Consider the following 52808-nt stretch of genomic DNA (forward strand, 5'->3'; position numbering starts at 1 on the left):
AATCTTAATCAGTCCGACTCTCTTCTTTCTTCACCACCTTCAGAAAATGTCTGGCCCTTCCGATCGTCGTTTTGACTTGAACATTGGTGAAGAGGCAGCTCCGCCTTCACCAGACAACATATGGCGCCCATCATTCATATCCCCTACTGGTCCTCTCACCGTTGGGGATTCGGTGATGAAAAATGACATGACCGCTGCGGTGGTGGCCCGGAACCTTGTCACCCCAAGAGATAACAGACTGCTCGCTAGACGGTCTGATGAATTGGCGGTTAAGGAGTCTCTGGCTCTTAGCGTGCAGTGTGCGGGTTCTGTGTCCAACATGGCCCAACGCCTATTTGCTCGAACCCGTCACGTTGAATCGTTGGTGGCTGAAATACAGAGTCTCAAAGAGGAGATTAGAGGACTCAAGCATGAAAATAAACAATTGCATAAGCTTGCACACAGTTATGCCACAAACATGAAGAGGAAAATTGACCAGCTGCAGGAAAATGATGGTCAGATTTTACTTGATCACCGAAGGTTTGTGGGTTTGTTCCAACCGCATCTGCCTTCGTCTTCTGGGGCGACACCGCGTAGTGAAGCTCCAACTGATCAACCTCAGATACCTCCTCCTTCCGTGGCCCCGCCGACTACTGAAGCACCACCTGACCAATGAATGTTATTAGTTCACACATCATTGTAAAATATTTTTAAGTTTAAGTTTTTTTTTTTTTTTTTTTTTTTTTTATGAAAAAGAATGTAAGAATATCTTGCATATCTATCAATGTTTCAAAAATAAACCCACACCCAAAAATAATTAAATAAACAAAAATAAAAAAAATAATAAAAATAAAAAAATAAAAAATAAAATAAAAAAAATAAAAAAAATGACAATCATGGCAAAATAAAAATGCAGAAAAGTGAAGGTTTTTAGAAACGCAAAATTGATTGTAGAGCGATTCATAGATCTTCCTTTTTTTTTTTGAATACATGGGTTGCCTCCCAAGAAGCGCTTTCTTTAACGTCTTGCAGCCGGACGATACTTCCTTCTAAACTTGGATAGGGCCCATAGCATGGAATTGATCCTTGAATGGACGGTGATACTTGACGTGATCCGGCAATGGTTTAAATTCTAGTGTAGGTGCCTGAATCATCAAAATCAATAAGTTAGTATATACTAAAATCGAAATTGGAGAAGATGGCTTACTTGCTTTGTCCGACAAGAACTCAATGACAAACACCACATTTTTGAAAGTTTCAGGGATATTGGACTTGGCCAGATTGAATGTGATGGTTGGGACTTGTCCCATGTCATAAAATTCAACTTCTTTAGGAATGGTTGTCTCAAGCACATCCTCTTTGATGCATTCTAGACATTCCCCATCCACTTCTTTCTCTTGATTCTTTGGAAAGGTTTCAAAGATGCCTTTCTCACCCTTTTCTTCCTTGGATTGCATGATCCTGCAAGGAATAAAGACATTTAGTGGAACGGGGTCAGGACGAATTGAATTTGGGTTTACCTTGGTTGTAGTGGACTGCATAGAGGGCATATGGGGCTGCGGCAAGGGTGTTGGGGCTAGGGTAGGCTGCAGCAATGGTGGTTCTTCCTTTGTCGTGGCCTTGTTATCCTCCTCTTCTTCGAGCAGTAACTGTTCATCCATGTTTTGGCTTGGTTTGGACATCTTGGGTTCATCTCCAACCTCTATGCCACTTTCCAAGTTGATAGCTTCAATAATTTCAACAGTTGAGTCAGTTACTTCACTTTGTTCTTGCATTTGCCCCATGAATTCCGCGATCTCTCCCATTTGATTCTTCAATTCGCTCATCACTTGGGCTTGATTTTGTGATTCCTGCGTCAAAGAAGTTAGTACATCAAGAATTTGAGCACAATCTATTGACGAACCTGAATTTGATTGGAATTGTTGCAGGGCAGGTTGTGGTGGCTGCATAGGCGTTGTATAGAACTCCTCATATGGCTGCCAATACTCTCCTTGTTGAGCCTCCTTGGCTTGATTTTGTGAGCCCTGCGCCAAAGAATTTAATTCATTAAGAATTTGTTCATAATTTATTGACGAACCTGAGTTTGGTTGGGTATATTGTGTATGAGGTTGTGGTGGCTGAGCAGGGCTTGAATAGAACTCATTATATGGCTGCCAATATCCTTCGTGTTGAACTGGTTGAGGTTCTCACCACATAGTGTTTGAATGATCCCTCCAATCTGAATTATACGTGTTGGAAAACAAGTTGTTCATTGATTGATTATGATCATGATAACTCTCCCAACTCCTTTGTGGATGTTGATCTGCTTGATATCCTTGCGTATAGGACACATCGAATGTAGGGGTGCTTTGTATTGTGGTCCTTTCGATGTACTGTGACAATTAAGAAGTAAGAATTGCCATTTGAGCTTGAAGATTAGCAATTGCCATGTCTTACTTCTTTTAGTACCTGATATCAAAGAAATAAAACTAAATCAAATATCATAAGTAAACAAAACAGGGTAATTATAAAAAATAAAAAAAATAAAATAAAAAAATAAATAAAATAAATAAAAAAAATAAAATAAAAAATAAAAATAAAAATAAAAATAAAAAAATAAAAAAAACTAAACAATTTAAACAAGACTCAAGACAAGGGATTAGCAACTTTGCTAATCCCCGGCAACGGCGCCAAAATTTGATGCGTAAAATAACTAAGCACACAAATTAAACCCTCTTTTTGACAATTGTAGTATGGATGTAAGTAGGGTATCGTTCTAGGCCGGGGATTAGGAGGGATTGCTAATCTATTCTAAATTAATTTAAAAATATTAAATAAGACTCAAGGAACAAAACTAGGCTAAAAACTCTAATAACTCGAAACACACTTAGGATAACTCAAAATAATGAAAACAATCAAATTAGACACTAGGAACTGCAATGGACGGAAATTGAATTAAAAGACTAAAAACAATGAAAACTAACTAAATAATATAATTTAATAATGAGGGGTTTGGTTTTGACGAGAAGTAAATTAAACTTAAATAAATTACAAAATTGACAAAAACATGAAATTAAGGTGAAATGATAGGTGATGGATTAGCTAGAGGGTTCTTCTCTACACATGACACATATGCAACCTAAATTGATTTTCAGTTGTTCTTTCAATAAGTTGTGAATCTCAACACTTCAGATTAACCGTGAACAGCACTTTTTTAATCTTCAAGTTTTCCTTAAGTTATTGAATTGGACGGGAAAACGCATACAACAATTCAAAACATTATTCAAAAGTCCCCTACGTGAAAAGCACAATAGAGATACAATCAAAGATCTTTAAACTTTGTGAAAACTATAAGCATTGACGAGGCATTCGTAACTATGAAAAGCATGATACTCTTGCCAAGAATTCACTTAACACGATTGTGGATAACAACCTTCACTACTTGTGAATATAAGTTCATAACGATTAGGTGAAATTCACTTATATTCTAGCATCAAATTCATGCATGTAAATTAAGTATGCATCCTTAATCGACATACAAAAATAAGTTATCAATCAAGCAGTTAAGCAAATTAAATCACAACTGAAGGTAATCAATTCATATTACAAATATATTCATGGTTTCGAATTAACCTCTAGCCAAAATAAAATTTAGTTACACATTATTATCAAATTAAACCAAAAGTAAAACATGGGTTTGAGAAGATAAAACCAAGAAAAGAAGATCTGCTGTGTCCGTGCCTCTGTGATCTGCTTCCAATCCGTGCGCACTGCTCTCTGACCTCTCTCTCCTGCTCTGCCCACTGTCTATCTCTCCGTGCCTTCTCTCCTGCTTTGCCCGCTATCTCCCTGTCAGTTCTTCCTTTCTCTCTTGTCTCTCACTTCTAACCTGCTGACCTCTCTCCACGTTTCCCCCTTTTTCCCGTGTCTATCCTTTAGTCTATTATTCTTTTCGTTTCTGGTCCCTGCCTTTGCGTCTTGGATTCCTTCCTTTCCAGCTGCAAAGCAGCTTCCTGTTGTTTTCAGAAGTGAAGAATATGGGAGTCAACGAGGTAAAAAAAAAATATAAATCATGATGCTCTCTTGCTCCCTCTTTGACCGACTCTCCCCATTTCTTTTGTTTATGCCGTGACATAATTCTACCAATAATCCATGACAGAATGAGAACGACTAAAGCAATTTTCGACGAATTTATTATTTAAAACTCATTTGTGCTATTTTTATTTTCTTTGCAAAACAAATCCTATAAACACAAAAATAACGTAAATAACTCAAAAATGTAAGGAACTAACTAAGAAAAGACGAGTGAATTCGAAGTAAAAATATATATAAATATGATCCGATCATCATTGGATTGTCGGAGGGATACTGACAATGCGTAGATCGGTACATACTGTATCCGCTTCAATTGGAAGGATGGAAGGTCTCATCTCATTCGTGTTGTGACACTAAGACAAGTATGTATGTGCTCATTAAGGGAAGGAGTTCACTGAACACAATCGAACGAGAGTACTTGCATGGAGGTCTACTCACATGTCAAGCAAGTAACTTTAATGGTTGGAATAATGTAAGTAGTCCTTTGACCTGAGGCATCGTCGTTGTCTTGTGGTTAAGTACTTGATCTTTGATTATGTCAAAAGTCACTCTAGTAGAATGTCAACGGCATAGTTGGGGTTAAGCCACTTAGTCATGAAGGCAAGTGTATGCGCAACAAGGAATCTCTAATCCTCGATAAGAGAAGAAGAATACTCTAAGATATGATTCGGGAATCTTCGGCCGAAGTATCGAGCGTAATAAAGGAAAGCGTTCCTATACGACTCAATTGAATCATATAAAAAGGAATAAATCACATTAGGGGTTTGACATGATATATCCATACCCTAATGATGTGATTGAGAGTATTGTATTAGAGAATGATTGAATTACATTGTAATTCCAACTGACTAGGTTCTTCGAATAAACTTCTACATTAGTTTGGGTAGCTATGACATATGGTTAGATGTCACTCATAGCTTGTGAGTTCTTCTAGATGATTAAATGTAGTCGTCAAAGAAGAAAGGTGAATTAAAATGAAGTTTTAATTCACTAAGTGATTGAATTAAATATAAGCAATTGGATTGATACCAATCACCTCACTGCCTTGCTAATTAGAACCTAAAAGATTGTTCACCAAAACACTATTGTGGTGAGTAACTAATAGATGATGAAAACAATTAATTGGATTAATTATGTGTTGTGATTAATTTAGAAAAGTCTAAAGAAATCATAAAAGCGATAAAGACGTTTTGGGCTTAAAGAAACGTTCGGGTTTAATTAGGCTCATTGGGCCTAAACCCATTGGGCTTTTATTCAAGCATTGGATGACTTGAAATAATAAAAGCCCAAAGCCCAAAAACAACACAAAAGGGCCGGCCACTTTAGGTGAAGAAAGGTGAGATATTTAGTCAAGTTGTTGACTAGGTTTCTTTTGTCTATATAAAGAACTTTATAGAGATAAAGTTCATTAGGGTTTTTGTGTGTTAAAACAACAAAGAGGCAAAAGAAAAATAGCTCTCTAACTACACAAGGGCCGGCCACCATAGGAGGTTTTTACTAACATATCTTACACCCCTTTGGTTATTCCTTCATCCTTCTCACTACACTAGTGGGTGAGGATCTTTAGAGGTTTCCTACTTTGGAAACTTGAAGAGAACCTAGGAGAACTCATTCTAACAAAGTGGAGGAGGCAAGGAGGGAAGCTAGCCTCAAGGATTTCAAGGAGCAAAGGGCTTGGAGGTGGTCCATCCTTGGTCTCAAGTCTAGATCAAGAGGTATAAGACTAACCTTCACTTTGTTCTTGATTCTTTAAATTGTTTTGATGCATTATATATAAACTTATGAACCTTGAAGGGGATTTGCATGACTATAGCTTTGATAATATGTTATAAATGCTTCCGCTGCTTTCGTATTAAATTTGATTTGAATATGCATGATAGTCATTTTGAAATCTCATGCTAGAATCTCATAGATTTCCCTTCAATTTGGAGGCCGGACATCTGTATGGCTTGTACAAGTTCTTGCACCCTCCCGACACATGTCTTCATCTCCTCGCCCTGGGCCCTCAGCTGCGCCTTCATCTGCTCGCCCTCGACCCTCAGGTGCGTCACTTCCGCCTTCAATGCATCGACCTCTGCTGTGTTCGACATCTATGGTTCTTCAATGCATCGACCTCTGATGTGCAAACAAAAAAGAAATAACATGAATATAAAAATAATAATAAAATAAAACTGAAAGAGAGAACAACATTTAGAATTTAGTGCCTGGGGAAAGTAAACAGCTATAGTTCTTCAACATCTATGGTTAGATGGAATGCTTTGATTGCACACATTTTAAGCAAAAATCGGTGATTCTCGGCGAGGCCACGAGTTCCGTCATGCCCCACAGGATGAAGCAGACCTGTTACATTGTGTTCAACAATCTCTTTTGTGCCTCCGGCTTCGGTTCCAAGCACCTGATCAAAGCAAATACATAAGAATTATATTTAATCAAACGATCGAGATCAGTATTAGTAATGCCATTTTGCTTCAAAAGAGGCTTTATCTTTTATAATTGTTTCTGTTGTTTTCGAGGAGAAACCGGAACAAGGCATACAACGCTAAAAAACACCATTTTGTTTTCACGATGCAAAAAAGAACGGCTATACTATCCCTAGCCGAAAAAGAAAGATTATGCCATAAAGCAGTCATATAGTAGCATGCCTTTGCATATTTGAGGTTCGATTAGGGAGACTAAATGTTAGCTGCAGTATAAAAAAAACTATCATCCAAGTGGGATGAGGAATAAAATGTCATACCGGAAGACCGAATGCCATGGCTTCAATTGTCACTCTCCCAAAAGTTTCTCCCAGTCCTTGTGCACCATTTGACAAACTGTGTTAATTCGAAATGATATAGAATAATTGATCAAATGCATACAAGCATAAATCAAGATTATATATTCAACTGAAATGAGAAATGGGTTACAAACACAATAAATTGGAACCGCTACATACATATATGAACAGAACAGTAACATTTGGTGGTATGCCTAGTTCATACATCACCAATGGAATTCATGAATACATATTTGACTATTTGACATGACTATCATCAGACACTTCTTACGACACTGTAAAGCATCCAGCTTCAGCCACAATCCTCTTTTCATAAACTTCATATAAAAAAGAAAAACCATGTGCTATTCTTATAAGCATGAATGCAGCAGAGTTCTTAAACCCACAAGGTTTTTTAACTTAATCAGATTGAACTTCTTAACCATAAAGTGAAACCTATTGTGTTTAGTAACTGCCATTTTGAAATGGAAGTAAGATGATCCAAAACTAATTAATCTCAAAGGTAAGAGATCATGGAGATAAGGAAAAATGAAAAGTGACGAAACTATGTTACCTCAAACAGAAAGAGGATGACTCAACTGTTTCTCTTCCCTCTTCTTCCGCTATAGCACCGCTATTTTCTTACTTTAATGATACTCAAGCAGCAACTCAACTACATAAAATATTAAGCTAAATTAGCAGAATATAATAATCCGCATTTGGGGATTTTGCTTTAAGCCATACAGTACAAAAAATTATGCTAAAAGTACAAAACAATGAACCACCAGGTAAATCAGAAAGCAAAAAACCCACATCCGAAAGTACCCAGAAGCTAAAATGATAGAAAGAAGGAGAAGGGTAGCAGTAGCAGCAGCAACTCAATCGTCGCCGCCCAAATGCCAGACCCTCTTTGCCTTCTCTCTTTACACACGAACTCTCTGTCTTGGGTGGAGAATTAAATCGAGAAACCCATCTGCCAAATTAAAGGAGGAGAGAGCAAGGGATTGACTCTTTGGATTCGAGAACATATATACCGAGAAAACTTTGAAAGATAGAGAGATAAACCACAAAAATCAAACATGAGAATCAAATGGCTTACCAACTGGGTAGGTTTTTAATTTCTTATGCAGTTATATGAGTAATCAATATCTGAGTTGTGCATTCAATTGCTCACCTCCACTCGCATTCTTGTCCACCTTTTTTATGCAATTGAACATCAGCGCCGCTAACGACGCAAATATGCCTGCAAAAAAAAATCCCATTTCGCATACACAAATATAAAACCCTAGAAATCTAAAAACATGCAGAAACAAAATTTGGGGTTCGGGTCGGACCTTGAAATATCCAAGAACGATGTGAACTGGCTGAACACAATTCCCTTTGCAGATCCATCCTTTTCAACCATGGATCTGATTTCTTCCCTCTACAGCACAATTAATTACACAATCATTAAATTAAATATACAAATAATGAGATTGAATGTGCGAACCTGAAGAGGACATCGAAATTGACGGCGGCGAGAGCTTGGCCGAGATGGAGGTGTGTGAAATTTTTTTGGATGAAGGCAGAAATAGAGAGAAATCGAGAGATGGTGTTGGGAATGAGAGACAGAGAGTTTGAGAGAGTGATTGAAGACCGAGAGAGAGGAGGCTCAAGGCTCAGGGCTCAGGGGTCAGGCTACTACGCGAGATGTGAGAGACCGAGTGAGACCAAATTTGGGAAAATAAAAAAAAAGCGCCTAATTTTTACAAAACTACCGCCAAATTTTTAACACATTGCGCGACGCATGTATACCTTAGGACGTCGCGCAAAGTGATTTTGCGCAACGATCCCATTTAGACGTCGTGCAAGTTATATATATATTTTTTTAAAATTATTATAAAATTTTATAAAATTAATTTCAACGATCCAACCATCAAACTTATTTGTATATGCTTCAAGATTGCATACACTAAAAATCGCAAAAAAAAAAAAACATTCAGAGCTCAAGTAACGGGACAAAACATTTCGACGGTTATAAACGAAAAATCACGATTTAACGATTATTTTAACTCCGAATTTGATGATTTTTTACAGTTACACTCCTTAACCCTATGTGAATACAATGAATGAACTCGATCGTCAATTTAAAATATTTACACTAGTGGATACCACGAAATCTTATGTTATGCTTAATGAAAGTATAAATAAACTCTTAAATGTTAGTAAATCTATTGTTTTGATGGGGTACGCATTCTACAAAACTAATTTCAACGATCCAACCGTCAAACTTATTTGTATATGCTTCGAGATCGCATACACCAAAAATCGCAAAAAAAAAAAACATTCAGATATGAAGTAACGAGACAAACATTTTCGACGGCTATAAATGAAAAATCATGATTTAACGGTTATTTTAACTCCGATATTGATAATTTTTTATAGCTACACTCCTTGATCCTATATGAATACAATAAACTAATTCGATCGTCAATTTACAATATTTACACAAGTGGATACCACAAAATCTTATGTTATACTTAATGAAAGTATAAATAAACTTCAAGTGTTAGTGAATCTATTGTTTTGAAGGGATATGCATTGTACAAAACTAGTTTCAACGATCCAACCATCAAACTTGTTTGTATATGCTTCGAGATCGCATACGCCAAAAATAAAAAAAAACAAACATTCAAAGATCAAGTACGGGATAAAACTTTTTTACGGTTATAAGCGAAAAATCATGATTTAACGGTTATTTTAACTCTGATTTTGATGATTTTTTTACAACTACACTCTTTAACCCTATATGAATACAATGAACTAATTCGATCATCAATTTAAAACATTTACACAAGTGGATACCACAAAAGAAAAAATGCAATGCAAGAACCCAAAAAAAAAAAAAAGACTTTGAAGGGATACGCATTGTACAAAATTAATAAATGAAAATGTACTTAGTAAAAAAAAAAAAAAAAATGCAATGCAAGAACCCAAAGTCTTTTTTTTTTTACCGTTTTGCTTATGAGTACAAAATAAAAAAAAGACTTTGCGATTTTTGATGATTGGATCGTTGAAACTAATTTCGTACAATGCGTTTTCCATCAAATTCAATGGTATATGTATTTACTAAGTAGAATTTAATTTATTTATTTTGTACCCATAAGCAAAAGGGCAAAAAAAAAAAGGGACTTTGTGCGACGCAGGTACACTTGCGTCGCGCAAAGCTGTTTTGCGCGATGCAAGTGCACATGCGTCGCGCAAAGTTGGCAAAAAAGCGGTAAAGTATTCTTTGTTTGGCGCTAAGATCTTGCGCAACGCACAAAACGTCCCGCAAACAGCCTTTGCGCGACAGTACTTTATGCGACATAGGCTGGCGTTGCGCAAAACATCTTTGCGCGACGCAGAAACTTCAGCGTCGTGCAAAGCTGTTTTGCACAACGCCAACCTACGTTGCGCAAAGTGTTGTCGCGCAAAGGGTGTTTGCGCGACATTTTGTGTTTTTGGTCGCGCAAACATACTTTGCGCGACGAAATTTGCTCCGTCGCGCAAGATTCTGTCGCGCAAACATATTTTTCTACTAGTGCACTAACAAACGCACCTAAGCACATAAAAGGACCAATTAATAAACGATTGAATATGGGAAAACAGACATCGTATTCAAATTCGGGATGTTGAAAAACCTAAGGAGGGACCTCGGACTCCTCCACGCGCCGCCACGCATCGAAAAACCCTTTTTCCCCTTTTCCTCTTGAACATAGCCTAGCGATCTCCATGGCAAGGATGGTGTTATCGGAGATGAAACGGTTCAGCACAAAAGCACTCTGGGAGATGATAAAGGGGATGATCCTCTTGAGCCGATTTACCAGAACCTTGAAAGCAATTTTATAAAGAACATTGCCGAGGCTGGTAGGGTGAATTTGAGACATCTCAGTAGGTTTGTTTTGCTTCGTGACAAGGGTGACATGAGTAAAAAAAAAATTTGTAGAATCCTCCCAGATTCAAGGAAGGAAATAACAGCCTCGGTAACAAATAGTCTGGTTCTTAGCTCTTGTCTTTTTTCTGTGCTCGCATCTTATTTTTGACCAAACATATTTTAACAACAATTAACATTATATGTCGAGCCCCTACATTCAATGATCAAGATGCTGCCATTTGTCAGTAGATTAGGTGGTAAAAGTATTTAAGTTAGTTGTGTATGTTGAGAGAAAGATTGCTAACCCTAAACTCTAAACCCTAAACAGAGAAAATATACAAGAAGCATTTCACATTTCTCTCTCTCTATCTAACTTCTCTCTCTACATTCTGCTATCTCATTACCTCCACTGATAACCTTGAAGCTCAGATCTCTGCATTCTCACATGGTATCCTCGCCGGCGATGGGGAATTCTCGTCGATCGTGATCTTTTTGGCTTCCGCGATCATCATTTGAGGGACACTTTAGTCTGTAATTTTATATAATGATCCAAACCATCTACATTTTAATACATCATTCAATATCATTCTTGCAAAAAAATCACATATCATTCTTACAAAATATTAGACAAAAAAAAAAATTAAGACATTCAATTGGTGAAGAAATAGACAAATAGGGCTTTTCAAGAAACACTATTATGACTACTCTTTAATCCAATGGTCAAAAAGTTTCATATTTGAGTGATTTTAGGTAGAGAAGACCTAAAACATAACAATTAGATTGTTAAAATACGACGTGTAATCAGCCCTGCAAAAATTTCTAAAAGCTTATCTAAGGAATCCTACAAGCCTTCCTATTTTCTACAATTTACGTAGAAAGTAAGGCTTATTTGCCTTAATTAAGACCCAATAGCATGCCAATTACTCTTGTGGCTAACCAACAACCATTCAGACCTGAAGATAAATACTTGTGATCACACACACAGAGTACTACTACTAACCGGTTGCCACTCTTGCGAAAACAAAAAAGTATAAGCTGAGAGTAGTAAAAACAAAACTGAAATGAGCCGAGAGACTAGTTTACAACGATGTGTAGGCTATAACATGTGTACAATACTGAGAATGCATTAGCATCCATATTGTCCCCAACTTAAACACCTAAGTCCAATACTCTGGGTTGGACGGCCCTCGTGATAGAACCATCTTCAACCTTCACCCTAATGCTAGTTAATCATGAATACGTAATCTTTATTGTAATAGATAACTGATTGTACAAGCATACAGAAATACGTACATAGTGCTTAGTGTGGAGTAAGCCAAGACAAATAAGAGCATAAACTAAACAAATTATTCCCTAATTCTTCTATATAATTATAAAATGCTTCTTCTTCTTGAACTCAGATATATGAGTCTCTAATTGTCTTCATTTTGTTGACAACAACGTTCATAAGCATCCGATCTCCTGGGGTTGTTGCAGAGCATGCAAGTCCTAACTGCATCACTGAAACCAAACATTCCTCCAATCGTCTTCCTTGAACTGGGTTTTGCTCAAGATATCTTGTAAATGGTCTTTCTTGTGCGTCATTGCCGCATCTGTCATCGTCATCTTTGCCTTCAATGAGCAATAAAGGATCAATTATGTCCAAGACATGGTCATGCATTGACATCGCTGTGAATTGGTGAATGCTTAGACCATCTTTGAACATGTCATCTATAGGCCTTTTTCCCGTGAACATTTCTAGCAACAATATTCCAAAACTATAAACATCTCCTAGTGTAGAGACTTGGCCTCCCGTGCCGTTCTCTGTCATTCAATACTCACATATCAGGGTAAAGAGGCAATTATCTTCCAAAGTCTGCTGCTACATGCTTAACAGGGCATAATAACAATTCCATAGGAAGAGATAATATAAGAATTACATATAAACTCATACCTGGAGGAATGTAACCTATTGAACCCTTTAACCCGGTTGACATGGTTTGACTTTGAGAGGGATCATCAGATGCCTTCAAGAGGAACCTTGCTAAACCAAAGTCACCAACATGAGCCACCTTTAGATTACATTCAACAATCGGCGTATCACAATGGTGGTGGAGGTAATCCAATGCAGAAGCAACATCAATTGCAATATTGAGTCTTTGGACAAGGCTCAATCTCTTCATTTCAGAGTTCTCATCATCTATTGGGTGCAACCTCGCATCCAGACTTCCATTTTCCATGTACTCGAAAACTAAACTTTTGAAGTCATTACCTTGATTATCAATGCTTGAGCAGAAAGTTACGATCTTGAGAAGATTACGGTGCCTTATACTTCTTAAAGCATTACATTCACAGATGAAACTATTGAAAGCTCCTTCTTGTTGAAGGTTCAATACCTTAACTGCAACTACAGTTCCATCGCTAGGGATTATGCCTTTGTAAACCGAACCAAAACTTCCCGTGCCAATAAGATTGGCCATGGAGAACCCATTAGTTGATTCAACAAGCTTCGAGTAAGAAACACCCAATTTCCAATCCTTATGAGAAGACAAAGTTACAAGTTTGCGTCTTGAATGAGCAACAATGAAGCACGATAGCACAATTACGAGTGCAAGTGCACAAGTTATAGGAATGACTTCTTTAAGTAGTCCATGAGATGAATGAGGCTTTTTGTTGGAGCATGCAGGTAGAAGTAATTGTGGGATGCCACCACAAACCCTATCAATTCCGAGAATTGAAATTCCACTTGCATCCCTTCTTTAGGCAATTCACCCTCGAAATAATTGTGGGAAAGATTCAGATACTTAAGAAACATAAACTTGCCTAGAAATTCAGGAATCCACCCAGATAAGTTATTATGTGAAATATCTATTTCTTCCATGCCTCGGAGTGCTTTCGGAGATTGGGGAATTCTTCCTTCAAATTCATTGCCTTCCAAATACAAGCGCAGCAAACTAGTGCAACTTCCAAGAGCTACCAAAATTTCACCTGATAGCTTGTTTCTTGATACATCTAGCTCCGCGAGATGTACCAAATCACCCACTTCAGAAGGTAGTGAACCAGTCAAATAATTGTAATACATGATCAAGGATATTGAAAGCGATGAAATCTGAACGAGCTCCTTAGGTATTGTGCCAGTTAAACTGATGAGTCAAAAATTATATTATATATTTCACCCTATTCTTAGTATAATTTGATAATTATTTTGGTAGAATTTTGATACTTTGCTTTATATTTTCAACATAGGACATTCGACTTCCTCTAAAGCAAAACCAGACCAAACGGATGAATTTTGGAGTGATTCAAATTGGAGGACGTTCGTGTGTTCCTTAGCTTGTTCGTGTCAAAATCTCAGCAATTTCTACCAAGCGATTATTTTCTGGAGATTAAATGAAGGAGCAGTGCGCGTTGTTGGAAAGTGACGTTTTTGAGCTTAAACTGCGTTTTTTGGAGCCCAAGATGACTTCGAATGGGTTCGTGGCCTTCTGGAGAAGTGTTCTGAATAGTCAAAGCTTTAAATCCAGCTATTTTGGGCCAGTTTTGGAGCTAATTTGGGTCCAAAACATGGCTGTGCAAGAGTTTGGGCGAATTTGCCAAGCTAATTTAAGATTATGTTTCCTATTTTATTTTAATTTATTTCGTTTCCTAGTCTTATTCTAAGACCTTTTATTAGGAGGATTTTATTTAGAGTAGTATAAATAAGTCTTTTGGCGGACCTAGGGTTTGGGGGGCTTAAGGAGAGAACACATGCAATTTTTGGAAAGAAGATTTTGGGCAAAGCTTAGAGATTTCAAGACTTTTACTTTTAAGGTGTTTTCACTCTGTTTCTATTTCAATAAAGACTTTATGATTTTTATTATGAATATGCGTAACTAATTTTCTTTTGCTAGGGTGAGGCCATGATCCTTAGCAAAAATATGTAATTTCTTCTTAAATTGCTTATGAATTCATGCATGCAAGTTTTGAATTGTTAATCACCAATTTAAACTATTTATTTGTCTTAGTGATTCGCAACCATTAGGATATTTAGAAAAGTAATTTGATGCAATTTTGGCGGAGGGCTATCCCCAAAATTGACTAAGGCTTCTTGTGATTAATATGTGTAATCTCTTAGGATGGACGACAAGTTTTAAGGGTTATATGATTTTTCAAAAGGTTTTCATAAAACTTAATGAGTCTTGCATGCTGACATTCGATCTAGATATCACGGATGGGTTGCATGTTAGATATACCTTCTATGTTGAAGGTTCCAAGTAGGATATACTTTAGGAAAACCTAACATTCAAAATATGCATGTATGGTTCATAAGTAATTAGACGAGCTACATAGGATTGTTGGGGTGACGACGGAACCCTAGTATCTTCTCACTTTAATTTCTAAAAATTGTTTCTTTCTCCTTCTTTAAAATTGCAGTTTTTAAGTAATCTTTTTAATTAAATTCGTTTTTCTTAATTTAGGTCATAAATCACCCTTTTTCAAAATTTTGTTCTAAATAATTAGTTGAGAATTGATTTGCCGTTAATCTATTTAAATTAATCATTGTGAAGAACGACCTTAAGAGGTCGCACTTGGTGCGATGGCAAGTGCCTTCGCCCATGAGCGGTAGGTCTCGGGTTCGAGACTTGGGAGCAGCCTCTCCATAAATGGGGGTAAGGCTAGCCGACATTCACCTCTCCCAGACCCTGCGTAAAGCGGGAGCCTTGTGCACTGGGTACGACCTTCTATTGTGAAGAACGACCTTGCTTGAGCCAACTATACTACGACAATCTTGTTTCTCTTGCAAGTATTTTAAGTGTTTTTAACCCTTTTGCGCAGATGGTAAAAATCCTATCATAAACAATTACTAGAAAGGTTAAGTATCAACAGCTTTTTGCAGTTTCCGAGGCTTGGTGGTATGCTTCCTTCAAACTGATTCCCATCCATGAAAAGCTTTGTCAGTGAAGTAAAGTTACCAACTAAGGACGGGATTGGCCCAGAAAATCTGTTAGAACCCAAATACACTGCCTCTTACTTCCGGAGCTTCCCAATTCCTTCAGGGAAACTACCATCCAATTCATTATATTCTAGTACTAGAAGGATCAAGTTTACAAGATTTCCGATACCATTGGGGATGCTTCCATGTAACAAGTTTTTCCCCAGAGTAAGATATTTTAGATGGGTAGTAAGGTTGGCTATTGATCCTGGTAACTCTCCACCAAAACGATTACCATGAAGACCCAACATCTCCAAACTAGTGCAGTTAGCCAAGAAGCTGAGAAAATTCAAGTCACCAGTTTTCCCACTTCCCAATTTATTTCTGTCAACGTTTAGCCAAACTAAGCTTTGCAAGCTTCCAAGACTTTCAGCAGGTAGTGTCCCGGTGAGACCAAAGGTCGTACCCAGTGCACAAGGCTCTCGCTTTACGCAGGGTCTGGGAGAGGTAAATGTCGGCTAGCCTTACCCCCATTTATGGAGAGGCTGCTCCCAAGTGTGTCCCGGTGAGACCATTTAAAGAAAAATCAAGACTCTGAAGTCTAGAAGCATTGGCCAATGACAAAGGAAATGCTCCAGTAAATTTATTAAGAGAAATGTAAAATTGTTCGAGATTAGGAAGAGTAATCCCGACATTTGGTGGTAGCTCTCCATGCAGCTGGTTCTGAGTAACATCGAAAATGTATATGGAGGAAATATTATATATGGAAGAAGGGACAATACCAGATAGATTATTCAACCCAAGCACGAATTTTCCCAAGCTAGTTAGACGTCCGAACTCGTTGGGTATGCTTCCTTGAAAGTTGTTGGTGTCAAGATAAAGAGTATTCAAAGAAGAAAAATTTCCTATCCAACTTGGGATGGTTCCAGTAAGATTGTTACCATAAACCCATAGATGAGTTAAATTCAACAACGAACTTAGTTGGTCAGGAATCGACCCAATAATCATATTGGAACTAACATCAAGCATCTTTAGTTGTGTGCAATAAGATATATTAGTTGGAATTTTCCCGACAAAGGAATTGTAAGACATGTTGAGATACTGCAGGCTTCGGAGACGCCCCATTTCTTGAAGAATTTCACCACGAAAGTGGTTGTGTCTCAAGTTGATTCCGGTAAGATAAGTAAGATTGCCTATAGAGTGTGGTAAGGAACCTACCAATTCTTGAGCTTCGAGGTCCAAAATCATGACTCTTTTGGTGGAATGATGGCACGTGACACCAATCCAACTGCAAAAATCGACGGAATCATTCCACGAGCTCATGATTCGGAGAGGATCTTTTGTTATCCTTCTCTTCAAGTCGAGCAGGGCCAGGCCGTCAGTTTCATTTCCAAAATCAGTGATCGCCAGACCTGCACTCAAGCACGAAATCAGAACGAGCATATGAAGGAATTTACTCAAAATGGGCCTACCATGACAATGTGAACTCTCCATTGTTCTAAACGCAGAAAGTCGAAATTCGAAAACAATGTGTGATTTGCACGAATGCAGTAGAAAGAAGATATCTTATGAATGATTGCGCGGTCAGAACTATAAGAAGGGCGACCCTAAGCCAACAAGACTCCCGTCTTGCGAGGGTCGGGTGCGACACGAGGACTTCTTAGGAGGTCACCCATCCGAATACTACTCTCACCCAACTAGCTTTAACTTCAGAATTATAATAGAATTCAGTGCATGTGAGTTGGTATGATCGCTTAACTGTGAAGACTGAAAATAGTGAGAATCTGCGGGGCCCTTTAGGCATCATAACACTACGGCATTCCACTAGATGAACATGAGTGAACATGGAAATGGAGGAAATTTGCAATGACGCGTTTAGGACATTAGTAGCCGTAGGTTTTGAGAAACGAGGTAGCAAGGACTAGGACGACCACCGAAAGAGCAACCTACCACGTGTTTGCACCTCTTTGTCCATTTGCATATCTATTTGTGTCCATTTGTCTGTCTATTTGTGATTGAAGTATTTTAATTGTACAAATATCCTAATAACCATCCATTTTCATCTCTACAGTAAAAACAATCAAATTGGCAATTGGTTTCGTTTAATCATCCACATCCATCAACCGAGCGGTTCATAATAAGAATGTAGTTATTATCAAGGTCATATGTACATTAAAGATGACTAAACCATCGCCAATTTTATTAATTTTTTTGCAAAGATAATATTTAAATAATGATAAAGAAAATAACAGCTTTGTTACTACATTTATACGGTTGAAATACATTATAATGCAGTGCACTCTTGCTGATGGGCTCTGGGGCCGAAACTAAAAGAAATAGGGCCAATACAGATTTAGTCTCGTCCCTTTCATTATTCTTGTGGAAGTTTACTCAACCACGCACCTGGGATTTACCCATGACTCAAGTAGATAGTGCATTGACAACGTATGCCCACCATATTGATAAAATAAAACATACTGTATCGTCATTATAATGGAGGCCATGCGCACAACCTAGGTGCCCATGCGAGCACTATGTAACCTTGTGACATGTTTTCATCTTTTCCAAGTTGATTGCAGCTGCAAGACTTGCAGCTGCAGGTTGAGGTTTGCTATTAAGTTATACTCCATTGATATCAGCAACAGGGAGAGAGCCTGCTGCTGCTCGATCCATCCTTGATCAAATAACCGCAGTAAAAGCAAGAATGAGAGGGGGGGAAAGAGAGAGGCATTATGTTGGTTGGAAATTACCAGAATGCAGTAAGAATCTATACAAACTTTTCTATCTGCAAAACCGTCTTCATTTCTGCACCAGCTGGGTCGACATCGCGCACCGTTAACCAGAAGTTAAAAAACAGTCAGGTCAGTCCAACATCTACTTTGATTCACTTGGTAGTTCCTTAAAAACAGTTCAAATCAGAAATAATCATATGCATTCTTGCTGCCTATCTGCTCACTGCAAAACAAACAAACAAAGAAGAGCACAATAACGAAAGAGATTGTCTCTTACACCAATCCTCAGCTAATTAACCATTAACTATCACGCCCGACAGTTGTGAAGGAACAGTAAAGATTGTCTCAAGCAAGGGAATGGAAGCTCCATTAAGTAAGAAAGTATAGAGGACACATAGACTTGCAATGACATCAGAAAGAACAATATTGCAGTAGAGACAACAAAAACGTTGTGATCTAAATCTCCATTTGCTCCGGAAGAAATCCAGTCTGTAATCCATGTCAGAATATGCAACAAATTATACAAGCACAAATATAAATCATCATAATTGTCAACGATTCAACATCTCCACCGCATTACAGTATGCACATTTTGTGCATTACATAAACCAAAACAAATTCATTAACTACTACAAGTTATATTGAAACTTGAATTTCTAAGTCACGCACATACCCTTTCATGTTAAGAACATTCACATCAAGTTCAACCCCTAACGAGATGTGGAACAATCTTGAATGAAGCACAGCATGAATGGCCGCACATGATACTGAAAAATAAAACAGCACTAAGGGCTTTTTCTGAAAAGAAATTGACTGTAACTGACATCCCTACCCGATACTTGGGAACCAGGGCAGACGATGTGAAAGTTACACGAAGGATATAATTGTAGGACATGCCAAGGAAACCAATGAACTGAAATAGACTTGAAGAAGTGAAAACCAGAACTTGGGATCCAGTGCATACTATATAATTTATCATATGCACCAGAACTAGAGTCGAAAAAGTAAAACCCAGAATTTGTTGTGTATGATTAATCTAAATTGCAGGATACGGTTGTCAAAGTGTTTTCCATCAGTAAAGATTACTACAACCATTCCTGCAGCAGTCCCATTGGCAAAGAAACACTCTTACAATTAACTATATGCACCAAACAATTAGCCTTATGGGACATAGCACAGCATGCTCTTGAGCTACAAACACGTTAAACCAATACGGGATGTTATTTAGTTTAGCATCAGCACATCAACAAAAATGGTTCAACAAGATTTAAACTTCACTGATCGATGCACAGATAGCTCTACATTCTGAAAACTACTTTTGCTATGGCGACTACTGCAAAAATTACCTATAGTTTGAGTGAACACTACTAACCAAAGCATTAACCAAAAACAGAGGCAGAGAGAAACCAAGAGGCAACCACCACATTACACAAGCCAGCCACCACAATGAGCTAAAACTCAGCAACTCCAGTTCCCTCAGACGTTCGACGCTGCTGTTTCCCTCTCCATCTTCTGCCCAAAAAGCTTTGTCGCAAACATATTGTCATCGAAATACTCTTTATAAGGGTGGTTCTTTGGAACAAGCTTCCTGAACTTTTCAAACTGTTTCTCAGCCTCATTAGTCTTCCTCAACATTGTATAAATTATTCCTTGACACAGATAAGGCCTGAAGTCTCTTGGTTCTTCCCTCACAAGCTCTTGATAAAGCTTCAAAGCATCCGAATACTTCGACTCCATCACGCGAATTTGCGCAACTAACAGCTTAAAATCCCTCACATCCGACATATTCCCATCCTTCTTACACTTCACCATTGCCTCCTCCACCCTCTTCATCACACTCTTCAATTTCTCAGGTGATTGCGAAGCGGACATTACAAGGCCATGAAAGGCCTCAACTTTGAAAGGGTTTTTCGACAAAATGTCCTCAAACTCGGAGTTAGCGAGATCTACCTCACCCATGTAGCTATGAACATTGGCCTTCAGCAATTGCCACTCAAAGTCTTCGGGTTCCAGCTCGATCAAGCGCTCCAGCACCTGAATCGCTTCGGCCAGCTTGTTGGATTTGATCCTGACCTCCATTAAATTCCTCAGAGCTTCGACATCGTCTGGGTTCTGTGACAATTGCTCTTCAAGTACCCTTTCTTTCTCTTCATACGAAACGCTGTCAGCGGGAGATTCTTGTTCCACTGGCTCCACCGTGGAAGGTGCGACTGCGGTGGCGGCCATAGCGGTTCGGTGATTGAACCTCATGAAGAAGAATGCGGCGGCAGCAATGGCGGCGCAGGTCGCCTTGATGATAGGGGCGGCGAGAGGGGCCAGGGTTTTGAAAGAGGAAGTGGGTTTAGGGTTTGGGGGGTTTTGGTGAGGTGGGTGGGCGGAGGACGGTGGCGGAAGCGATGAGGATGAGGCTCTGATAGTGAGGGTGGTGAAGTTGAAGGTCGGCGATTGGCACAGAGGTCTGAAGGAAGAAAGGGGTTTTGGGAACGAGGAACAGTGGGGATTGAGCGAGAGGGTGAGGGGTTGGTGGCGGAGGTGAAGTTTGGCGAGAGACTCCATGGATTGAGAGAGAATTAGGGTTTTGTAAAACCCTGCAATGGAGGTGAGAGAAGTCGAAGAAGATGGAGGAGGAGGAAGAGAAATAGGTAACAGGGGAAAGTTCAAAAAGCTGCGAGAAAATGCCGTTTGGGCATGTTGGTCCAACAGAACAAAATTAGTCGGCAGGGAGGTGAGAAACGGTGTCGTAGGGGTCGTGGGATTGAGCTTTCAGATGGGCCTTTTATTGGGCTGGAATTTCAAAAACTTGGTATTGGGTTAAGCTTTTGTTTTTCTTTTGTTTTTGGGTTTTGAAGTGGGTTCATTAGAAACTAGCATGAGCTTTCTCTATTTTGATGTGGGCTTATTATTTTGAATAAACGATATTATTTATATATCAAAATAAGAAAGTTTACTTAGTTTTATAATGAGTTAGTAATAATGTGCTTCATATTTACCTTTGGCGTGAATCGAATTTAAGACTTCTTACTTACAAATAAAGAGGAAATCACTAGATCATAGTATTAAGTGGCGAATGTGGGCTTATTATTAGGTTTTCCTAATGCATCAAAATGGCTTGTATGGAAATATTTCTAAAATGACTGAAAGCACAATTAGAGAAAATATTTTTAGATACCAAAAGCATTTAAAATGTTTCCTGCAAGAAGCATCAGTTATGTACTTTTTATAGAAAACACGTCAAGTGTATTTTCAAAATTCACTTGCATTTTATTAAGGATTGGTTCTAAAAACTGATGCAGCACGAAGCAATGAAAGGGTTACCAGCGTAATCCCTTGTAGAACAAAGTTACTGGAGTCCACCGGTTGATAGAAATCCCAAAGGATAATTTGATTAATTGATTGAAAGATGTCTAAATGATTACAAAGCCATGGCTTAAATAAGCCTTTTACAATCTTTTGGGAAACTCAAAAGACGTAGGGAATTAAAATGAAAATAACTAACATATAATAAAGCCCTTGAAACCCCAAAAGACTACATTTATTAGTAGGCTGTTGTCTTCATAACTTTCTGCAAAAGATGGCTCAAGCCACTTTTGTGGGAGAATTAAACACCTCTTCTACGACCGCACCAGAAATGAAAGTAGCGTTCATTCAACAAGAAAGGTTCAAAACATCAACTTTCGAGATATGACCGTAGCAAATAATCTATTAACACGTGAATTACCAATTATCCAATCACTTTTCTTTATTGCTCGCCGCTTCCTTCTTTTAGTTTTGTTGCACGTGAAATAATCGGATTTCTGTCCTACATCAGATTGCTCCACTTGAAAGGAACTCGACCTCGAGTTCGTCTTGAAACGGTCTTGATAGCTAGTAGATAACTCCCTTGTTAAGAAAATAAGTTCTTCAACTTGAGAAGCCCAACTTTCCGTATACTTGGGTGGAATAATCATGAAATTAATTCCATAAATAAGATCGAAATATGGCAATTGGGAATCAAAATATTCTTCCTTACCCAATTCTCTTGTTTGGTCAACAATAGAATTTAGATCCAATTTACTAGACTCATGATTCTCCAAAGTCATGACAGATTTTGATTCACTCATACCTTGAATTTCTTGAGCCTCCACTTCTGAGTTGTCATGTTTCCGGAGATCTTCATCAACAAGATTTTCACCAAGGAAAATTACTTGTTCTTTTTCTTCCACCTCGGCCTCCACCGTTTCTTGGCATAATGATATATCATTCTCCATCACTTTAGCTTCTTTTCTAATGATTGGTTGACTCGTCTTTTCCAAATACAATTCGTATAAATCGGAAAAGAATTGCTTAACAATTAGTCGCTTCAACCAACGCCAAGTTTGGATAGGACACTTACCTTGTTGTCGCCTAGATTCTTGCATATGATCACACCATAAACCCACGTCACCATCTAAACAAGAAGCAACCATCTTCACCATCTCTCATTCCGGAATTGGTTGTGTCTTGAAAAGTTTTTCTACATCCTCAACCCACAAGAGAAAACCTTCAATGCAATCACTTCCGAAGAAAATAGGAATATCTTCAACATCAACTATATGAGATTGGCTCGAGGCAATTCCCTTTGTGCACACCACATCTATTGTAACAACCTCGCGATCAACGTCACTTAAGGTATATCTTTTCCCACGATCGATTGCCATTAGAACATAGCAAATAGGATAATCAACAATGCCAAGACGGGAGAAACCCGCTCTGGTACCAATTGATGCAGCACGAAGCAATGAAAGGGTTACCAGCGTAATCCCTTGTAGAACAAAGTTACTGGAGTCCACCAGTTGATAGAAATCCCAAAGGATAATTTGATTAATTGATTGAAAGATGTCTAAATGATAACAAAGCCATGGCTTAAATAAACCTTTTACAACCTTTTGGGAAACTCAAAAGACGTAGGGAATTAAAATGAAAATAACTAATATATAATAAAGCCCTTGAAACCCCAAAAGACTCCATTTATTAGTAGGCTGATGTCTTCATGACTTTCTGCAAAAGATGGCTCAAGCCACTTTTGTGGGAGACTTAAACACCTCTTCTACGACCGCACCAGAAATGAAAGTAGTGTTCATTCAACAAGAAAGGTTCAAAACATCAACTTTCGAGATATGACCGTAGCAAATAATCTATTAACACGTGAATTACCAATTATCCAATCACTTTTCTTTATTGCTCGCCGCTTCCTTCTTTTAGTTTTGTTGCACGTGAAATAATCGGATTTCTGTCCTACATCAAAAACAAACTCACTAAATGAGCTTTCTGCCATTTTAAAGTTTTTTTAAACAAGCCCAAATTGTGGATGTGAAAGTAAACTCTTTTTTTTTTTTTGTTTTTTTGCAACGAAACTAAAGTTCGAGTCCCATTGTAAAACCAAAAAAGCAGTAGCCTAATTTGCTAGAGCGGATGTGTTTTCAGTCATCACAACCTCCAAGCCACCACCACGACCCAGACGCCTTCAAGACACCCACCACCACAAATCAACCATAAGGACTACCACCATACCAGACCGACTCGAAACCGACCAACTTTTTTGGTTTGAACCGAATATAGGTAAACCAACCAATTCAATTCAGTATCTGTTTTGTTTTAAAGCCATATCAACCAATTCAATTCAGTATCTGTTTTGTTTTAAAGCCATATCAATACACTTTAGTCAATTATCGGTGGGGGATATCAACTCGTTTACCAAACTGAACCCACCCCAAGATTTCATTAGAAAAAAGAAAGACTATCTTCAAAGGTAATGTCAAGTAGATGAAACTTTTAAACTAAATTTGCAAATCAAATTATGTGTCATAAATAGGAAAGAAACTCGTTAATCAACACTTAAAGTAATAATTCAATTATCAACAACCACATTATTTGATTTACAAAATTTGATCTCCTTAATATTATTCGTTTTCATATCATCTGGATCGATACTTTTTATACATTTGACTGGATCCCTAACCCAATACTAATTAATTATAATATTGTGGACAAAAATCAAACATAAATTCATAGCCGTGCAGCTATGGAAAGATTCTAGTAGAATTAAAACGTCGATGTCACTCGGTCCTCCGCCGAACTCAAACGAAAAAGTAGGGTAACGACGAATTCAAATGACCCACACCCAAAATTATTGGAGAAAACAAACAAACACATCCATGCTATTAATACATATTCACACAAGAAAGAAAACGAAATAGCCCAATAACCAAAGCTGACTGAACAATAAATTTGGAGATTCGTGATTGATCAGGTAGTTAGGGCATTGCTCGTGAATTCATTGCATTGTGAGTGTAAACTTTTTTTCTGTCTCTTTAGCGTAGAATATCTCGTGAAATAAAAATGCGAAAAAAAAATGAGAAGTTATTTATGTACAATGTTTTATATTTTAGATGAAATAATTTGAATGAGAATTAAGCTTAGAAAGGAGGAAAAAAGAATTTGCAGAACTCATTGCTTTAGGTTTTTGATAGGAGGGTGCTGTGGGGTGATGCTTGCTTCTTTGGCAGCGTCTTATTGTTCCTAACCCCAGCACTGCCCTCTCATGTGTATGTTACTTTGTTGCCCCTATCGTGGACTTCCCTTGTACGTTTGGCTTTCGTCCTGGAATTATATGTTTCCAGTTCTCAAACAAAAAAAAAAAAAAAAAAAAAAAACTCATTGCTTTAGAATTTAATATGTACACATCAGTCCCGTCTGGAAATTTTTCACAAATGGGACTCATCGCGCTCTGCCATGTGTGCACGTAAGCTAACCCCAGCCACCCACGCACTCTCAAGGGTTTACAAATTACAATTCCCAACTACTATTGATGACTGCTACACGATACGTCGTATGTGCCGTCCGTATTTGCCCTTGTGTTGTGCTGGACAACTTGTTATTTTGCCTGTCGTTTTAAGCCACTTTTTTCCCTGATGTTACAGATTAATTAAGAGCAATTGAAGCCAAAAAGGCCATCTCTTATCGATCGTTTTCTGCATAAGAAACAAAGGGATCTACTACTGATCAGATTCATCGCCGCCGTCATCGGTGGTGGTGGAGTTGTCGCCCCTCTGAGAAAGATCAAAAAGCATCTTCTGGCTTCTTTGCTCTGTGACCATCTCAGAGGATCTAGCTTCCCTGCTCTTGTTGTAGGCCTCAAAGAACTCCTTGTTCTCCTTCTCTAACTCCTTCCACACTGCAGTTGATCAGTTAATCCATTAATTAGCTAACCATTCAATCCCATGCAAGGACAATTGTAACATAATATATATATATATATATATATATAGAGACAGAGAGAGAGAGAGAGAGAGAGAGAGAGAGAGAGAGAGAGAGACCTGTGGAGGTAATGATGGGTTTTATGTTTGCACGCTTAGAGAGGGCTTCCATGCACTCCTCTTTGCTCATATAAAATATGATGCACTCCTCGATTAAATGGTGCACCTAATTATATAATCATGCATGTCACCATGCCACCATTAATTTTCTTCCCCACAAGATATCGAAAAATAAAACACCGCAAAAAAAATCATTATGTACTCTTCGTGTATTTGGGAGAAAACTAAATTTTGAGAATTGCTTGTGACATTTTAGAGTGATAATAATAGCTATCAGATAATATCATTACATATTCTATATATCGAATCAAAGGTATATATCATCTTGGTGATCAAGACAAAGTAGAAAAAAAATTCATAAAAATTACAACAAGGCTTACCAAGTGAATGTATGAAGCAGAAGAGTCTCCCATGTTTATATATAAATAGCTAAAGTTCTTGCTACCCCAGCTGCAGAAGTCTTGCAGAACAACGAAGAATTTGAAAGGAGAACTGAAAAGAAGAAGGGGGAGAGTGGGAGATTTCGAGAGGCAAGAGGCAGCTGCTGGATGATCATAAAAAGTGAACAACTGATCGGTTAAAGTTAAAGAAAAATCATGAGGGTGGATCGTATAAATAAACAAATAAAAAGCGCAGGTGAGTTCTTCGGTGATGTCATATGGGAATTGGGTGTGGGGGCTCCAATGCCCACGTGGGAGGACGACGATGATTGGTGGAGAGGGGATTAGAGGAGATTCCACACGCAGCCCTTTGCTTGTCTCTTCTACGTGGCCAATGACCTACTGTCCACGTGACAAGTGGGGTCCCCCTGCCTGCACACATGTTAGTTTGTTACATAGGAAAACTAATGAAAAAGGCTTGAAAACTTTGAGTTTTAATGATAAGGACAAAATAAAGGGTAAAGTGAATAGTACCAGGATTGACTTTTTAGTGTAAAAATATGGTTTTTCGTTAAAGTGAACAGTACCGGGTGCTTTTCGTTAAAGTTCCCTTGTTACATACCTAAACCTTATACCATCGCACCTTGCGCTCCCCACGCTCATTCAGCAGGCAATCCACGCACCGGTTTCGACCTACAACCTTAACCCATACACTGTACCTCCTCCTCTCCAAGTTACCTTAGCACTTCAAGGTTCAACTTGTTCAAGCAAAGATTTCTCTGGATAAGATCTCTAGACCTCAGCACAGCTCCTCAAGGGAATGACATTTTGGATGTGTATGTTTGGTAGTCGAGCCCTTGCTTGTCTTGTGTGCTACAATAAGAGCTTGAAATTAGTTTTGAAATGTGCCTTTGTAGGACCTTAGGTATAGGCCTTGAGGTACGCAATCAAAACTAACTAAATGCTTAAGCGTGTCACTGCTATCTCATAATAGCAGATGCAGAACCATTGTGTTATGAGTCGATTACTTGCGTCCCAAGTTACTCAAACTTCTTATTATTAAAGGATTGTCACAGATGAGTTAAATATGTATTAAATTCTTTTCTTGCCTTATAAACAAGGACTTTTAGTTCATGGTCTCGTATCTTCGAATGGAGGGAGTCCATAGCCATTTTAAGTCATTTGTTTGGTACCAAATTGCTCTTTAATGAAAACATATCCATTAAGTTAACCAAATCCAGATGCAAATGAGACTCTTAAAATAGAAAAACAGGTAGAAATGACTTGAATACATGCTGAAAAGTGTATTAAATGATAGATCTACTAATTTAAAGGACAAACAAAGAGACTCGAGCAAGATTTCACCTTGTCTGACAAGGTCGAACCTCTTACAGCCACTTCTCTTTGGTTTTACAGAGGTTGTATGCTAAAAAGAGATAGTTGGTAAACAGGTTTACATGAGAGAATCAATACTACATCATTGTGAATGGTAGCAGAGCTTTTATACTAGAGAAAAAAAATAGTATTTCTAAGGAAACTATAGCTAAAATGACTGAATCTTAGTTGATTTCAGCTTGAATAGTACGAACTGGCTTGAGAGCAGAGTTTGTAAGTTTGTAAGTTTGAGTGTTTTTGTCTCTGTTTTTTCTTCTTCCTTTTATAAGCGATTTGGCTCGAGAGTCAGGACATTGCTTTTGCCCGAAAGCTCTTGGAGGGTAGTGAGTCATCAGCTTTTTACTTGTAATGCCACTGGAAAGTGTTTTTTGGCTGATAGTAGGTTAGTCTCCATCACTTGTCACTTCAGTCATAGACATGTGGCTTGTGTCTTGGCTGAGAAGGTTTTAGTTTGCTTTTGGACTCGATGTTGGGCTTCGGGCAAGTCATCCTTTAACTTGGCATCCTTGGGCTTCCCTTCATCTAAGCACAATATTCATATATTAACCCAAACAGTGCCCCCTTTAATCGTTATTGAGTCTGCAAATTGAGGCGTTAATGATGATTAAACAACCGTCGCATGCCATTTAAAATAGCCATTTGTTAACTAAACCTTTACACTAACCCATGATTTCCAACGTTAACTAACTGCCTACTATAAAACCTCCACTTAAATTCTCAGCCAAATTACCTTAGTAATCCTAATCCTTTGAATTTCCAGAATCCCCAAATTTCTCAGAATTCTTAGTCTCTAGTTCTTGCCCTTTATTCCCAATTTTCTTCTCATTTCTTTCCTAACTTGATGGCACCCAAAGCTGCTCAAAATCAATCTTCGTACGAGACTGGTGAGGGGATTGCCACCATGCGTCGCTTGCTCAACAGCCTTCATCGCCATCGGGCTGGCCTGAATACTTCTCTTTTCTTTGAGGAAGGGGAATGCACTCCCTAGGGCCTGCATGGACCTCTTAGGTTCCAATTTCTGTAGAAAACAATATGCCCAAGGCTAACTAGTTCACTCCAATTGACACAATGGGTGAATGAAATCGAGCCGATTTTCAAGAAGAAATGGATGAACAATGGCATCTATGAGCTGATAATGCTCTCAAAGGTCACGGTAGTTGCCAAGTCCGAGCTCCTGACCACAACCCTTCTTTTCTAGAATTCAGGGACCAACACTTTTGATTTTAGGATGGGTTCCATGTCCCCAACCACCCTCGACATGGCTTAAGTCTTCGGGCAGGGTCGTGGACGTTACCCACGACTGGTCCTTCCCCTCACGCGATTGCTGAAGGCTATGGCAATTCTGACTCCATCGTTCAATTGGAGTATAATTCTTCAACCTTCAAGAGATATGTGACCTCCTTTACGGCTTTATCCGATTTGCTAAGAAGAGCTTTGGCCCGACTTCCTCTTCTGCCAATAGAGATTTTGAGCACATGTATTTTCTCCTGTACTGGCTCAACAACCATATATTCCCTAACAAGTCCAAGGGAGTAAAATTGGAGTGGGTTCCCTTGGTGGAGGCCCTCCATTCTTTTAATGACGTGGCCACGAGCCCCTTCCTTCTTGCCCATCTCTACCACCTTCTGTACGAGATGACCAGAGGCGAGCCCTTTAAGACCAATCTCAACGGGCCGACCTGGATGATACAACTATGGCTCCAGTGGTACTTCCCTAAGCTTCACCTAACCTAGAATTCCCCGAAGGCGTGGCTCTTGCTCGCATCTTAGCTAAAGCTTCTCCCACCAATCATTCCACATTCTCTTGTTGGTATTTATTCAGAGTCTGCCGAACTCAGGCAGATTTGGAGTGGGGAGCCTCAGTACTTAGGAGGTATCCCTAGTTTTCCGACCAAGCCTTCCAAGATGCCTTCGGGGATGACGCTAGCTAATTTTGCAAGGAGAAATTCATCAGCTGCATCCATCCAAGGGATCTGGCATAGGGAGTCTGTAACGATCGTTATGAATGCGGGTTGTAGGTTTACCACCCCAACTTCTACGCTAGATAATTGGGGTTTAGACATGACATCCCAATGCCCTTCTTCGATTCTATTCATTGTGACACCTCCTACCGCCTTTGCTCACCCTCAGAAATTACATTTTGTGTAGCTCGACGTAGTCTTGAAATCATGAGCAAGATTGCCTGAAAGCCTGTGGCATTAAGCTTTAAATGTACTTCAACCTTCTCCACTTGGTAGGAGACCAAGTGGACCAAAAAGTATGGAAGGGGTCTTAGGGAGTCTCACGACCTTCTCTTCTGGCAACTCAGCATTAAGTCATATCCCAAGCTGAACGAGCTTGAAAGCTGGAATGAGGTGGTCCACCAAAAGAACCAGCTTCTTTTAATAGGTATCTTTTATTTTCTTGACTTGTATTTTATGATTTTTTATGAATCTGCTTTCTTATAATCCTTTCCTTGGTTACTTTAAACTTGCAGCCCAAGGTAACATCGGAAATGTGGATGTTGGGTTAGATGAAAAAGCTGCAGACGCACTTGTGCTTGAGGAAGCTGTAGCCGAAGCCACGAGACAGGGAGATGGGTCTAGCCATATTGCTGGCGATGCTAAAGACCTCTCAAAGTTGTTTGGAGATTATGAAGGTGAAGCTGAACCTATAGTCGAGACTCGGGCAACATGTTGGACAAGGGCCACAGCGGTGGAATCTTCAAAGTCCGAGCCCGAGGATCGATCTCAACCTCAGCTGTCTATACCAGGTTCGCGGACAACCCTTACGAAGAAGAGAACCAAAGCCCAAACTTCTAGAGCACCCAAATCTTCCAAGTCATCCACTGCTCCTCCAGTTGAAGCGGGCCGGAAGAAACAGAAGTCATCTAGTAAGTTAACTCTATTCTACTCTTTTTTAACAGCAATCTTTACTCAATGAGCTAATAACTTCTTTTTCCTCATAACTAGGGCCTCAAGCAACCAAGAAGCTTACTTTTGTCTCAATGGAGGAACTGTTGGGCGCGGAAATGCATCAGATGGACAATAAGCTTCTTGATTCTATCTTTGAGGAGCTACAAGTATGGCCTGCATCCTAAGTCACCCTTTTTAAGTTTACCCATTCTTTTTCTTTTGCATTAATCTTTTGCCCGATCGCTTGAAACAGGACACCAGGGAAGAAATGATCTTTCAGCCCGAGGTTTCTTCTCCTCCAGCCTGAACAATACACACTTCCCTTCCTCAGGCTAAATCTTCAAACGTATATTTCTTTCTTATTTTTGGCTTTAAGCTTGTAACTTTACCATTTCTTTTATTATTTAATGATTGAGTTCCATTCTTCTATAGACCAAGGTTGGGGAACCTGTGCCTTCAATAGGGCAAAGCTTAACCCTCATTTCTTCTACTCCCCTACCTGCATTGGTGGTGACTCCAACCTCCCAGTTCGATCCAAGGACTGGGGAGATGCTACACTTTATAGAGGACGACAGTAACTCGGTGAGTATTCTTAGTTTGAACCTTCCTGTCTTTAAGCTTTCTTCTTTACTTATATTTATCCTCTTCTTTGATTTTTTTTTAGTCTTCTCCAATACATAAGTTTCACCAACCAGCATCTGCTACATTTGGGGAGCCCATAGTCCTTAAGATCCTTGTGGTCTCCGAGGTGACTAGCCCATGGGTTTCTCAGGCTGTTATGGCAATGGAAGCACCTTACCAGTCTTTTCAAGTCCTATATCAGGTATACCAGCACTTAGACTTTTGTTTTCTATTTTGTATAGATTAACCTACTAACAATTTGTCTTTTTCTTGATATTTATAAGCCTCTGGTGAGGGCTCGGGCATCATTCATTCTTCTCAAGTAAATGAGAATGATCCCTCTCAGCCATCAAGAGAAACAACTCATCCTCCACCTCATTTCAAGGCTCCAGGCTCAACTCAGGTATATTAACTTCCCTTATCTCGTCTTCTTTTATTCTAAATTGTAGTATTTCTTTTTACTTTGTTTTCCTTGGTTTGCAACAGGGTCCTAGAAAGGGTTCAGGCCGAACTCCTCCACATTTAGTGCGCAAGGGAGATCTTCTGAGTTACTGTCATCCTCCACATTCAATTTAAACCCTTAGCTTTTGGGATAATGGGGATTCATATCCCTCGACCAAAGAAGAAAGCCAAGACTGCTGCTACCACTCCCATTCCTGCTCCTGCTCCTAAGTCTCTTCCTTTTTACCAACCGAGGCTGCCCTTTCTGCTACTACTGAAGGTGTTGGAGAAAGGCCTCTACCTTTAGCATCCATTCTTTTAACGGCATATTTGCCCAAGCTGATTAGGAAATTCGGGCAGATTAAGACCAAGTTGCATTTTCCTCCATCTTCCTCTGAGTCTCTTATTCTCCAAAATGCTCACCAAATCTTTAAGGATTGGATGAAGAGTGACTTTACTGCTTCTTTCAGCCTCAAGGTCCTCTATGATGCTAAGAAGGCCTTGACCGAGATTTACAAGGCTCGGTTACTGTCAAAGGCTCAGTACGAGTCCTTTTTCAGTTTTTTTGAGAATCTTCGGGCACTAAGGGACCAACACCAGTGGGAAGAGCGGGCATCTAATAGGATAAAGTGTTTCCATGTAAAATACATTCAGACTTCTGCCACACTTCAGCAGCTGGTAAAGGAGGGATCAACCATGGAAGAAAGGATTGCAGTGGTAAATGTTGAAATTCAAATATTGGAATGGTAACTCTCTTCTTTGAGGGTTGAAAAGATAAACCTAGCTAATCATTTTTGCAAGAAGATAGAGGAAGTGGAGAAGGTGAACTAGGAAGTTGAAGCTTCTGAAGCCTAGCTGGCCAACAACAATATGCACCTAGAAGAACCTGGTCGAATTTTTATAATCATCCAAATCTATCATTCTAGGATAGCTGCATTAGCCAAAGATGTGAAACTGTTAAATTAAAGCTTTTTGTATCATCATTCTTTTACTGAAATAAAAGACTTTTCTTCATATAATCTTGTTATCTTAGTCTTTGAAGTCCTAACTGTACTATCTAAAATTAATTCTTCTTGAAACAACTAACCCTCCTCAATATAACAATCCCTGACATCCCATAGAGTTGGATGATATTTTTTTAAAAACTTAGCATTAACTGGATGTCTCCGCAAGTTTCCTTCTAAATCTACCAAGTAATATCCTCCCTTATCCAGTACTTAATTGATAATGAAAAGACCCTCCCAATTAGGGCTTCACTTCCCAAAGCCTCTAACTTGAGCTCCTAAAGGCAGAATTGCCTTCCAAGCTAACTCTCATTCCTTGAAGGTCCTTAACTTTACCTTCTTGTTATAAGCTCAAGCAACGACTTTCGTCCCTTCTTGAATCTTGTTTAAAGCTTCAATTCAGGCTACATCTAGATCTTTAACTCCTTGACACATAGCTTGAATATATTCTTCACTATGCAGACCATATTGGTTCTGAATTCTAACTGAACTGACATTAATCTCCATAAAAAGCACAACATCTTGCCCGAAGGTGAGGGCATAAGGAGTAGTTCCAATTCCTGTCCTCTTGGAGGTTCTATAAGCCCACAAAGTGTCTCCCAATTTCTCATGCCATTTATCTGGACTACTTACCACCATTCTTTTAATGATACTCACAAAGATATTATTGCTAGCCTCTACTTTACCATTTGATTGGGGGTAGTAAGGACTAGATTGGATCATCTTTATCTTGAACTTACTTTCAAACTCCTCTATTTCCTTTGAAATAAAAGATGGCCCGCGGTCTGTAACAATTGTCTCGGGCACCCCATACCTATGTAAGATCTTAGTTTTAATGAACTTTTTTACAGCAGTTGAAGTGATAGTCTTTACAGCTGAAACCTCTACCCACTTGGTAAAATAATCTGTCGCGACAATTATAAATATGTGTCCTTTGCTAGAGGCTGGGTAAATTTTCCCAATGAAGTCCATAGCTCATCCTCTGAAGGGCCAAATGAACCACATGGTTCAAATGTACTGAGGGCACATGTTGGAGAGATCCTTGTCTTTGACATTCTTCACACCCTCAGGCATAGGCTTTGCAGTCCTTCTCCATCTCGGGCCAAAAGTAAGCATACCTTTTGAGCAACCACCTCATCTTTGTTTCAGTTTGAAGTGCTCCACAAATTCCTTCATGTATTTCAGCCATTACTCTCATTGATTCTTCTTGGCCTAGGCACTTCAACAACAATCCATCTGGAGACTTTCTTAGTAGATTCTCCTCCCATAAGATATACTTAGTTGCTTGTTGTCTATTCTTCTTACTTGTGGGGAAAGAAAGATCTTTCAAATACTGAGTAATAGGTGTTCTCCAATCTTCTATTTATGGTTCTTTAGTCATTATATCTAGGCTAAATCCTCTTTCAAGGGAGATTCCTCATTTGTGTTTCCATATCTACTTCAAACCATCTTTCTTGGATCTGTGCTCCAGATGCCAACTGTGCAATTTCATTGGCAATTGTATTTAATTCTCTGGGGATGTGATTGACTGATATTTCAGTTCCCCAATAAATCAACAATTAAGTAGCTGCCAAATAATAACTAGCCATAGTGATATGCATGTACTTGTATTCTCCATTCAACTGATTGATCATTAATTCTGAGTCACCAAAAACCTCAACTTCAGTTGCCCCTAACTCTATCAGGATTTCCAAGCCAATAATCAGTGCTTCATACTTTGCTCAATTATTGGTAGTAACTTGATAATCTAGGAGAAATGAATAGCAGTGGTGAACATCCTGGGGATCAAAGATGACAATCCCAACCCCAATAGCATGTGAGTGCAAGATCCATCAAAATACAATCTCCTATGAGTGATCCAGAGGCTGGTTACCCTCTTTATCTCTTATTGAATCCATTCCTCTTTGCCCAAGAAAGCTCTGTTTGTTGGGATCCAGAGATTGGCCACCTCTAAAGTCCTTCGGATATTGATAAGTTCATCTTGTGATTCTTGGTGCTCGACTAAAAAGTCTGTAATCGCTTGCCCCTTTATTGCTCTATGCGGTACATATTGAAAACTAAATTATGATACTGCTAGAATCCACTTCCAAATCCTTCCAATTAGCATTGGTTTTGACAGCATGTGTTTAATTACATATGTCTTAGTAATGATATGGATGTGGTAAGGCAACATATAATACCTTAACTTGCAGGCAGTGAAGTACAGAGCCAAACACAACTTCTCCACTAGGTATATCTTGTCTCTACCTTAGTAGGGATTCTACTGAGGTAATATATTGCTTGTTATTTCCCTCATTCATTGTTTTAAGCCAATAAGCTTCCTATTGACTTCTCAGAGGCAGAAATATAAAGCTTTAAAGGCTTCCCTCGCTAAGGTGGCATGAGCACTGGTAGAGATGCTAAGTAAGTTTATATTCTGTCAAATGCCTCTTGGTATGGTGGGCCCCACTCGAACTCTTCTTTATCTTTCAATCTTAACAAAGGAGTCAACGACTTAATCTTGCCAGCCAAGTTAGCAATAAATCTCCTCAAGAAGTTTATTTTTCCTAGCAGCCTTTGCAGTTGTACTTTATTGGTGGGAGGAGGTGATTCCATTATTACCCGAGCCTTGTTTTTTTCGACCTCTACTCCTCTTTAATGAACAAGGAATCCTAAGAAGTTGCCCGACCTTACCCCAAAAGCACATTTCTTAGGATTCATTTTCAATTTATGGATCCTCATCCTTGCTAAGGCTTGTCTGATGTCTACTAGGTGCTATTCTTCGGTTTTAGACTTCACCACGATGTCATCAATGTATACTTCCATGCTATGGCCAATTAAGTCATGAAAAATGGCATTCATTGCTCTTTGATAGGTTGCACCAGCGTTTTTTAGTCCGAATGGCATCACCAAGTACTCATATGCTCTAACATGTCCTGGGTATCTAAAAGTCGTTTTATGTAAATCCTCTTTAGCCATTTTTATCTGATTATAACTAGCATTTCTATTCATGAAATATAGAACTTGTGTTTTGCAACTGCATCTATGGATAGGTTAACCATAGGCATAGGGTATTCATCTTTCGGCATGGCTTCATTAATGTTTCTATAGTCAACACAACACCGAACCGCATTAGTTATAGCTTTTAATATAGGTACAATGTTGGCCAACCACTCAACATACTTGGCAGGCCTAATAAATCCAACATTGACCAACCTTTCAATCTTTTCTTTGACTTTTTCTTCGATCTCTTTTATCATCCTTCGTGGTGCTTACCTTACAGGTTTATATCCCTCTTTAATATGCATTCTATGTTCTACTAAAGTTGAATCTAAACTTGGCATTTCAGTGTAATGTCAAGCAAAACAATCTTTAAACTCGTACAGAATACTAACTATCTTTGCCTGATCTTCAGCTTCCAACAAGCCACTGATCTGTATAGGTCTTGGATCCTCCTTAGTCCCCAAATCAATGGTTTCTACGAAGTCTTGTACTTCTGGTGCTCGCCTGTCAGGTTCTGTACACAAAAATTCAACTGACTCTAGGCGTTCGGACATGTCATCGGGCCAATCCAAGTCATATATACACTCAGCCATGTGTATGGCTGCCTCTATCTCTTTCTCAAAAAACTCTTCTTCTCCTATGTTCTGGCTACTTGAAGCTGAGCCCTCTCTTTCTTGATTCCTCTCTATCCCATATACCAACAGTCTCTTGATTAATGACCTGATTGTAACTACTTGGTCATTTCTTCTTTGTTCTGACATTACCAGTGTTGGGGAGCTGGGGATATGGGGTCTATCCCAGTCTTCCCTATTGAGAAACAATCTTTGTTCCAAGAGCTTTTGGGCTGTCACCACGATGTCATCAATGTATACTTCCATGCTATGGCCAATTAAGTCATGAAAAATGGCATTCATTGCTCTTTGATAGGTTGCACCAACATTTTTTAGTCCGAATGGCATCACCAAGTACTCATATGCTCTAACATGTCCTGGGTATCTAAAAGTCGTTTTATGTAAATCCTCTTTAGCCATTTTTATCTGATTATAACTAGCATTTCCATTCATGAAATATAGAACTTGTGTTTTGCAACTGCATCTATGGATAGGTCAACCATAGGCATAGGGTATTCATCTTTCGGCATGGCTCCATTAATGTTTCTATAGTCAACACAACACCGAACCGCATTAGTTATAGCTTTTAATATAGGTACAATGTTGGCCAACCACTCAACATACTTGGCAGGCCTAATAAATCCAACATTGACCAACCTTTCAATCTTTTCTTTGACTTTTTCTTCGATCTCTTTTGTCATCCTTCGTGGTGCTTACCTTACAGGTTTATATCCCTCTTTAATTTGCATTCTATGTTCTACTAAGGTTGAATCTAAACTTGGCATTTCAGTGTAATGTCAAGCAAAACAATCTTTAAACTCGTACAGAATACTAACTATCTTTGCCTGATCTTCAGCTTCCAACAAGCCACTGATCTGTATAGGTCTTGGATCCTCCTTAGTCCCCAAATCAATGGTTTCTACGAAGTCTTGTACTTCTGGTGCTCGCCTGTCAGGTTCTGTACACAAAAATTCAACTGACTCTAGGCGTTCGGACATGTCATCGGGCCAATCCAAGTCATATATACACTCAGCCATGTGTATGGCTGCCTCTATCTCTTTCTCAAAAAACTCTTCTTCTCCTATGTTCTGGCTACTTGAAGCTGAGCCCTCTCTTTCTTGATTCCTCTCTATCCCATATACCAACAGTCTCTTGATTAATGACCTGATTGTAACTACTTGGTCATTTCTTCTTTGTTCTGACATTACCAGTGTTGGGGAGCTGGGAAGATATGGGGTCTATCCCAGTCTTCCCTATTGAGAAACAATCCTTGTTCCAAGAGCTTTTGGGCTGTCACCTTAGTTGGGCGGCCTTTCTAATCAGCTCCTAAGCACTGGAAAATCCCAACACTAGGATTATAAAAGCTGGCTTCTGCAACATTGGCTGTAAGGAGAAATAACCGTGATTTAGCCTTTACCATCTCCCAAAACCTTGGTTCTCTGGTCTTGGCTTCATGGTAAATTGCAATTTGTTGATGTAGTGTAGATGGCACAGACAAACTTTAGTGAATCCAATCCTTGCCAAGTAAAGCTCCATAAGTGGAACTACTATCCACCATAAAGAAAGCTAGCATGATTTGCTTGGATCCCAAGTCAACTTCCAAGGGCAGTATCCTATGAGTTCTGGTAATGGCTCTAGAGAAGCTGGAAACTGTTAAGTCAGTAGGAATAATATCTTCTTCACTTCTTCCTAACTTCTTCATTTGTTTTAATGGTATTACGTTGATCGCAGCTCCTTCATCAATCAAAACCCTCTTGAAGGGTACTCCTTCCAGATGAGCAGTTACGTATATGAGCTTGAGATGATTAGCTAGGGACATACTCGGGCGACTGAAAACCATTCTATCAGAATACACCCTCTCGGGCTCATTCCTTGAGAGTTCGGGCAAAAATGTTTGGCTGGATTCTCATTTTCCTATTTCTTCAACACTAACATGTGCCATCATAGGTTCTAACGTCAAGTAATCACCCTCCATTGTGGCAAGTTGATCAGGTTCGGCGTAAAACATGGCAGATAATACATATGTCATGTTTACGTGGAAGTTGTTAAGTCTGGATAAATCCTCATTCTTTCCTCTGATATGGTCCGTAAACTCATCTAACTAGGCCTATGCTTCTTTTGGCAACATTAGTTCAGGCAATTCTTCCTCCCTAATTATACCAAAGTTTGGCACTTGCCCTGGAATTTCACAAAAGGTTTCAAACAACAACGGTGAGGGTATTCCTTTCTCAAGTGAAATAGTCCCAAAACATATTGTTTCTGGACTCCATCTTAGGGTTGGCATCATCATCATATCTTCTTGAGCTCTCCTCAAGATTCTGTACTTTCCAAGATGAGGGTTTTGTGGCACATGATCCCCCTTTCCCTCAGTCTTGCTATTGGCTCTTTCTACCTCTTTTTTGCTTTTTCATTGAAGTTGATTTCTTCCCCCAAGAGGCACTTTTTCAAACTTCACATTTTCAGAGGTTTCTGATGTATCAAAGACTTTTAGTGATTTCATATGGGCTTTGTGTTGCCTTTGGACTCTCATGATTATAGAAGCTCTCATTTCCTTGACTGTTTTTCCAGCCTTCCCCACTACACACCATTTCTGCCCGAGTCGGGCAGAACCTTTCTTAATGACTGGGGATACTAGATTCTTTGTTCTTCCTTTCACTCTGACATTATTATAACTTGGTTAGGGAGGCTTCATAGTTCCTAAAACCTCGAACAAGCCTTTTGGCTCAAAGTCTCATCCTAACCTTTGGAAAACATTTCTGGAGGTTTCTTTCTTATCTACCCACATGATGCTCCTTAAGGCTTCCTGCCCTTCTTTCTCTCTTTTTCTGATCAATTCTTGATCAATAATAGCTTATGATGTTGGCACTTCTAGCTCACATTCACATTGGCACTTGCTACACAACACCAGCCCTTTAACTATGGCTGCTTTGGGTTTCTCGGGCAACTTAATAACTCATTTTGTGGGTCTGTCAACTTGCCTTCATTATGCTTTCACTTCTCAAGTGGTTTTCCCTTTCCTTTCTCAGCCCAAGTCAGGTTAATTATGTTTATTGGGTGCCTCTGGGAAAGGATCTGTGTCAGTCATCATATTAGCCTGAGGTTTCTCTAAGAGCAATTTTCCCTTTACTATGAGGTATTGTATCTAGTCCCTGAACTAGACACAATTGTTTATGGAATGGTTGAAGGTATAGTGCAGCTTGCAATACTTCTTTCCTCTTAATTTTTCGGACTTAAACATATTTTTGGTGTTGTCGAGCACAATCACTCTTGCCCGCACCAACTTGTCATATATTTCCGAGGCCTTAGTTAAATCAAAAGAATAACTCTGGTATGGGGGTTTCATAAGGACAAATCCACCATCATTCATCACCACTTTCTGATCCTTGATTGGTTGGACAAACCCCTTTACCATTAATGGTTTAAAAGGAGTAGTCATCTCTGTTGTACACATTTCAATTCCCTCTCCTCCATAACCATCACTTTCTTCTGGCTCTACTCTTTCAAACTCTACTTGGTGAATTGCAGCTTTATTCTTGTAGAAATGAGGCACATTGGATAAGTGTTTTACTTGTTCTTCAATCAACAACTTCTCATACTTTGTGGCAGCAATTACCAACTCTTGCAACTCATTGAATTGTACATCATAGAACTTCTTTCTCAAAGGCAGCCTTAATGCCTTATGAGCAATAGATATAAGTTGGGTATGGTGAAGGAAATATTTCTGAAAACAAGTTCATTTGAGCAACATCTATAGCATGCAATTAACAATTAAAGGTGGAATCATGCTTGTATGCACTCAAAAACAAAACTTTAGCCATGAAATTCAAGGCTTAGTGAGTGTGGTGAACCAAGACTCAACTCAAGAACAAAGTGAGTTGAGAAATATTATACTTTTGTTGATTCCTCTTTGCATAAGCAAAGGCTAATCACCCTAGAGATAGGGCATTCATTTCTTACTTTTTAGCTCTATGGATTTCTTAGATGAGGATGGTAGAATGGATTCTCTAAGTTCCCAAAAAAGGGAACCTCTAAGTCTCTACACTAAGGAGAGCAGTGATGAGGAGATGAGTGACCTCAGAAGATTTAGATGCTAGTAAAACCTTCCTAGGGTAGCCAACCTCATAGAGAGAAAAGGGAGCTTGAATTCTCATCTTTTCTCCAAAAGAAACCCTAAGGATGAAATGGCTATAAAGTTGCCCTTATACCACCTCACAATGGAGTGGCAAGCAATTAAGCTAAGTTCACTACCCCTCTCTATATGGCCGGCCATTAATGGTTCATTGGGCTTTCAAGCCCTTAGTGTTTTCAAGTTGTCATACAACTTGAGTTAATGGGCTCGACATTCAAATCCCATTGGGCTTTGCGGCCTGATATGAGCATATTTATGCGACTAAGTTAGCTTGTTCTCATGCATTTATGTTGTTATTTCTTAGTTAATTATGTATTTTAAGCTATTTTCGTGTGTTTGTAGGTCCATAGGCCTTATAAAGCAATAAGATGCATTTTGGAGCAGTTTTGGGCTTGGAATGAATAGCATATGCATGGAGCAAGGTGGATGGAAAAAATTGAAGACTAAAGAGGCTAGGAATGTGTTAAAGAGAAAGAAGAATTAATGTAAAAATGACAAAGAGCTCAGCTATAAAGGGGCTCCACCATTCACCTTTCCATCATTATCGTGCACCACCATTGCACTCCCTTTGGATTCCTATGTCGTGCATCATCATCCATGTTCCCTCCATTGACTCATTTGTTGCATCATTCCACTTCTTTTCCTTTGTCTACCATGTGCACAATATCCTTTCACTTCCTTGCACTCATTGATTGACCACTTACTCATCTTTCCACCCATGCCATGCATAATCACCCTTGTCCCCTTCATTATTTCAGATTTCATGCATCATTACATTGAATCATTGCACTCAATTGCTACACCATTCCTTGTTCCTTCCATCATTTCAGATTCATGCATCATTACATTGAATCATTGCACTCAATTGCTACACCATTCCTTGTTCCCTCCATCATTTCAGATTTCATGCATCATTGCACTCAATTGCTACACCACTTCATGTTCCCCTCCATTGCCATGCACTTCCTCTATAAAAGGAAATGTGTGTAACATAAATTGAGTTCATACTTGGTTAAATCATTCACTCCCATTTCAACACAACCTTCATCCAAACACATCCATTCCTCCATACAAACAACCCTTCAAACACTCACCAACACCTTGTGCCGTAGCAAAGGAAGGGAAGGAAAGTGCTTGGACGTGCTTGCTGTCCAACTTGGATCGTTAGAGCGTTTAGGTGTTTTCTTTCTTTTGTTTCTAATGTTTAAATTCATTTCCTTTCGTTTTGTTGTAAATATGAGTGGCTAAACCCCTCTTGGCTAGGGGTGATTTCAAAGCCATAATTATGTGTGTAATATAATTTGATAAATTCCAGTTATGAACTCTTGAATCGTGAATGCAATTGGCTTAACTATTTGATTGATAACTTATTTGTATTTGTTAATTAAGGGTCGACACTTAATTGGCATGCATAAATCCGTTGCTATAATATAAGAAAGTTTCACATAATCGTTACAAACTTATATTCACATGTAGTGAAGGTCGCTTATAAATGATCGGGTTAAGTTCAATTCCTAGCATGAGTGACATGATGTCATAGTTGCAATTGCTTTGTCAATGCTTATGATTTTCATTAAACGTAATGATCTTTGATTGTATCTCTATTATAATGTCATGTAGGGAACTTTTGAAGAATGTTTTGGGTTGTCGAATGATGTCATCCAATCCAATAGTTGTTTGCATGCATATCATGTGTGGAGAAAAAGCCTATAGCCATCCCATCCATCATCTTATTTCTCACATTCGTTTTACAATCTGTCTCATTTTTCATACTTGTTTGTTTGTTTCAACTTCATCCAAATCAAAACACCCCTTTTAGTTTCTTGTTTCAAAGTGTTTCAAATCTGTTTTAGTTTGTGTTTTTAAGTGTTTTGATTCAAGTAAAAGTCAATTTTCGTCTAAAGTCATTCCTAGTGTCTAATTTAAGTTTATTTTGTTGTTTTAAGCTGTTTTGAGTATTTTAAGTTTGCTTTGAGTCTTGTGAGTCTTGTTAAGTGTTTTTAAGTTTAGTTTTATGTTTTTGAGTCAGTTTAGAGGTTATTAGCAAGCCCTCCTAATCCCGGTCCCAAACGATCCCTACTTATACTTGTACTACAATTGTCAAAAGAGGGTTAAATTTTTGTGTTAAGATAATTTTCGCATCACGGCCCAAAACTAACCCGGGGTCTATAACGAACATATTCGTTTGATTAATTAACATATTAATTAATCTTAGCCATAAATAATTAAACCATTTAATAATCCTTACTCATTTCCATTGCTTCTTCAATCTCTACCTTACTCGGTGTACGATCTATTAGGTTCCTTTTAACGAGGCAGTGGGCGATTGTTACTCTTAACGATCGATTGTCAATTAAAACATACTTTCAATTCTCCTTTTAGTGATTACTCACCTTTAGGGCTTCCACAAACCATGAGTGACACCTAGCAGTATGTTATGGCTACCTAAGCTAATCATAAGAGGTGGAGAACTTATTCAATTTAGGATTACAATGCAATATGGTCTTTCTTTAATACAATATTCTTGACCATATTGTTTGGTTTGATAGTTTATTCATGCCTACTATCAAATGTGATTCTCTTACTTATATGATTACCTTGAATGTGATTTGGAACGACTTCCTAAATCTCATTCATACTCTAGCCAGAGATTCTTAATCATATCATAAAGTATTCTCCCTCAAATGGTTTGGAGGTTAGAGATCCCTTGTTGCGCATTCAGTTGCCTCCATGGCTAAGTGGCTTAACCCCAACTATGCTGTGGATACCCTATGATGGAGTGACTTTAACATAGTCAAAGATCAATGACCTAACCATAAGACAACTATGATGCCTCAGGTCAAATGACTACTTTGCATTATCCCAACCATGAGTTTTCATGTGACATGAGTATTAGAACTCCTTGTTGATCGTGTTCAGTGGACTCATTCTTTATTGAGCACCTACATGCTTGTCTTGGTGTCAGTCACACCAATGACTTGAGACCAATCACTCTCCCTAAGAGAAGACATAACACATACTGATCTTAACGGACTGTCAATGCCCAATTGGCAATCCTATGATCAGGAACATATAGGATATATATACGAAAGAGAATGGTCTCATGAATCTAACTTCTTTAGATCACATTCTCCCAATTACATATTCCTTGGACTTATCGTTTAAGCATATAACATTTATACGAGACAGCTTCAAACAATAATTTTTGCCCTTTATATTAAACTAGATTAGTTTAACATGTGAAATGTTCGTAAAGTATCATCATATGATTGGTTTTAGGGCACATTTCCAGCACATGGTTGATAGGAAATTGGCACCTCTTCCTTGTCCTCATAAATCTCATCATGAAGTCCTATGTGGACTCATGCTCATATTGCTTCACCTCAACTAGATCGTTAATAGTTATCTCGGGCTCCACCTTATAGAACTGCTCGTGAAAAGTCATCTCCATTTGCCCCTAGCTAGCAATAGAATTGGGGGGCAACAGAGAGTAATGTTAAGATGCTAGGCTAACCAATGAGTTCCCAAACAATCTTAACTCATAGTTAGGATTGTCTTCAAATGCCAAGCAATGATTGGAAAACTTGAAGATGTGATCTCTAAATGACACACTGCCATCTTCTCCACTAAAATTTGGGAACACATACATCTTAAAGTCAAAGGGAAAAGGATTATGCTCATAAATATACTCGGGTATGGCTTATGGTAGGTGATCCTAAACAGTGTGCAAGCCTGAGGTTGAGCATTATGGACCACCATTCTTCTCAACTTAGCTAACTCATCTCTAAGTTGCTAGTTGGCTGTATTATTATATGGGGTGTAAAGAGGTTCCCATTTCGGGCTACGATCATTGCCCGAGAAAATCTCCTTCTTTGGTTCAAACTATCTCCATCTAGCCTCTTCTCCCTTATTAGCCAATGGTGGCGGCCTATAAGGGAGAGGTTTACCCGCAATTGTGGGCATAGCTTTTTCACTGGATTCTCCAACTTGTTGGTTCATTCCGTACTTCTTTTTGTCTTGCCAGGCCTGCCCCCTATTATCTAGTGAAAATAATAACGAGCCGAACAAATCTATTTCCAGGATCTCTTCTAAGATTGGTTGACTGGCCTCAGGCCTTACTTTCTCCTTTCCTCTTTCCTTCTCTTCCTCAAGCAAGGGAAATAAGGGAATAATGGGTTCCTTCTCAGGGCTTGCCTCACTCATTATTTCTCTAGCATGACTGTCTTTTAGAGTAGAGTACTCCAGATCTAGTCTTCTCCATAAACTTCCTGTTAAGGAACATAGTCTGTTTACCTCTCTCCTGGTCTCCAGATAGATCTTCTTCATACTTTTCAACACTTGTACCATGGTGGCTTGCAAGTCTTCATTGGTCATCTTTCCTCCCGACTTCTCAGATAAAGTCGGGCTTCCCAAAACAGCTGGTCCTCGTAGGGAGGGGAAATCTTATGGATAATCTGTCATTTTTTATCTTGGTAGACACTAAGGTGGCCCGTATTCTGTATTCCACTTGAAGGTTTGCTCCTTCCTCTTTCTTTTTTGCATATAAGACTAATGGTGTCCCACTGGACGTGCCAAAATTATGTTCGAGCAAAGCTTTCTCTAGAGAAGATATCTAGACCTTAGCATAGCTCCCCAAGGGATTAGCACTTTGGATGTGTATGTTTAGTAGTCAAACCCTTGCTTGTCTTGTGTGCTGCAATAAGAGCTTGAAGTTAGTTATGAAATGTGCCTTTGTGGGGCCTTAGGTATAGGCCTTGAGGCTCGCAATCAAAACTAACTAAATGCTTAGGCGTGCCACTGCTATCTCATTATAGCAGATGTAGAACAAATGTGTTATGAGTCGATTACTTACGCCCTAAGTTACTCAAACTTCTTGTTATCAAAGGATTGTCATATATGGGTTAAGTCTGTATTAATTTCTTTTCTTGCCTTGTAAACAAGGACTTTTAGTTCATGGTCTCGTATCTTCGAATGGAAGGAGTCCATAGCCCTTTTAAGTCATTTGTTTGGTTCCAAATTGCTCTTTAATGAAAACATATCCATTAAGTTAACCAGATCCAGATGCAAATGAGACTCTTAAAATAGAAAAACAGGTGGAAATAACTTGAATACATGCTGAAAAGTGTATTAAATAATAGATCTACTAATTTAGATGACAAACAAAGAGACTCGGGCAAGATTTCACCTTGTCTGGCAAGGTGGAACCTCTTGTAGCCACTTCTCTTTGGTTTTACAGAGGTTGTATGCTGAAAATGGATGGTTGGTAAACAGGTTTACCTGAGAGAATCCATACTACAGCATTGGGAATGGTAATAGAGCTTTTATACTAGAGAAAAGATAGTCTTTCTAAGGAAGCAATAGCTAAAATGACTAAATTTGAGTTGATTTCAGCTTGAAGGGTACAAACTGGCTTGAAATCAGAGTTTGGAAGTTTGTTTGTTTGATTGGTTGAGTGTCTTTGTCTCTATTGTCTCTTCTTCCTTTTATAGGCGATTTGGCCCAAGAGTCAGGGCATTGCTCTTGCCCGAAAGCTCTTGAAGGGTAGTGAGTCATTAGTTTTTTACTTGTAATGCCATTAGAAAGTTTTTTTGGCTGATAGTAGGTTAGTCTCCATCACTAGTCACTTTAGTCATAGACACGTGGCTTGTGTCTTGGCAGAGAAGGTTTCAGTTTGCTTCTGGACTCAATGCTAGCAAGTCATCCTTTAACTTGGCATCATTGGGTTTCCCTTCATCCAAACCCAATATTCAAATATTAACCCAAACACAACTATTCTCAAAGTCTTAGTCACCAGTTATACAATATCGTGCATCGATATAGTTTCGCTTAATTACATGAGATTCTGAGTTCAAATTTCGTAAATGATATTTGTTGGTTCAAAATTTTTTTTGTCACCAATCAAATTGAACATGATGTACTATATTTTCATGACATATTGTCATAAAAATAAGTAATATTTACCTTGTTGGTAATTTCATAGTATGAGAAATATTTTGTTGTCATGTTGTTTTGGTGCACGTCTGTTAAAGATTCTCCAAGTCTAACAACATAAGATATCAAATCGGATATAAATATCTAAATACTTATCTTGCCAAGCAACCATATAGTAGAAACTAGGGAAGTATGGCAAGTAATTGGATAGAATATAACAATTACGCTTATATTATAATAACTGAAAATTTTATAGGCACATAGCAGAAGAAGAGCTTTCCTGCCTTCTGATCGATATTTTTACTACTGAGCACGCTCTTGTGGCGCGTTTACGTAACTGTAATGAAAATATGAGGAATTGAATTGAGGAGGAGTTGGAATGAGAAGAAGTCAGAATCGAATTCTTATTGAAGCTGTTTACTTAAATGTTCTAGAATCGAAATAGAAATGACACTAATTCCATAAAGTTGTTTACTAATTCAGCAGAATCAGAATATAAACCAGTATGATAACTAAAATACCCTTGTCCCAAATCAAATATTTTATATACTTTTTTTTAATAAAATTTGATATACTATATAATAGTAAGAAAAAAATTAAATTACTTTTTTATTTCAAAGACACACTAAAATGCTTTTGTTTATTTTTTATTTTTTTATAAATTTAAGTATTTACTTTAATATTTAAATTTTCTTGCTCAAGTTGTAGTTTCTTCTCTTCAGCATATGCATGGAGTTGTGCATAATGTGAATGAGCGTGGAAATAAAAAAAGTAAGGCGTTGTGCATAATTAAACTAGGGTTAATGGGTTTATAAAGGATAGTCTTGGAAATAAAAAAAAGCAAGTGAGGGCATAAAGGAAACAAAAGTGTCATTCTGATTGACCAAACAATCAGGAATTGGATTACCACCTACATCTAAGGAATCCAATTCCACCAATACAAGGAATTGAATTCCAAAATTTGTGTAGGCCCCACTGCTTGTTTGATTCCTCAATGTTTGGTAAACACCGGAGTATTCGGTAATTGAAATCTAATTCTACATTTTCATTCTGATTACGGATACATAAACACGCCCTTGGTGTTTTGTTAAGCATTTTGATCGGTGCCCTTTGTATTCTTTTGCATTTTATGTGTTCCTTTGTATTCAGTCAGTTTTGTTTGCATGGTTATGGAATAATGGATACCGTATATAATCCATAAAAATGATCGTTTCATGGGATTCATTGCAGAAGAGATTTCTGATGCATGGGAGAGGCATGTGATTTGCAAAGCCTCTTCTTTCTCCGGTATGTGAGATTCAAACTATCAACGATTCCCTTTATTAATCTTTTATTAGTATAATGATCTTTTAAAGAGCATCATCAACATCTTCAGTTGGGTACATATCAGATTATCAGTTGTTGCTCTCAGTTTTCAATCCTTTGCATGCATGTCTTTATTACAGTACTGTTTTGTGTTGAAGTTGTGGACCTAATTGCATGTGATTCCATTTTCCTTTGTACGTATTAAGACAAGACTCCCAACTGTGTAAAGTTTTGTCCCTCCAACACCAAATTTGGCCTCCTGGCATTCTTTGATGAGTCGGCATATAACCTGCCATTTATAAACAACGATAGAAACAACTGATTAGGGGAGAAAGAGAGAAAGAGGTAAAACAAGCATATGAGCCTAACTTTTTGTGGTTCAAGGTTTCATTCATATATCACTCTTGCAATCTACGACTATTATGACATCTAATTACGAGGATTAATTCTAGGGAGCTTTAACGAAAAGCTCACAGTACTGTTGTTCGTGGCTAGAATTTCCGTCGGGGATGTCTCCTAGCCGACGAGCACACAGCTCCCCGAGAGGTTGGCGCCGATTGATGCTTTTTGTCGGGCTTCTGCTTTACTGATGGGCTTGTCGGGCAAAGCTTGTCGGGCAAGGCTTGTCGGGCAAGGCCGAAAGAGAATGACAGAGTTAACTTTGAAAGGTGCCTTTGTGGGGCCTTAGGTGTAGGCCTTGAGGCTCACAATCAAGATTAACTTTTAAGTGCTCAGGCGTGCCACTGCCATCTTTAGCATGGCAAATGTAAAATGGATGTTGAGTTTAGTTGCACATATACCCGAAATGCTGTGTTAGTTATGACAGGTGTCTTTGTGGGGCCTTAGGTGTAGGCCTTGAGGCTTCCGATCACGAACTAACCCAGTACCCGAATATACGATGTTTGTTTTATTGTCTGCAGAAGTGTTATAACCATTATACTTCTGATTATCCGAGCCCGCAGAGCAGAATGAACCCAAATAGGTGCCTTTGTAGGGCCTTAGATATAGGTCTTGAGGCTTCCCATCAGAATCCCTTCTATACTCAAACGTTCTACTATAATCATAATATAATAGAAATAAAACTAAGAAATAGATCGATTACTTACGCCCCAAGTAACTTCGGACATCTTGTTATCAAAGCTTGTCGTGGATGGGTTAAGTCCACATAAGGTTCTTTTTTATGCCTTGAGGCCAAGGACTTTTAAATGATCAATCTTACATGCCCGAGAGCTTAGAACTTAGATCTGGTTTGAACTATGAAGACATATTCAAATCGGATTCAAGAGCTGAGAGAGTCTTATAATAGTCATCTTACTAGAAATAACTTGAATACAACTTGAAGTATACAACATATTGCTAGGTTAATGAATGAAAAGACAAAACAAAGAGAGTTGGGCAAGGTTTAACCTTGTCAGGCAAGGCTGATCGTCTTGCAACTTCCTATCTTTGTGGTTTATCAAGGGGTTTGAGAGCTTTTAGAAAGGGGGGTAGGGAGATGAGTTTACAGAAAGAAATTGATACTACAGCAAGCTTAGGACAAGGTAGCAGAGCTATTACAAAGGTTTTTGGTGAGGGTTTATCCCAAAAGGGATGAAGGCTTGGGCTGACTACAGCTTCGTTTGAAGGCAAATCTGGTTTTGAGCAGAGTTTGTGCTTGTATTTGTTTGTTTGATTGAGTGTGTCCAACTCTGATTTCTCTTTCTTCTTTTATAAACACTTTGGCTTGGCCTCCTGTAGCAGTAATCTTGCCCGAATGCAGTTTGAAGGATAGTGACTCATCAGCTATTTACTTGTACTGCCACTGTAAAGTACTTTTGGGCTGATTAGCTGGCTGGTCTATACCACTTGGTCTTTGGGTAGGTGAGCAAGTGGTGCAAATGATCTGCACCTAGTCGGGAAATGCCTTTTCTGCCTTCTGAGCTTCGGCTGGGTTTCGGGTTTCTCTCATCCTTTTAGGCCAACTCCTTTTTGAGCCCAAAGTTTAAGTTTTAACCCAAACAGTGCCCCCTTCAATCAATATTCAAACTGGAATTCCAGGCGCCAATATTGATTGAATAGCTCTCCATTAATACCCACGTCTTTCTCTCTCGGGATTTGCATATTTTTCAAAGGTAATCATCACTTTCCTACGGTCATTCCACTCACTCATGAATCCTCTGCATTCTTAGCACGAAATTCTTCTGCAATCGAAAAGTTCCTAACTTCCCAAACGTTTTTCTTTTCTAAATCTTTTAAACTCTCCGCCGCTCTTTGCCCAACATCTTCTACCCTTGTCGTCTTCCTTGCCGTTCCTCTTCTAAACTTCATCAAATGGCTTCAGGATCCAGCCAAATCCAACTATCCTATGAATCTGGCGAAGGCATCGCCACTCTGCGTCGTTTACTCAACGGATTGCATCGTCCTCGGGCAGGTTTGTATTCTGAGCTTTTCTTTGAAGTACATGGGGTACAATCGTTGGGTCCCGCATGGATTTCACGGGTCCTTGTAGTGATAGAGAACAATATGCCCAAAGATAACTGGTTTTCCCCAAATCCCTTTTTGGCTAAGTCGGGCATTTCTTTATCCAAGTGGTCGTCATATCATCGAGGCTTTCCTTTGATGAATGATCCAGCTTGGGTTCAATGGATTGATGAACTAGAGCTAACCTTTAAGAAGAAATGGATGAATAATGGCATTTATGAATTGATAATGCTTCCAAAAACCACCATTATTCCCAAGCCCGAACTGCTTGCTTCTTCTCTTCTTTTCTGGAATTCGGGCACAAACACTTTTGACTTCCGTATGGGTCCCATGTCTCCGACTGTTCTTGATATAGCCCAGGTCTTCGAGCTAAGGCCATCGGGCAGGATATTAGATGTTACTCAAGACTGGGCTCTCCCCTCAATTGCTGAAAGCTCAGGTTCATCCGCCTCTTTCCTCTCCTTGGAATATAATTCTGCAACCTTCAAGAGTTACAGGACCTCCTTCAAGGGATTCATCCCTTTTGTAAAAGAAAATTTTGGAGCAGGTTCTTCTCATATTGATAGAGATCAAGAGCACATGTATTTCTTCTTATACTGGCTCAACAAACATGTCTTCCCCAATAAGTCTAAAGGAGTGAAGGTTGAATGGATCCCCTTGGTGGAAGCTTTTCATAACTTTGATGATGTAGCAACAGGTCATTTCCTTCTTTCTCATCTTTACCATCTTCTTTTCGAAATGACTCAAGGCGAGCCATTTGAGACTAACCTGAATGGACCCATATGGATGATACAAACATGGCTCCAATGGTACTTTCCAGAGTTTCGTGCTGCCAACTTAGAGTTCCCAGAAGGTGTGGCCCCTGCCCGAGTCCTAGCTAAAGCTGCTCCTACTGATCACTCCACCTTCACCTGCTTTTACTTCTTCAAGGTTTGTAGGACTTGATCAGACCTGGAATGGGGTGCGTCAGTCTTGAGGAGATATCCTTGGTTCTCTGATCAGACCTTTCAAGATGCTCCTGGGAAGATGTCACCTCCTTTTGCAGGGAAAAATTTATTAGTTGCATTTAACCGAGAGACATGGCCTGGGGAGTTCGGGGCAATCGATATGATCGAGGGTTAGAGGTGTATCACCCTAACTTTTGCAGCAGGCAGTTAGGCTTTAGCCAAGCCATTCCCATCCCGTTCTTTGACTCTGTTCATTGTGGCACTTCCTTTCGTTTATCATCTCCTTCCGAGGCGACCTTTCGAGCTGCCCGACGCAGTCTTGAAGTCATGAGTCAGGCTGCCCGAAAGTCCATCATCCTCAATTTTGAATGCACTTCACTCTTCTCTTCTTGGTGGGAAGACAAATGGACCAAGAAATATGGAGGAGACTTGAGAGAGACTCATGTCGCCTTTTCAGTCAACTTTCTCTTAAATCATACCCCAGTTCTGGCGAACTTGAAAATTGGAAGGAGATGATCCAGGAGAAGAATCGGTTACTTCTGATAGGTATTTCTTCTTCTTATCTTGATTCTGTATCCCTTCTTCTGAAGCTCTTTAACTTTTACCTTGCTTAATCCTGCAGCCCAAGTGGATGTTGAATCGTTACCTATTGAGTCTGAGGATGACTCAGCTGACGCAGCAGTTCTTCATGGAGCTGCGGCAGAGGCTGAAAGACAAGAAGCTGGGGATGTTTTAGAAGATTCAGGGGCTGAAAAAGAAGCGCCTGAAGTCATCACCCAAGTGTCTAAGCGAAGGAAAACGGTTGTGATTGAGACCTCAGATTCTGATCCTACATCCCCAACCAAGACTAAACGACTAATTCCTACTAGAAAAAGTAAGAGAACAAGAACCGTCCAAACTCTCAAATCTTCAACCTCATCTGCTACAGTTTTTTAGGCAGGCAAAAAGAAGCAAAAATCTTCAAGTGAGTTTTGTTCTTTTCTATCAGATTGCCACCCTTCTTCTTTATCTAATTACCCTTGTTTTCCTTGAAAACAAAACCTCAAGCATCTAAGAAACCAACCATTGCTTCTAAAGAGGAACCATTAGGAGCTGAAATGCACAAAAAGGCTGAAGAATTGCGAAATATCACCCTCAAAGAACTTGAGGTATAGTTTATGTTTATGTCTGCATAGTCTTTCCTACTTTCACAAAACCCTGAGCATGATTACTTGAGTCAGGCTGCAAGAGAGGAAAAGCTTCGTCCGCCCGAGGTCTCTTCACCACTTGCCCGAGAAACAAGCCTCTCTCCTCCCTGGGTTAATCCTTCAGAGGTACATTCCCTTCCTTCTTGAACCTTGGGTAACTTTATAATCTCTGGGGCTAATGCCTGAACCTTTCTCTTCTTCTGACTTCATCCAGGTCAGGGTATCTGCCCCCTTGCCTAGTCAAGGTTCTTCTTTAATTTCTCCTTCTGTCCTGGAGGCAACTCCATCTTCTCAATTTGATCCATCCACAGAAGTCAATTTGATACAATTTGATCCATCCACAGTGAGTAACTATCCTTACATTGATTTCCTGTGCATTGTTTCGATATCAACTTCTGTTTACCTCTTTTTCAGCCTTCTCCACCACATAAAATACAACATCTGTCAGCGGCAACATGTAACATGTGACGAACCCATAGTCCCTGAGATTCCTGTAACTTCAGAGGCAACTACTTTGCAGGTGTTTGCTTGCCCGATAGTTACCCTCGATGATCCTCTTTCATCTCCTCAGGGTCGAACTCAGGTATGGAGGTATTTTCTTCCTGTTTTCCTCTTATCATCTGTTTACTAACAATTTGCTACTATCCCTGGATACTTCTAGGGCATTGGCGAAGGTTCAAGCGCAGCTTGTTCTTCCCCTGTCAGTGGTAGAGGGTCTTCTCCTCAACCAGGAATTGGTACTTTTCCTTGTGAAGCCCCAAGGCTTAGTCAGGTATATTTCTTCTTCCCAAAACTTCCCTTTGCTTCAAATTGTATTTTTGTCTTAATCTGGTCTTCTTTGGTCTTTACAGCAAGTTCTGGA

At 39.0% G+C, this 52808-nt stretch overlaps 4 protein-coding genes and 1 pseudogene across 6 annotated transcripts; all 5 read right to left on the reverse strand.

Moving 5' to 3' along the window:
* Positions 1-5877: 5877 nt before the first annotated feature.
* LOC103430766 (uncharacterized) lies at positions 5878-8432 on the reverse strand. The gene is made up of 8 exons (XM_070809787.1): positions 8298-8432; positions 8143-8231; positions 7983-8051; positions 7622-7781; positions 7383-7481; positions 6791-6866; positions 6258-6448; positions 5878-6168 (listed from the first exon to the last, which is right to left on the reverse strand). Exons 2-5 carry the CDS (start codon positions 8211-8213, stop codon positions 7443-7445), a joined length of 339 nt encoding a protein of 112 aa, XP_070665888.1. The 5' UTR covers positions 8214-8231; positions 8298-8432; the 3' UTR covers positions 5878-6168; positions 6258-6448; positions 6791-6866; positions 7383-7442.
* A 3316-nt stretch (positions 8433-11748) lies between these two features.
* LOC103450221 (probable LRR receptor-like serine/threonine-protein kinase At3g47570) lies at positions 11749-13820 on the reverse strand (annotated as a pseudogene).
* A 2308-nt stretch (positions 13821-16128) lies between these two features.
* Positions 16129-17088, reverse strand: LOC103413757 (probable LRR receptor-like serine/threonine-protein kinase At3g47570). The gene has a single exon (XM_029089562.2). The coding sequence runs from the start codon at positions 17086-17088 to the stop codon at positions 16129-16131; it is 960 nt and encodes a 319-aa protein (XP_028945395.2).
* A 740-nt stretch (positions 17089-17828) lies between these two features.
* Positions 17829-21275, reverse strand: LOC103413758 (protein SLOW GREEN 1, chloroplastic-like). Of its 3 annotated transcripts, none has more exons than XM_029089564.2 (3): positions 19699-21275; positions 19000-19093; positions 17829-18549 (listed from the first exon to the last, which is right to left on the reverse strand). In XM_029089564.2, exon 1 carries the CDS (start codon positions 20880-20882, stop codon positions 19803-19805), a length of 1080 nt encoding a protein of 359 aa, XP_028945397.1. In that variant the 5' UTR covers positions 20883-21275; the 3' UTR covers positions 17829-18549; positions 19000-19093; positions 19699-19802. The 3 variants fall into 3 exon arrangements, with proteins under 3 accessions (XP_028945397.1, XP_028945398.1, XP_070665632.1); XM_070809531.1 differs by lacking the exon at positions 17829-18549 and adding an exon at positions 18733-18815; XM_029089565.2 differs by lacking the exon at positions 19000-19093.
* A 3707-nt stretch (positions 21276-24982) lies between these two features.
* LOC103423410 (uncharacterized) lies at positions 24983-26286 on the reverse strand. Its single transcript, XM_008361483.4, has 3 exons — positions 26041-26286; positions 25661-25766; positions 24983-25518 (listed from the first exon to the last, which is right to left on the reverse strand). The coding sequence occupies exons 1-3, from the start codon at positions 26071-26073 to the stop codon at positions 25340-25342; spliced, it is 318 nt and encodes a 105-aa protein (XP_008359705.3). The 5' UTR covers positions 26074-26286; the 3' UTR covers positions 24983-25339.
* Positions 26287-52808: the final 26522 nt, after the last annotated feature.

This window comes from Malus domestica, chromosome 12 (genome assembly GCF_042453785.1).
Source record: "Malus domestica chromosome 12, GDT2T_hap1".
Classification (NCBI taxonomy): Eukaryota; Viridiplantae; Streptophyta; class Magnoliopsida; order Rosales; family Rosaceae; genus Malus; species Malus domestica.

Coding starts and splice junctions, on each gene's coding strand:
- LOC103430766 (XM_070809787.1), bottom strand. CDS start 8,213: ATGGTTGAAAAGGATGGATCTGCAAAGGGAATTGTGTTCAGCCAGTTC. Junction 7,782..7,982: donor GGACAAGAATGCGAGTGGAG/GTGAGCAATTGA, acceptor TTAATTTGGCAG/ATGGGTTTCTCGATTTAATT. Junction 7,482..7,621: donor GCTTCTGGGTACTTTCGGAT/GTGGGTTTTTTG, acceptor TATTTTATGTAG/TTGAGTTGCTGCTTGAGTAT.
- LOC103413757 (XM_029089562.2), bottom strand. CDS start 17,088: ATGGAGAGTTCACATTGTCATGGTAGGCCCATTTTGAGTAAATTCCTT.
- LOC103413758 (XM_029089565.2), bottom strand. CDS start 20,882: ATGGAGTCTCTCGCCAAACTTCACCTCCGCCACCAACCCCTCACCCTC.
- LOC103423410 (XM_008361483.4), bottom strand. CDS start 26,073: ATGGGAGACTCTTCTGCTTCATACATTCACTTG. Junction 25,767..26,040: donor CTGCTTCATACATTCACTTG/GTAAGCCTTGTT, acceptor TTATATAATTAG/GTGCACCATTTAATCGAGGA. Junction 25,519..25,660: donor ACCCATCATTACCTCCACAG/GTCTCTCTCTCT, acceptor GATCAACTGCAG/TGTGGAAGGAGTTAGAGAAG.